The sequence below is a fragment of the Danio rerio genome, chromosome 14, assembly GCF_052040795.2.
Source record: "Danio rerio strain M-AB ecotype USA chromosome 14, GRCz13ab, whole genome shotgun sequence".
Lineage (NCBI taxonomy): Eukaryota > Metazoa > Chordata > Actinopteri > Cypriniformes > Danionidae > Danio > Danio rerio.
The window spans coordinates 20,875,035-20,947,123 of NC_141034.1; positions in this window are offsets into that span (position 1 = coordinate 20,875,035).

A 72,089-nucleotide genomic window follows, 5' to 3' on the forward strand; every position below is an offset into this window, starting at 1 on the left:
CTGACCTTGGAGTTAGTGTGCATTAAGCAAAACACTTAATTTTTCATTCCATTTCCTTATTGAATAAAATTGATTGCAATCAGCATTATAGCAGTAGCAGATTTTACAGCAAGAGACCAGGTGGGCTGGTTTATGTGTGTTTACGGGTGCTGTAGAAAGGGCATAAGGTTCAATATAAAGTGCATAAAAATTTTAAGGTGTTTTCAGAACGCCTGCGGTGTGTTTGCTTATATTCAATCACACAGGGCAGATTTCTGACACTGAAATGTCAGTGTATGTTCGCAGCAAAGGCCAAGCTGCAGCTTTTGTCTTCACAGTGCCAACGACTTCATTAAGGAAATTTGGTGTCATATTGAAAGAATGATGGCATACAGAAGCATACTCATGAACAATGTTTATAAGTTTCAACACCCAAGGAAATATAATAGTCTCCATCATATATGCAGCATGATTGTTTCAAGAGCATTCCAGATTGCTAGAGTGCCTTAAATTAGTGCCTTCAACATTTGTGGCACAATTATGGTGACAATGTCAAACTTTTAATGCACACTCCAAATGCCACCAGAAAATGCCAACTAAACCTCTGAAAAACAAGATAGGCGATGCAACCTAGAAACGGTTATTAATCAATCGTCAAATGTCTAGATGCTTAACCCTTTACAGGGCATCCATTGAAATACTTATGGTGGAAAAAAACCCTGGAATGTTACTTGCAGAGGATATACAGTATAGTGGGTACGGAAAGTATTCAGACCCCTTTATATTCCAGATTAATGTACACAGAGCACTCCATATTGACAGAAAAACACAGACATGTTAACATGTTTGCAGATTTATTCTAACAAAAAAAAAGAAAAAAAAAAAACTGAAATATCACATGATCTTAAGTATTCAGATCTTTTGTATTTGGTAGAAGCACACTTTTGATCTAATACAGCCATGAGTCTTTTTAGGAAAGATGCTACCCGTTTTTCTCTCCTGGATTTGGTAATCCTCTGCTATTTCTCTTTGTAGATTCTCTCTTAAGTCAGGGCTCTGGCTGAGCCATTCAAGAACAGTCATGGTGTTGTTGGGAAGCTACTCCGTTATTTTAGCTGTGTGCCTAGGGTCATTGTCTTGTTAGATGGTAAACCAGTGTACTCAGAGGGTGTACTCACACTAGGCTATCCGAACCATGCCTGGGCAACCATGTTCAGTTGGCAACCCTGGCCCAGTTGAAAGAGATGTGCCAGAGCACGGGTCAGTTGTGCTTTTGCATGGTATATTGTATTGTGAGTGCAAAGTGTGCCTGAGTGCAAAACTGAATACATGACTTCACTTTTACGGCACTGTTTCACATGGATTTATTAATCGTTCTTACTTTTCAGTGAACCAGAACTGTCATAAGTTAATATATATATATATATATATATATTCAAACCTGCTGTCACCTTTAGCAACCCCCCTTTCGTGCAGCACAATGACTTTCAGGAAAATTGTGCATCAAAAGAGGTGCATCTGTTCAGCAAAATATTTGACTGTGTGCCGCTGCATGCCAAATGACTTACAATAATACAAAACAAAAACTGAACATTGGGCTCAGAAGGTAAAATACAGTGTGAGTGCAGGCTGAGGGGGCCACTCTGGAGAAGGTTTTTATCCAGGATATCCCTGTGCTTGGCCACATTTATCTTTCCCTTAATTGCAACCAGTTGTCCTGTCCCTGGAGCTGAAAAACACCCCCACAACACCATGATGCTGCCACCACTATGCTTCAGTGTTGGGACTATATTGAACAGATGATGAGCAGTGCATAGTTTTCTCTGCTTATACATCTTAGAATTAGGGCCAGAAAGTTCTCATCAGACCGGAGGATCATATTTCTCATCATCTTGGAGTCCTTCAGGTGTTTTTCAGCAAACTTTACTATAGTTCCAGCCATTCTGCCATAAAGCCCAGACTAGTGGAGATCTGCAGTGATGGTTGACTATTTACAAATTTCTCCCATCTCCCATCTACATCTCCAGAAATCATCCTCAGTGATCTTTGGGTTCTTCTTTACCTCCCTCACCAAGGTTCTTCTCCCTCAATTGCTCAGTTTGGCCAGATGAATATCTCTTGGAAGGGTTCTGATCGTCCCAAAATAATTATCGAGGCCGGTGTGCTCTTAGGAACTTAAGTGCAGCAGAATTATTTATTTTTTTGTAACCTTGTGAATACTTAAAACCTGATATTACTTAAAATATGATATTTTAGTTTTTCTTTTTTTTCTTTTTTTTTATAAAGCTGCAAAAATGTTAACAATTCTGTGTTTTTCTGTCAGTATGGGCTGTTTTGTACATATTAATATGGAAAAAAATAAACTAATTATTTTAGGTTGCAATAATAATAAAAAAAAAAAAATTAAAAGAAAAAAAAATAATAATAAAATAAAAATAAGAGGGTCTGAATACTTTCCATACCCATTGTATATACATTTTTGAATTTTTAATGTTGTTGCAAATGAGCAAAATATGGGTTTCTGCATGTTAAAGCAATATGCAACATGCAGAATACAAGTATAATTGTTCTGGCAGTATTCAAGCTCACATTAGGTGATGAGTCAAATAATTAAATGCTTATCACTGCATTTCTGGTTAGGCTACATTTCTGTTTTTAGCTGTTTTTAGTGTGTATGTTTAGGAATTAATGACCCTCATTCTTGCCCAGCTTCTTTTTGTCCACTGTCAGGATTTAGCCTCTGACCTTGTCACTGACACATCAGTAAATATATTATGTTTCCATCCAAACTTGCAAAAAATATATATATTTTTTTCTAAGTTGACATATTGTGTACATCCATTGTGAATAACACAGAACTTTCACTAGAAAAAAAATAAATAAATAAAAAATAAACCAAAATATCAATATAGAAAGTAAAAATGCTGCAACGGGAGAAGCTGTTTACATTAAGATTTTTTATTTAAAAAAAGAAAAATGTTACAAAAACACTGTTTGTTATGGAATGCAAAAACTTTGAAGCTCATTATCTCAAAATCATTCAGAACGCAGATAGAACCTCATAATTCCAAGGTGATAAAAAGTCCTGTTATAACTTCTTAGACAAAATTCAATAAACATTGCCATGTTGCATTCTTTTCTAATGTAATTGTGTAATAAAGCTCAGGGAGGCACATTTTTGAAGGATTTCTAGGTTAAGTACCAAAAGTAGTAACCCCTCGTGTGGACTAGATCAGCTCCTCATGATACATAATAATATATCTGGTGATACAATTTATCCAGTCACTGCAATGTTTTTGATGCCTTATTGGGAAGGCCAATAAGCTTATTCCGTCAACATTAAGGTTAAGGTTATGGCTGGACAATCAGTTCGATGTGTCTGGAGATCATGCAGTGACCCATGCTGAGATCGCAGATGTAAAAACAGAAGATGGAAATGAGATGTAGATGTGATGTAAATGGAGAACAGCGGGGGTCCAAGGACTGATCCCTGCAGTACTCCAGAGGTAAAGCCGAGTGAGTCTTACAGATCAGTCAATTTGAAGATCTGATGTACATGATTCACATCCTCCCTTTCTCTCCTTCTCTCTCAAAAATCTTGGTAGTCTGTGGAGGTAACAAACTGTTACAGAATCACTCCAAATGTAAAAAAGTAGACAACGCAATTGTTCCCTTCTCTCTAGATTAATTAAGGGTTTTCATTTACAATGAGAAGTAAAGCATGAAAGACATTGGCGAACAAAGCTGAAGGAAAATTTGGTGCACAAACATGTTCTTGGAGCTTTGTTGGATTACAGTTGAACCACTGAAGTCACATGGAATGAGCTCAAAATGTTCAAGAGCTCTCAGATTACATTTAAAATGTGTTCACTTGCAGTGTTGGGCAAGCTACATGAAAAATGTAGTGAGCTAAGCTATTAGCTACTCTACTTAAAATGTAGCTTAGCTACACTAAAAGCTATCCTCTAGGAAATGTAGTTAGCTACTATCTAAGCTATTTTTTGCTATTTTCATTTTTAAATCGAAGCAACTTAAATCCAAGTCAATCATATCTTAGTGATCAATAAACACTGCCAGTATGAGGCATAATTGTTCAGTTCAGTTATTTACTGCAAAAATATGCAGAAACAAATTATAGTATAGTATAGTATAGTATAGTATATAGTACAACACAAAACAAATCCAATAAAACCAGGTCTTACACATATAATATACAATAGTAATTTAAAGTAAAAAGGAATATTTAGGAATAAGCATTATATTGTTAAGACATTTACAATTCTTCATTAATGAATTAACACTACATAATGTTGTCATTAATAACTATCATCTGAGTACTTCACTTTTGTGTAGTTCAAAAACATTACATGACTTACTATGTATTACTGAAGTATTTTTGAGCACAGCATCAGAATTAAAGTTTTTGCATCTTAATAAGTACTTCTCAAGATATGGTCAAAAGGAATCCTGCTTCAGAAATAACTTTTGTACCTCAGTCATCTTTCTGTCAAGCAAATTTATCGTGTTAGCCTGATTGGTTGAAAGAGAGGTGGCAGTAACACATCAAAAAGTTTGTTGTCGACCACCGTACAACAGGAAGAAGAGGAAATCGTCATTCTCACCAACGTATGGGCTGTTTTTTTTATTCCAAGAATGCAGGGAACTAGGGAAGACCAGAAGGGACGTAGTGGAGGAGAAAAAATTTGGCTGGGTGAAAAAAAAATAATGGGTGAAAGAAAAAAATGGGTGGGAGGAAAATATATATTTCTAAGTTTTTGCGTTCTCTCGCAAAGTTGTGTGTTCCCTCGCAAAAATGTTTTGCGTTCTCTCGCAATGTTTTGTGTTATCTTGCAAAACTGTTTCTCCACAAACACTTCCTGTTCACTTCACTCACCTAAACCCTCCCGTTTTTGCCGAAATTCTCCCATATTATACCATTCTATCCCATATATATATATATATATATATATATATATATATATATATATATATATATATACATATATATATAAACATTATATTATATATATTACATATATTTTATAAACAAATTTCGGGAGGAGCATGCGCAGAAGTTTCAGTATCGAATACGTCATTGACAATTATCCCATCATCAAATCAGTTCTTGAGCAACCCCTATATATACCAAAGATGTCTTACCTGCAGCATCTCACGACTTTAACATTGGCACATCCAATCGCTGTAGCCTTGTCCAAACAGCAAATTTCCATGAGGATGACACGGCTCCTCTTGCAAACTCCAAGCCGACGTCCAGCGCATCAGCACTCGGCAGAGCATATCAACAGTGTCCGCGGTCTTAACTTAGGCCCGCCACGCCACTGCTCTTCCAGACACCAGCAACAAACCTGAGCCGCTCCCCAGTTGGAAACCACCGGCCCAGATCAAGCGAGTGCCAGGCCACCACTCTACAGGTGAAGCACCACCATCGGCCAATTCGCTATGAATTAGTAGCATTAGTAGCGCCCGCAATGCCTGCTCTTGGCGCGCCAAATTAGGAATAACAAGCCTGTCCGCTCGTGAGTGTGATGTCACGCGAAGCAGCTTCCGGGTCCAAGCGCTCTATTCAACTGCATGGGGAGACCCATGAAATGGTAATTATAACGTTTACAAAGCGATTTATTACTTTCGGAAATCATGATCACAATATATATGTCTATGCCTCATACATGACCCAAGTGATTAATTTTTATAAATTGTTAACATTTTTGGTATTTTTTACACAGCAAGCCCAAAATGGTTGTGTACAACATGACTTTGTATAAATCTAACTTATTGTGTAATATGTTTAAAATTGATCATAAACAAATAATTTCTCAACTTACTGCATGGGGAGACTCATGAAATGTTAATTATAATGTTTACAAAGCGATTTATTACTTTCGAAATCACTATCACAATACATACGTCCACACAGAAAATGTGCAGAAAGTGATTAATTTTTATAATTTGTTAAATTTTTGGTATTTGTTATGCAGCCAAGCCATGGTTACGTACACTGATTTTGTATCAAATTAACTTTATTGTGTGATAAGAATTTAAAGTGATCATAAAAAATTAAATTTCTCAACTTAAATGAGTGGTGGCTTGGACCCGGAAACAGTATTGCATACGTCACCAACAGGTCACCACTTAACAAGCGGACTCTTCCTTCATGCCGCTTGCAGATTAACCAGGTTTGTTCAGGCCCTGATGCAAGTTCCAGCGTGAGGCTGCCTCCGCTGATGTCACCAACCCCGGCAGCCCCTTCTCTCTTCTCTTTTCCTTCCACCTGTGATCCTAGGGCCATCAGTAGCGTGAGCATGCCTCCGCAATCGGCTATAGCCCCCAACTTTTTTCAGGCCCCGACGCAAGTTCCAGCGTGAGGCCGCCTCCGCTGATGTCACTAGCGCCGGTAGCTTTCCTCTCTTCTCTTTTCCTTCCACCTGTGATCCTAGAGTCATCAGTAGCGCGAGCATGCCTCCGCAAACGGCTCTAGTCCCCAATTTTCTGTCAGGCCCCGACGTAAGTGCCAGCGTGAGGCTGCCTCCGCTGACGTCACTAACAACGGCAACCCCTCTTCTCTTTTCCTCCCACCTGTGATCCTAGGGCCATCAGTAGCGCGAGCATGCCTCTGCAAACGGCTCTAGTCCCTAACTTTCTGTCAGGCCCCGACGTAAGTTCCAGCGTGACACCAGCGTGTATAGACTATATTCCTTAGATTCATCGTCTAGGTACTTAACATGTATTAACTTAAATACGTTATTAACGTTTACATAGACAATACGCATATATAAAATAAATCGCTTAAATTTGATAAATAATTATGAACTAATAATAACACTAAGCGATAAGCAACTTCAGCTCAGAAATCATGCAGAATCCAGTGACTAGCTTACCCCATCTATTTTCACAGCGATTCAAGTCGTAATTGCACTCAATATAAACTATAGAACTCCATTCAAACTTTCGGCTACTACTCAATGCTCCTCGCACTACCTTAAGTTCCTCTAATACTATCAATTACGTTTTCCACAGAAATTAAACTGAAAAGTCAGTGGAAATGCGCCATCATTGCCCCCCTTTTACTATTTCAACCCCTAAACCTTTCCTAATCCTGGTCATTAACCCCTTCAAGGAGTTCTATTATAAGGTTGCTGCTGCACAGCGACCGCTCTCACTGGGGACGTACACCCTATTACGTACTACTGCAAGCACAGTGGCTGCTTCCACTTTAGACACACGCCTTATTACGCTCCACTGCAAGCGCAGTGACTGCTTCTACGATAGACGTACACATTATTATTATTACGCACCACAGCTAGAGCAGTGACCGCTCTCACTGGAGACGCACACCTTATTTATCACGCACCACTACAAGCGCAGTTACCGCTCCTACAGGAGTCGCACACCTTATTTCGTATTATTGCAAGCGCAGTGACTGCTCCTACAGGAATCACACACCTTATCATTTTGTACCATTGCAAGCGTAGTTACCGCTCCTACCGGAGTCACACTCCTTATCATTATGCACTACTGCAAGCGCAGTGACTGATTCTACAGGAGATGCACACGTTATTACATACTACTGCTACTGCAGTGACCTCTCCTACAGGAGACACACACCTTATTATCATGCACCACTGCTAGCGCAGTGACCGCTCCTAAAGGGACGCACACATTAATATTATGCACCACTGCAAGCGCAGTGACCGCTCCTACAAGAGACGCACACCTGATTACACACTGCTGCTAGGGCATTGACTACTCATACGGGAGACACACACCCTATTATTTCGCACCACTGCAAGCGCAGTGACTACTCCTATGGGAGAAGCATACCTTACTATTATGTGCCACTGCAAGTGCAGTGACAGCTCCCCCTGAAGACGTACACCTCATCACGCACCACTGCTAGTGCAGCGACCGCTCCCATGGGGGAAGCCCACTTTATTATTATGCAACACTACAAGTGTAGTGACAGCTCCCACTGGAGACATACACCTTATTATGCACCACTGCAAGTGCAGTGACCGCTCCTACGGGAAACACACTTGATTACACACTACTGCTAGTGCAGTGACCACTCCTACGGGAGATGCACATCTTATTATGCATCACTGCTAATGCAGTGACCGCTCCTACGGGAGGCGTACACCTCATAATTATGCACCACTGCAAGCGCAGTGACCGCTCCTACGGGAGACGCACACCTTATTACACACTGCCACTAGGGCAGCGACCACTTTTACCTCATACAGGAGATACACACTTTATTATTATGCACCACTGTTAGTACAGTGACCGCTCCTACGGGAGACGTACACCTTATAATTATGCACCACTGCAAGCGCAGTGAACACTCCTACGGGAGACGTACACCTCATAATTACGCACCACTGCAAGCGCAGTGACTGCTCCTACGGGAGACGTACACTTTATAATTATGCACCACTGCAAACGCAGTGACTGCTCCTACGGGAGACGCACATCTTATTACACACTGCCGCTAGGGCAGCGACCACTCATACCTCATACAGGAGACACACACCTTATTATTATGCACCACTGTTAGTACAGTGACCGCTCCTATGGGAGACGTACACCTTATAATTATGCACCACTGAAAGCGCAGTGACTGCTCCTACGGGAGACGCACACCTTATTACACACTGCCACTAGGGCAGTGACCACTCATACCTCATACAGGAGATACACACCTTATTATCATGCACCACTGTTAGTACAGTGACCGCTCCTACGGGAGACGTATACCTTATTATTATACACCACTGCAAGCGCAGTGACCACTCCTATTAGAGACGCATACCTCATCATACACCACTGTCAGCACAGTGACAGCTATTACGGGGATGCATACTTTAACACACACCATTGCTAATGCAGAGACCGCTCCTACGGAAGACGCCCGTCTCCCGTGGGAGCAGACACTCTTGCTGGAGACATTCATCATGCACCACTATCAACACAGCAAATGCTCTACCCGAAACACATACCTTATAACTCAACAGTACCCCTCCAAATTTTTAAGATCAGCAAATTTTGGGGGGCTTGCACATTGTCTGGCTGTTGTCCTGTAACCAAATAGCGTTTTTGGGGAGCGTTCTGGGGCCGGGCTAGATACTTTGCTCGAATCCCAACTCCTCTTTGTTTCCTGATAAGGGGAAAAACTCGAGTTGGGGTGTCTCCTCGAGCTCAGAGCCCTCCCCCCGGACAGCACGCCAAATATGCTTTATACTTAAACGAATGCAAGTGTGAACTCGTGAAGTGATGTTTTATAAACAAATTTCGGGAGCAGCATGCGCAGAAGTTTCAGTATCGAATACGTCATTGACAAATATCTCATCATCAAATCAGTTCTTGAGTAACCCCTATATATACCAAAGATGTCTTACCTGCAGCATCTCACGACTTTAGCATCCCTCCACCACCCCGTCACCTCACCTCTTGCATTACATTCCCGGGGGGAGCGTTCTGGGGCCGGGCTAGATACTTTGCTCGAATCCCAACTCCTCTTTGTGTCCTGATAAGGGGAATAACTCGAGTTGGGGTGTCTCCTCGAGCTCAGAGCCCTCCCCCCGGACAGCACGCCAAATATGCTTTATACTTAAACGAATGCAAGTGTGAACTCGTAAAATATATATATAGTGGGTATGGAAAACATTCAGATCCCCTTATTTTTTAATGTTTTTTTTATTATTGTTTTTTTTATAAAACAAATGCTGTGTGCGTTACATTTAAACTTAATAAATGTCACAAAATTTGTTTTAATGCTTTCACTTGCAGGTAAATGCTTTTTACTTGCAGGTGTCTATTTAAAATACAGAGGTTTAAAGTTAATATTGAGAAAATCTACATACTGTATATTATTGTTAATACATGTTAATATGCTATTAATATGAAATATTTTCTCTGTGATAGTGTAGTATGAATTCACTACTTATTTTTTTTTCATTTTGTCAGTGGGAACACTAATTAATTACCTCCCCGCTGTATCCATAAAATGGCACATAATTAGTCACACATTAGTAAACTAATGTCTCTTTGTTGTGTTTGATAGGATTTTTGATATGCAACATCACATTGACCCTGTAGCTTCTGTGCAGTACACCATCTTTTTTTTTTTTTTTCATCATCTTCTGATTTATGCTGATTGAAATGGGAGTTATATACATAGTTAAAGCACACCATCTTGTTATTCAGATTACATAGTGCCATCCAATCAAGAGAAACAGCTGGGAAGCAGCCATACTGGGCAGTTGAGGCATGACGGTGCACTGGTCTGGCTATTTTTAGCCTTGACAAGCATAATGTGGAGCACATACTGTACAACTACTACTCAGCCATTGCACTACACACTCTTACCAATCCACAAGCCTGATATGTGTTGTGAGTAAAAAAAAAAAAATAAGTCAACAATTAGTTTTACAAGGAGTTGTTGTTGTTGTTTTTGTTGTTGTTGTTGTTGTTTTATTCCCCTTCCTATATGAATTACTTCTGTCATTTTTTTTTATTTTACAATAAGTTATATTTTCTTTATCGTCTTATATTATTATTTCAATTATTTATTTATTCACTATACGTAAGTTTTTCTTTGCTATTGTATTTTTCTATACATTTTAGGGGTGTAGCAATGCAATTTACAATCAAATGACCAAATTCTTGAAATTATTTATAAATAATTAATGTTTAAAAACAAATTGTGTGTCATTTTTAACTGCCAAAAGCAGCTGCAAAGCTTTTTAAAAATGCATCACATTTGTTCAGGGCATAACTGATTTTATTAGAAAATTGATAAAAAAAAAAAAAAAACAATAAAACAAATAATAATAATTAAAGTCTACATTTTCACATTTATCTTCCTAATTAATGCATGCTTTTTCCCTTCATATTATTATTATTATTATTATTATTATTTATTTATTTATTATTATTAGTTTTTCATTATTACTTAAGCAACTAAAATGTTTTGGTGTATTCAATGGATTATTGGTAATTGATTTAATGGATGGATGAATTATCTGCCTTGGAGCAGGATGTGTACATGTCAGAGACTTCAAATAGATGCTCATGTTGTGTATTTTGGTTCCATTTGTGAGTTAATAAGCATGTAACAGGCTATGTAAAATAGGCACATGCTTTATTAGTATCAGTACATGCACATGGCAATGCAGATTGTGTCACATATTATCTGGAGGTACAGTTTCACAAAGAGGTTAAAATAACTGATATACAGTTTTATTGTGAGGAGACATATGATCTACACCCTTAGCAAATGCACACGTTTGCGAAGAACTGAACATATGGTCTGAAACAGTAGTAAGTTGTTCATATTTTCCAAACCCATTTTAATGGATGCCTCCAAGACAATAACAAATCATTGTCCTCTTCAACAAGACATTATGCATGTCAGACAGCTTGATGGTCTATTTAAATGAACAATTGCAAGGTGTAATATATCAGAGGCAACAACATCTTTACATTTGCTATGCATGTAAACACATGAATAATAAATTATTGTCAGATATGTCTGAATTTACAGAACCTGATAAGAAAAACATGTAAAGCTGATGCATAAACAAATTGTGATTAGAATGATAAATTTTGTAAATCTAGATTTTTCCGATTAATCTTCTGTTGAACTGCATCCAAATCATCACAGATACTGCATGAGACCTATTGGAAGCCGCATGGACCCAGGATTCTCACAGAAATCTGTCTAGTTTGGTAAAGGAAAAATCATGGTTTGGGGTTCCATTCAGTATGGGGGAATGCAAGAGATCTGCAGGGTGGATCAACATCAACAGCCTGAGATGTCAAGACATTTTTGCTGCCCATCATATTACAAACCACAGGAAAGGGCAAATTCAATAGCAGGATATCGCTCCTTCTCAAACTTCAGTCTTCACATCAAAGTTCCTGAAAGTAAAGAAGGTCATGGTTCTCCACGATTGGCCAGCCCCAGGGGGACCGGGAGAAATCCCAGTGGGCCGGTCCGTTTTTTGGCCGTGGGAACCGGTGTCCCTAGCTGCTTGCACTCTCAGCAGTCGCACTTTTTCATTTATTTATGTATTTGACCATAGCCTCACTCTTTTTTTTCATTATTTTGCCGCAGCTCCGCTCTTTATATTTATTTTCTCGCAGCCCCGTGAGCAAAATGCAGCCTACAGGGTAATGATGTAAGTATCATCATTCGACCCCAAACAGCGGCACCTTAGTGGATATAATAATTTAAATAATTAATATTAATAAATAATTCACCGGCTCAATGAAAATCAGATGATTCACTATATTCTTACAGCTGATGTAACTTGATGAGAAATCTGAATTTTTTTATCCCACCACAACAACGCCACTGTGGTCTAGTGGTTAGAACGTTACTCTAAGACTCCGCCAACATTTAAAGTTCTAAACCAGCTGTTTTCTTGAACAAGACGTGGTAGTGTCATAAGAAACTGAAATGGAAATTACCTTATTTTAATATAGTCTTGAACTGAGGTGGGCCGGTCTGGCTTAAAACTCCAGAGCTGAAAAGGAGTCCCACTCCAGCCCTGGCCAGCCCAGTCACCAGACATAAAAATGATTGAGCATGTCTGGGGTAAGATGAAGGAGGAGGCATTGAAAATGAATCCAAAGCAACTTGATGAACCCTGGGAATCCTTCAAGCGTATTTATAAGTTATTTGAGTCTTAGCAGAGAGGTATGGATGCAGTCGTTCAACCTCATGGGAGTGATACACAATATTCATTATTTTCCCACTGCACCATCACTTTATATTCTATACCGTGCACTATTTCTGTTAAGTAACATAACTTTTGTCTTAGCAAAGTCAGACCTTATTGTCCTAATTAAATAATTAAAAATGAATGCATGATCATACTTTGTTTTAATAAAATAAGCGTAATCTAGAGGCTTTTGCCTCTCATATCAGCCACTTCTTATACCAAATGATCAACTAGAGGTCAAGTTATTGTTTGTTGTTTCTAAAACTTGAATAGGCAACAAGACTTTTGTTAGGTAGTGTGTATAAATATACTGTACATACTACCACACACACACACACACAAACACACACACACACACACACACACACACACACACACACATAATTCAGCATTGTCTTATTTTTAATCTGTGATTTCAGATCATGCACAGTGCATACATCTTCATTCCAAAAATCATGGCATTTAGGAAGTCACAAGTGAGCACCATGGCTAATATTGGATCCATTTTACCACACACAAAACAAGCTTCCTTTAAATATGACCGTGTCCAAAGGCAATTTGCATGTGTGACTATTCTCGCAATTACTCTTAGGAAATCACCCACAATACGCCTACAGAGCGTGCATGCAATTTGTTGTATTATGCAAACAAACAATAGCCTTTCTTTTTAGGGTATTAATAAATCAAGGCCTCAGAGGTATTTAAAACTTTCTCTCACACTTTCTTTCACACATGGTCCCATCGGGGTCCTAAATGCTCTGGTAATTTGATACGCCTTAGCATGCACACATTTTTGGGGGGAATTTATGCACATGCACGGTGTCTCATGACGGTTATTATCATAGCATTCATCTGTGTTTATAAATATTTTCTCTTTTGGCTTCCTCCTCTCGATCATAACCACCCTGGAGCCATGAACTGCCGGAGTGAAGCAAATCAAATTGCCATCCCATACGTAAGACCCACCTTCCCTAACAGAGCTGCCAGAGCGAGTCATACTTTCCAGACAATGAAGTTGCAATGCAGACAATATCACTGCATTTCATGGGTCACAGAGGAAGTCCAAGTCAGGGGCCTTTGTATTATAATTAAGTGCCATCTTGTTGGAAATTGCTTGGAAGCTTTATAGTGACAGATGGGAGAGACTGGACACTAAGCGAATCTTAACAGTTCCAGTGTGAAAGAAGCTGCAGCGTGATTAATTGGAGGAAGAGGTGAGGTGGGAGTTCTGGAGTTTCACGGCCTTTATGTGGACTCCTGCTGGCAAACACTTGTGGTGAGAGGAAAGAGTCACGGAGTGCTTTTCGCTTTTCAGATCAGTCCAAACTACATCGATGAGGCATTCAATTATGTCCACCTGCCTAATAAACAGTGGTAGACAGTAACTATGTATTTTTACTTCACTACTAAAGTACATATGAAGAGTTTAGATGTAAAACCTCAGAAATTTTCTTCAAAAATTAGCAATTTTATCAGGCTCCTGTGTTTGTTCAGTAATATCACTTTTATGGCAAATAATAAGTAATTTCCCTGGTCTTTAAAGTAAAATATCTCAACGTAAACCAAAAAAAAAATTCATTTTTGTTAAACAATTTCAGATGACACTTAGAGGTTTTAGCATCTGAACTCTCAAATTGTAAGAATATGCACAGTTTTAGAGTATATTTGAAGAGTTCAGAATTAAAATGAACATTGGCTAAAATGAGGCTCCTTTGTGTATGTTCAGTGCTTTAAGATTCATTGCAAAAAATCTGTTCTTTTCATTCCTTTCAATGTGAAATAACTAAGGCCCAATCCCAATTCTATTGTTGCACCCCATACCCCTTCAAGGTAAATCAAGGGGCTTTAAAATTTACCCCTTAGAAATGGGACAGCACTACAGCACCTGCACACATCCTTATATGTCATGGAGATCTCTTACTTCATATGAGATGAGACGATCACGACTGCTGTAGTTATTCCAGTTGTGTTATTTTTTGGTATTTATCTTCAGAAAATCACTGAAGGCATATATTATGTTATCATGGTGATATATTATGGCAATAAGATCGTAACTATACTGCACATTTACACAGGAGACTTGTTTATCTATGTAAACAAAAGAAAACAACATTAACATTTCGGCAGACACTGTAAAAAGCCAACACAATATTACAGCAATTCATTTCTTTTCTTTTTTTTTTTTTATTTAGTGGCTATTTTGTCAGAATTCTTACAATTTAGTGTGATTTGCTCATCCTCCAATGATGGTTGGGTTTATTGGTGTGGTTAGGTGCCACGCCTCCTTTTTAAAATTGTACAATTTCGTACAACTGAACTTTGACAATTCCTACGAATTAGACACTAAACTGACAAAAAAACTGATAAAGCTCATTCCCAGACACTAGACTTTTCTGACAGGATATTTAAGTGTCAGAATGTTGTGGGACTGCTGGGCATGAGTTATTATTATAGATTATAGATAGAAAATTAGCTTTTGTTTATTTTAACATTTTTCTAAGCATGACGGTAAAACACAAACGTGGTTATGACAGTATTAAAATGTGTTTGTTTGTTGTAAAAATTCATGATAATGACTAATTCGTGTACTAAGTACTACTTTGTGGATCTCCTTACTTCCAGGTGCAGCCATGCAGCCATTGTGTTTGGTGTATACTGGGAAATTTTCTTACCCCTTGGTTTCAAGTGTGGTCCAGAAAAATCTTAGTTTGAAAAGGTATCTAGCCCTTCCCTTAAGCCCTATGCCTTCAAGATTGTCACATAACCAGCGATCGTTCGCCAGAAATCACTGGTTCTCACACGAATACTATGAACTACACTTCCGCATTTTCCTGGACTACATGCTCTCCGATCACACTCACACCTGCTCATTCATCTAGACTGATTACACTCACAACACCTGAGGACTATCAGAGACTCATTACACACCCTACATAAGCCACTCATTCACCCATCCTGTTGGCCGAGTCTTGTTTATCCTGTGATAACACTACAACACGGTTTTCCTGTCTTGTTTCTCTGTCTACCGACCTTAGCCTAGTTAGTTTATCCTTGTTATCCTGTTTAGCCGCCTGCCTTACGACCTATTGCCTGTATATTGATTACGACTCTGGATTTGCCTGCTCATACCTGTTACACCTGGTTTGACCATTGCTTGCTTGATGCTGAATAAACCTGCATTGTGGATCTTGCCTTCTGTTGTGAGTGTCATCCCCCGGCGTTACAAAGCTAAAGAGAATTGGGAACACCCCTACCCCTTCACGTGAACGCGCAAAATGGGGGGTAGGGATAAGGGAAAGGGCTAAGAGTTAAAATAGCAGACTAAGAAAAAAAAATAGATTGCACTTAGAGGTTTTAACTCTTGATTTGTTTTAGAAAACATTTACTTTTATATATATATCTCTCTATATATATATATACTTGTATATATATCTATCGTTTTTTTTTTTTTTTTTTTACTCCACATACATTTCTTGAAAAAAGGCAAGTAACATGTAAGTTTCACCTCCTCGGAGACAAGATAGTGCTGTTAAATATGTAAATCATTTTATCAGTTAAATTGTTAAATCAGTTCATAAATTCGAATGTGTGTGAATGAGAGTGTTTCCTAGCACTGGGTTATGGCTGGAAGGACACCCGCTGCATTAAAAAAAAATAATAAAAATGCAATAGCCATTGTCACTGTAGTGATCTCTGATAAATGAGGAATAAGCTGAAGTATAGTGAGGATAGGATAGTTCTTACAAAAAAAACTATTTATTTGTGAATTGTACTGATATCCACAACTTAACAACTTACAAATCCAAATGATCTATTCAGAGTGAGTCTCCAATAACTGATTCAAATGATTCATTTAGAGGGATTTTCAAGTAATTGGTTTTCACAAACTGAGTGTGTTAATGAGGTTTTACATGTTTTGAATTGAATTATCATGACTTTTTGCACTGTAAAACAAAACTGGGTTCCACACAATTCTTTTACTTTGTCTCAACACAAATTGGTTAAGTTAACTTAAGTGCTTTTACAAATTTCACAGCAGGCACACAACATCATAAGACTTGCCTCACAGCAAGAAAGTCGCTGGTTCGAGCCTTGGTTGGGTCAGGTGGCATTTCTGTGTGGGGTTTGAATGTTCTCTCCGCGTTTGTGTGAGTTTCTTCCGGGTGCTCTGGGTTCCCCCACAAGTCCAAAGACATGCGGTACAGGTGAATTGGGAAAGCTAAAAATTGTCCATAGTGTATGTGTGTGAATGAGAGTATATGAGTGTTTCCCAGTGATGGGTTGTCCGCAGCGTAAAATATGTGCTGGATAAGTTGGCGGTTTATTCTGCTGTGGCGACCCCAGATTAATAAAGGGGCTAAGCTGAAAAGAAAATAAATGACTGTATGACATCGACGTCAGCCTGAGGTTGGGTTCTGACATCAACCCAATTTTCAATCCCAACAAAAGGCATAACGTCAATATGGCATCATGTTGATGTCCTTTGCTTGCAGGGTTAAGTTATTTGAACAAAAAACTAATGCATCATTAAAAAATAACATAACTATCCAATCAGCACTAGATATAAATAATCAAGTGTGTCTTACCCCATTATATCTCTCCCAAACTTTAGCATTTCTCCACCCCCCTCTCCACATTTCCTAATTAGTTTACTTAAGGGGGGCATTCTGAGTTTGAGATATACACTGCACTTGGACCCCTTTAACTCTCTCTCTCTTTTGACACAGGAAATATTAACAGTCAGAGTGTTCTTCCAAGCTCAGAGCCCTCTTCTTGGACAACACACCAAATACACCCAAACATATTATGTGAATTATCTGAAAATGCTGAAAATGGATTGTGCTTTTACTCAAGTGCCTAATTTGTATACTTTGTCCCTCATTGCCGATAACCCATAGGACCTCTTTTAGCCTCTAGTTAATTAATGGTGGTGGGAATAGGTGGGACTTGGCTGTAAATTTAATCCATCAGAAATCTTGATTGATTCTATGTCCTAAAAGTGTACACATTATGAGAAGAAATCATACATAATTTTGCATGTGTAGCAAAAGAGCATGCACACTTTGGGACACACCACTTTCTCGTTAATGGACATTTCTGTTGCTTAGATACATACCCTGTCAGTCATCTTGTCTCATCATCCACATTTCTTTTATATTTAATTTCCCACCATATTGGACATGCAGCAGCAGGTTAATCTGCCATTCACGGGTCTTTCATGCAGAAATCTCCTCACGTGTTTGCATAATTACACTTTCAAAAACTGATGACCAAAAAAATCTTGTTTTTATATTTGTCTTATAATACTTTTATTATAAATGTTCACATTACTGTTGCAGACGACAAATAATCCAAAGATATGACAAAGAAAATGTTATACAAATGGTTAGATATCCACTAACAATCATTCAAACATGTTTAACAAAGTGTCTCATTTTTTATTAAATATTTGTCTTGTGTGTCTGCCATGTTTGCAGTTTGTTAACACCTTTAATCTGTGTTTGAAATTAATCCTTGGATTCACATTCAATGTACAATGGATTGTGGGTGACAGTAGTGGCTAGAGCAGAGATGCTTAAAGTATTGTATGGCCTGCTGGCCTAAGTTGTCCCATGGTAACCTTTGCTTTGGCCTGCCATCCCATTTGACAAAGGGAAAATGATAGGGAGTTGGTTGGGGTGAATGCATTAACAGAGATCATCATTTTGGATTTAATGTATACCGTTTTGTTTCTTTGTTTAATTGAGCAGATACATACAAGCCAACTAAAATGAAATGTTTCATATGAATCATACTTTTAAAATATAAATACTGTCACTTGACAGATAGAAAACAACGCACAAGATAAATTAAGAAAATTAAGGCAAAGGCATGAGCAGCTCGAATAGTGTTTTTATTATTGAGCCCTATTGTGTTATAAATGGGATTGTTTATGTTTTTACTCTAAAAAGTTGATTATAAAACATTTTTAAAATTTTACTGCATCATCATGTAATATGTTTTGAAGCTGATTTTTAAAAAAAAAATTTTATAGCTATTTTTAAATAATAATCAAACAAATGAGCAAATTTAATGTAATACAGTTTGGTAAATGTAACTTTGGCGTACAGCCCTTAATCAAGTTAGGTTTTTGGCCCTTTATAAGAAAATGTTTGTGCACCCCTGGGCTAGAGTAAACACAGATCTTCATTTGAATTCTGCATTTAGACCATTCGGGTGACTTTGCAATACTCATTTTAGCATACTATAAATTGGCACATGGCTTCCTAATTCTATTTTTGAATGCTATGTATGATTAGTGCAACATACAGGTTGTAGGTGAAATATGTAATTACTCCCAGAGTAGATATGTTCTACTTTATGAGTCTCGGCTCAAAGGAGTCTGAAAGAAAAATCCCTATTTGACATTTTATCTTCTTGGAGGTTTAAAAGAACCCCTTTTGCCCCATATTCAAAGAACATTGTAGAGAGGGGCAGATAACTTTTAGAAACCTAAAATTCACTCTAAAATGAGTTCAAGCATGACAAAAGAACATCCAGAAGAATCTCCATTTTTAACAAGCATACCAAAACCCTTGCATAAAGAGAGTGAGACCAAAAATGCAAGTATTATTTAAGTTTCTAAGCTCTGCCCCTTTTTCATCAGAAAAGGTGTTTTTATTGACTCTTTGTGCTTTGTAGTGAGTGAATATTGTCATTCTTTACCTAAATTCTACATATCCCCGCTTGTTTGTGTTTTATGTATTGTAAGTTTTGTTCGTTATATGTTAGTCATTAAGTCATTTTATACCTCGTGAATTGTCTTTGTTTTGCATCACAATAACAGTCACTTTAACTGTAAAAGATCTTTTGCTAACAGTTTATTTAAGTTTATTGAAACTTCTAAAACTATTCCCTTACTTCACGAGAAGTATTATTCCCATTAAAAAAAAAAAAAAAAAATAGACAATTAAACGTGTCCACTCGTTTGAGTGGATAAATTCATTATTATATATATTTCGCTACAATAAAATATCAGTTAAATCTAAATATTCATTATTGAAATAATAACTTGTCATTATTAATTATTAATATTCATAAACATTGAGTTAGTTTTGTTACATTAGATTAGTTTAGATTAGAGGTGTTGAATTTACAAAATATGATATCATCAACTTCTCCCTGGATACAAGATAATAAGTGTCTGTTTAACTAAGAGGAATAGAGTAAAGATTCTAATAGTTGAAACAGTGTGTTTAAACATGTGTTGTGAATAAAACACATCTTCCAATTATGTTTAAAAATAATTATTATAGTTGCCTCCATAAATATCAGCATTTATTTCACAAATCATAAATGCAATGTTTTATTTTTTATTTTATTTAATATTATTATTTATTATTATTATTATTATTTTCTAGTACTAGTGTGTAGATAAATGTCTGAAATCTAAATTAAAGGTTACTTGTTTGGAAACAGAAACTGTATGATTTATGGCAAGTGCTCTGCACATCTTACTCTGACCAGAAATTGCTGAAAAGCCAGTTTGAATTTATCAGATGATGGCATCCTGGAATGACCATTCTAATCACACCACTGTGATTAGACCATACACTCAAAGAACCAGCCTAGACTGATCACAATGGTGTGATTGTATGCATCAAATGATCTTGGTACCATTTCATTGATGGCATGGAGACCTGGATGAGTTGCCAGATACACAGAACCTTACACTGAAGGCTGTAATGCACTGTGTACTGATGCATTGCCCTGGTCACCACTGTTGTACACTCAAAAAAAAAAAAAAAAAAATGTTGAATGAACATGATTTAATCGTGGCACCCTTTATGCATCTAATCCAATCAAGTAAACCTGAACTGCTTTGAACATGTTGTATGAACACAAAGCACATTTGTAGATAAAACATTGTTTCAATATGTCAGTCTAACTTCTTTGCAACTAATTGACTCAAAATGTTTGTATTGTGTTATTCTAATTAAAATGATTCTAATTTACTCAATATAACACTAAAGCTTTACTTTAACAAAATTATGTCTTGTTAAATCAGCTAGTAAATTTCTTGTTCAATATTGTTGTTTAAATTACATTTTTTTAAATGACAATACTATGAAGCAAGCTTTAAAATTAAGTATTTCAACACAAAAAGGACAGAAAACATGTTATATATACAGTATATATATATATATATATATATATATATATATATATATATATATATATATATATATATATATATATATATATATATATATATATATATATATATTTATTTATTTTAATATACCCTTTAGTAGGCACCAATAACATTTAAACAAATTTGTTCTTGTAATATTCTGATACAAAATGTTATAGAATATCCAAAATTGTAATATGAAATATAAAATGTATAAGAAACATTTAGCCAACAAAATAACCTTGGCTCTTAAGAAAACTGATCCCCAAGCAATACCTGTAGGACGTTAACATATATTTTTTTTTTTTTACCAATTGAGTTTAAACAGCTTTCTTCACTTTGGTACTTCTATTCAAAATGTAAAAGTATAAAATGTATAGGAAACATATAGCCAACAACATAACATGCATAACATTCAAGCTCTTGGGAAAACCAATTCCCAAACTGTGCCGAAAACACGCGGTGATACTTCTTCTTGTTGTTTTCGTATGGTGACATCCAAACGCACTACCGCCACCTACTGATATGCGAGAAGTGACTCTCCAGAGTGAGAGTTGTCGATTTGAAGCATCTCAGTGTCATTGAAGTAACATGTTCTGATCAAATTCATTTGATTATTTCTTGATTCAGTTTCAAATAGCATGAATTAATCATTTAACATAGGTAAACTTGATTTGTTCTTTTCAATCTGATAAATTTATATTTTGTAAATCCAATACATGCCTAGTTAATTTTTTTAGTGTAGCTGCTAGTGATTTGTTGCACTATGGTCCTGCAGTTGCTGTGAACAAAGCTCAACATTATCTGCTCCTCTTGAGCATAAACCCAAGCTCCCGTTTATTGTTTTATTCTGACTATTGTTGGTATTTGTAGATATGTGATTCTGGCTTTCTTCCTGCAAAACCGGAAATACGTTCCTCCTTATGCATTTCATTGCACATTTCCTATTAAATGTCCACAAAAGAACATTTCTTGTTTTGTACATATCATCTATGCTAAACCATACTCTAAATCTAGCCAAATGTTAACAAAACTTGACACAAACCATATTCACTAAAGCATTCACACCCAAGCTGTATTTTACAGAGCTGGTACCTGAGTGTTTTGTGTCACAAGTACAATGCAGTACCATGTGAGCTACTGGGCAAACTGACTACATCAGAAGAGTCAATTTAGAAATAAATATATATGTACAAAAATAAAGCTTATTTGTCACTTTTCTGCTCTTCTAATAATAATTAGTAGGTAATGGACAATTATTGTTGGTATTTATTATTTATTGCAATTATTGTTACTATTTGTTTGTTTTTTGTTGTGGTTTACCATAACATAGTCAGAATCACTTATTAACAAGAACAACTCCCAAGTCTAGTCTTTCTCAGATCAGAATTCTGAGGTGCCATTACATTTATTTATATATATATATATATATATATATATATATATATATATATATATATATATATATATATATATATATATATATATATATATATATATATATATATATATATATAATTATATTACCTATATTATATTAACTATTACCATTCTGATATTGACCAGTCTACTATATATGCTCCCACTGAGCCAAATAATGATAATAATAAAAAAATCTACCACAGCTATGATGATGACATTCAGATCTACTTAGCCTTATTGCCTAATGACTACAGCCCCATTGACACCCTCTGTCAATGCATTGATGAAGTTAACTGTTGGATGTGCCAAAACATTCTTCATTTAAACAAAGAAAAAAAATTAAGTAATTGCATTTGGGAACAGAGAAGAGGTTCTCAAGGTTGATGCGTACCTTGGCTCTAGGGGACAACAACAAAAAGGTGAAGAATCTTGGTGTGGTTCTGGAGTCAGATCTAAGTTTTAATAGTCATGTCAAAGCAGTAACTAAATCAGGATACTACCATGTTAAAACATTGCAAGAATTAGATGCTTTGTTTCCAGTAAGGCCATAGTGAAACTTGTTTATGCTTTTATAAGCAGCAGGGTGGATTACTGTAATGGACTCACTTCTCACTGGTCTTCCCCAAATGACAGTCAAAAAGTTGCAGCTCATCCAGAATGCTGCCATTATCCTGACCAGAACCAGAAGACCAGAGCACATCACACCTGTACTCGGGTCTTTAAACTGACTCCCTGTTACATTCAGAATATATTTTAAAGTACTGTTACTTGTCTATAAATCATTACAGATATGCTTGAATACAAACTTAATAGATCACTTAAATCATTAGGATCAAGTACATTAGAAATCCCAAGAGTTCAGTCAAAGCAGAGTGAATCTGCCTTCAGCTACTACGCCCCCGCGGCTGGAATCAGCTTCCAGAAATGATCAGATGTGTTCCAACATTAGGCATGTTCAAGTCAAGACTTAAAACACACGTTTGGCTGTGTTTTTACTGAATGAGCACTGTGCTACATCCTATAGATCACACTATTATGTCTTTTTTTATTTTATTTTTTCATTCCTTTAAAACCTGTGATGTTTTAACACATTGTAGTCTGTTTTTAAGTTCGGTTTTTAATCATTTTTAATTCTGTGTTGTCTTATTTTCTTGTTTCTTTTATATTTGTTTATGTAAAGCACTTTGAATTACCATTGTGAATGAAATGTGCTATGTTAATATACCTTGCCTTGACCTGACTTGAATGTAAACAAGAAGTTTAGATCTCTGTAAGATTTAGCACGATTCGCATGTGGAGTGTTGAATGTCTGGATAAAGATTTCTCTTTCTGCTCCTCTCTGTATAAATTGATTGACGTGCAATCTTGAGTTTATGCTCTTGTAAAGTGTTCATGAGGCTTGAAGTGTTCAAGGATATGCTCTGTAAAACACATCATATAGATCCCCTTGTCAGCCTTTGGGAAAGTTAAAGATGGTGCTTTTGGATGTATTTTGCATGAAGTTGCAAAAGTTTGCGAAGATTAGTTCATGTAAAATTGACAGCATCAAAATTTTAAGACATCCTATCCCAGTGATTGCATGACATTGTGCCTATTTACTGAGCCAATGAGTTTATTTTGTGTTTGGGGAAAAAAAAAAAAAATAGATGTCCTATTTTATGTTTTAATATACAAATATTAAAAACAATGTCAATGTTTATAATATCTGTTGTGAAGATAAGATATAGATAAATATACTCACCCTTACTCATTTTCTTTTGGCTTTTGTCTCTGTTTCATCAGGGCTCACCACATAATGCACCGCCTAATACTCTGACCTTTTTTTCACCTACATGTATATTGCATATATTTGGACTGTGGGGGAAATCTGAGCACCCAGAGGAAACCCATATGAACACAAGGAGAAAATGCAAACTTCATAGAGATAGACCTCCTGGCCTCCTTGATTGATTGATTGATTGAATGAAAACTGTAACTACATGCTGTTAGTGAGTTTTGTCCTTCAGAGTAACTCAAATTATGTTTAAACAAATGAGATATTTTTGATGACACTTCATAATGAGTATGCAAACAATAAAGCTTAAACAAAATGTTAATTTATTCAACTTAGGCTCATAAAGAAAAAAAAAAAAAAAAGTATTACTATGTATATTTCTGAAGGGCGCTAAATACATCTCAGGAGCTATCTATTTTTGCAATTTTTGTTTTTGCGAATCCACCAGAGGCCATTGTTGACTGACTGACTTACTGAATGATTGATCGATATGAGTCATGTGAGTTCATGGGTGTATAACAGCTACCTTAAGTGAGTACACGTTTGTAATTTAATTTAATTAAACAGTATATTAAGCTAAGTAACTCACACTATGAGAACATATATTCATTAAAAGTAGGATGTGATCCACATGACTTAATTCATGATCAAATAAGAACACAAATAAATATATATTTTGGTAAAATCTGATTACAGTAACCATTTGTGCACCAAAAAATCATTTTATTGTGCTGTGAATTTAACCAATGAAAGGCTTATGGGGTGTTTTTAAGATTTTCTTTTTTCATTAATTATAACTATTTATATTGTCATTTGTCTGAAGCTTGCTATCTATGGAGGTTGAGGGAGCTCTGAGATTTTACCTAAAATATATTAATTCAATGATTCAAATATGAATGAAGGTCTGGATGAGTTGAAACAACATACAAGAGTGATATGGGATATGTGATATTCACAATATGGGAGTTTATACATATATATATATATATATATATATATATATATATATAATTTGCTTAAATTTTAAGACTTTTTTATAAAAAAAATAATAATAATAAATAAAATGTTACACAAAAACTGTTTGCTATGGACTGCAAAAATTTTAGAGCCCAATATCTTAAAATCAATCTGAACACAGATTCACAGATAACATTATAATTCCAAGGTGACGATATGCCATTCTTTGAAAGTACATTTCTAGCTAACACCAAACCATAAACTAACACTTTTTAGTTGAACAAAATTCTAACTAGCTGCTTATTATTAGTTAGTAAATAGCACAGTAGCTGGGTTTTGGTAAGATTGAGAACATATAATGAACTAATGCTTCAGATTAAACAGCCTGGAGAAGCATTAAATGGTTTTATTTTTAACTGCCACAAACAAATCACAGATACCACTATCTCAGCTGTATGTGGTGAGTGGTTGATTGCCACTTCAAAGCCAATATCTAATTAATAGGCAGGGAACAAGCCAGTAGTTAATAGTGGGAATTGGTACTTAAACTAAAGTGTTATCGTACATGATGATCAAATGCAGAAAGCGGTTAACAACCAAGATACCAGAATAAGAATGATTCAGGTATCCCAGTTCATAGCAACCCACCATTCCTACATATGTGACCTTCAAAAATGAGTAATTGTAGTCCATAAATTGTCTTCAGCTTAGTTTGCGGCTTTTGTGTTATCTGATTTGCCTATATATATATATATATATATATATATATATATATATATATATATATATATATATATATATATATATATATATATATATATATATAAAAATAATAATAATTACATATATATATATATATATATATATATATATATATATATATATATATATATATATATATATATATTTGACAACACATGCAGATAAATCATTCTGTCAGTGGATGCAATTCATTCTAAGTGAACATGAATAATGTTCAACAAAATAATAATATATGCTAAATGCATTTCTTTGAATGGTTTGGCAGAAGGCAAATGGTCATGTCTATTCTCCTCATTAGCTGCACCCAGAGAGATTTTGAAAGTATTGTATTTAATTTTTTTTTTCTTTCTTCTCTTTAAATAGCTGGAATAATGACATGCCAAAGGCAGCAGACAGAACAATCCGTTTTAGAACAGCTAATCTATTTTTTTTTTTTTTTTTTTTTTTTTTTTTTTTTACCTAGATCTGTAAAGTTTAAACAGAAAGTGAATCACTTTAACTACCATTTAAACTAACTCTGTCACACCGTTGCTAATGAACTCTGAATAGCCATTGATTATTTGAAGTGGGCTTCTAATTCAGCTCTTGAATATCTTGACATGGGAGTAATGAGTGCTGTGTTCAAACTAGAATGAAGGGTGTGCATGACATATAACCTTATATTGAGTTATATATAATTTTTCAGTTGTGCTCTTAAATGAAAGAATAATGAAATAAATGTAAAAAAGTGGCCACTAGACCACAGTTTTCTGCACACCAAGAAGGCTTTATTTGATGCAAGATACAGCAAAAACAGAAATATTGAGATCTGAAAAAGCATACAGAGCGGCTTCTGGTGGATTCGCGAAAACAAAATCTGCAAAAAAATGTAGCTCCTGGCATGTATTTTGCTCTCTCCACAAATGTATATAGAGGTATGTATTAATTTATTCTGCGTAAAACATGCTGGATATGTTGGCGATTCATTCTGCTGTGGCGACCCCAGATTAATAAAGAGACTTAGCCAAAAAAAAAAAAAAAAGAATGAATTCATAATTATATTTCTATTTTAGAAAAATATGGTTCTTTTAAAACTTAAACTGCTAAAAAGAACATTGTTCTAAAAATTATACATTTCAGCTAATAGCTAATAAAATGTCACATTGTTTAAAAAAGGATATCACAATGTTTTTTTTTCATTTTTTTATGACTTTTAGCAGTAAAGTTAGGGGTGGTAGTAGTATAATTAGTATCATTTAATTAATTTATTCATTCATTTGTTGAGCTGGCTTGTTTTTTTTTTTTTTTTTTATTTACATACTCAATTTGATAGCTACTTGTTTCTCATACATAGGATTCGGTGAAATTTATTTATAAACTAATCTGGAGAGGATCACATGCTTATGATTGTTTTTGGCTGGTTCCGCATTATCCAATTTATGATTCACCAATCAGATGATTCCTAAAACACTGTAAATAACCTAAGTTCCATATAATCCTTCCTTCCACCCCTACTCCTCCTCCTTTCCTAGAAGAGTGGCCCAGTAGTTAACACTGTTGCTTCACAGAAACTACATCACTGGTTCTAGTGCTTACCAAGCCAGTCGATGTTTCTGTGCGGAGTTTACAAGTTCTCTTCGTGCTCACGTGGGTTTCCCCTTGGTTCCTCCCACCGTCCAAAAACATGCAACTTAAGTTAACTAATCCAAATCGGCACCCTAGACATGCTCCTAGTAAGCAGTTATCTCTAAAGAGGAATCAAAATCTGTTCATTAGCTACTACAGCAGGGGAGCTTTTCAGGTCATTTTTATATACTATAAACTACAGATGCCATTTCTTCAAAATTTCAAATAAAAGCTTTGTAATTTACAGTAATAATGGGTTCAGAAATGTTTATACTCGCTTTCAAAAAGCACAATGTACATGATTTATTGAGTTAAGGTATACATGTACTTTTCAACAGTTTATTTGAAATTTGAAAGAAGTGTTACAAGACCTTAATAAAATGAAAACAAATATTAACATAATACTCAAATCAATACCTAGCAAATGCAGTAAATGGAATGATAGAGAAACTGAGGATTTTCAAATAGCTGCAGAACCAGTCACTGACCCATGAAAAGCAATGGTAAGCTTCAGTGAAATCAAGCATACAATATTTGAGGCAAGGAGTGTTGTCAAATTCGCATATGTCCGTGAACGGTGCCCTTCAAAGAGGCTTTTCTGATTTCATCATCTCACCCCTGAGATCATCCCTTCATCTGTATTTAGATTAGATGTTCCCTTCATGCTTTGCACAGTATGTCGAAACCCTCTTATTGCGAGTCTGTCTTCCTCATATTCGTTCTTTTCAAGTGATCCTACAATGTGAGTCTTTTAGGTGTCGTTCGAAGCATTTGACGAGACATTACTTGGCTCTTTCGTTCACCGCTCATCACTGCTGAATCGCATGTGTCATAGAAGATTGCTCTAACACTCACTTTCCTGCCAAGCTGAAACCATACATTATCGTTGGCAGCACCAAGGGACAAAGTCTTGTATTCACACAGGGGGTATCCACTTTGAATTCCATATCTTTCTTGGAGGGCTTGTATTGCTAATGTCACTAAAAAGCTTCACTGTCTTGTTTGACCATTTAGATAGCAAATAGTTTGCTAGAATACAGCAAATGTTGACTGGTTTTGGAAGTGTATTTTCTGCAGACGAAAAAGGAAAATACATTCCTGAAATATATTTATATGGTCCAACTGAGTTAAGTTTTATTATATGTTATTATATTATTTGTATTATTACTGCTTGTACTACTAGAGCTACTATTGTCCTTAATCTCTTATGTACGAGCGGTGCAGACTGGAATCTTTTTGGCACAAGACTCCTGGTCTCATTCATTTCCATTGATTTTTAGACATTACAAACAGCTCGTTCTGCTGCTTAATGTTGCAAACTGATAGTTTCTTATTATTGTTAAGAGATCTTAAGGTGCTGCAATTTAAGAAAGCACATCAAATTACAAATAAACACCAGCAAATTCCAAAAAAAAAAAAAAATATTCATCCAATTGACAGCACAGATAATGCAAATCCTTACAATGCAAACCCATTAAAAACGTGTTGCATTTCACACAATAGAAACAATATTAAAACATGCTGCATTTCACACAACACAAATATTAAAAAACATGCTGCATTTCACACAACACAAACATTAATGAAACGCTGTATTTCACACAACACAAATATTAATAAAATATGCTGCATTTCACACACAACACAAATATTAATAAAACTCTGCATTTCACACAACACAAATTCCAATAAAACTTGCTGCATTTCACACACACGACAAAACAGGTGATCTTGCTCACATTTTAAGATTATCTACTGAATCAAAACACATGTTGGCATTTCTTATTTCTTTATTTTAACTGAATTATTATTTTATTTATTTTGTCTGCACTAACAAAAACAGCTGCACTTTTTGTCCTCTGCTTGTCACTTGTGTGTGCAGTGTTATACACAAGAGTATAGAGACTGTACAAATATCACATGGCTATCAGCCAATCAGATCACTGTTTTGTGTTGTCATGATAGTTATATCAAGTTGCCCTTTGTTGTTGCAAATAATACTATGCACAGCCAGTAATTATTCATAACCTGGTTAACAGTATGTTTCCCTAATAAATAAAAATAAGAAGAAGTATTTTATAATTAATTCTGAAAAAGATGGAAAGCCAGTTAAGCTGTTGTAGAATGGGTGTGATGTGACAGACAGAGGGAGGTTTTGTGATAATAAGGGCTGCAGCGTTTTGTACCAGTTGAAATTCATGACGTTTTTTTTTATTTATTTATTTATTTTTTTTTATACCTATTATTCCCTGCATGGCACGTCACTTGCTTGCTATGCTTTTTGTTGACATTAAATATGGATCTTTTTAGTTGTTTCTCCATCAGTTATGTACATTAGAGATTTATGGTACATCTGGAAGTTTTATTTCAGTGTTTTGATGAACCTTCAACTAAAAGTGGTAGGGGTCAGGGCTGTCTTTTTGCACATCATTAGCCCCTTTCACACATACAGACCTTTACCTGCAATTTTCCAGAAAGGGATCATGTGTGAACAGGCCCTTTTTAAAATACTGGTAAATTTGTTTTGACAAATTTTTCAGGAAGAAAAGTTGTAACGTTCCCAGTAGTTTGTCAGATGTGAGATGTTTACTCCAGCCAATCAGAACCCTCCAGTGTATTCACAACTGTGCTGTTTATGAAAATAAAAGACTTTGAATATTTTTCCAGACACATTTAGCTGCTAGGTGTTAGTCAGATAACATGTATATGTTCATTATTAATGCCAGCTGTGTAAAAATATCGATAAAATGCTTATGATAAATCGCTGTTTGTTTAGCTTCAAGCTCTGCTTCAGTTGATCGACGAGTGTCGAGGGACGGACTGGCCATCTGGCAGACCGGGCACTTTCCAGGTGGGCCGACGTACTTTTTGGGCCGGGCTGATCATCGTCTTATGATCTGATTGGCCCATAAAAGGCTTAGCAGCCTAACTTTTTTTCTGCCTTATTAATTGACGCTGCTGTGATCTGTGTCTCTCTGAAAGTAGATGCTTTGTTTCCCGGACAGACAGACCGGGCCGGCCCATATGACACTCTGCAGCCCATTGGCTCTTTTTGGTATTGACATTGTGCTGGCCCAATCACAAACTCCTATTTTGTACTCCGTGTGAGCGTGCGTCGTCTGTGTGTATTTGTCAAAGAGAAGAAACGCTAGGGAGGCGCAGAGAAATCGCGGGAAATACACCTGCGTTTCATTTAGCGGTTCTGAAAAGTTCTCCGGTCATTCTAGTACACGGCAAAAAACGCAAATCACGTGAAAATTACGTGCAGCCAGTAAATCAGCGCGTGAGCATAAACCCCAGGTGAGAGTATAGTGCATGTCAGACAGTTCATCTGCTGGATGATCTCATCTCACTGTAGTTGTTAAACGTGATATTGAATTCATCTTGTTGTCTCTATCTAACTATTCTTATGTCTTTTGAATCACTTGTTCTCAGTTAACTGTTTTGGCTGAGTGCAAAGATAAGCTAATACATTAATTTATGTAATCACATACACTGATTCTGCACATTGACAGATTGCTTACCTTTATCGTTTAGATTTCTTGTACGTTATACTGTTATAATGGCCAATATTGGTTATTAAAACTGATATTCTGCAAAAGAGATGGGGTAAAGTTCATTCTTTTCAATGGAAATGAAAGGAGGCAGTTATATTTAGACCCTGTTTTGTTATAAATATGCAGAGTGAAGATGATGCTCATATAAATATGCAGCTACACAAGGCTGTTTGGTGTCTGTTAATCACAATATCAAAATTAAACAAATTTTACTTATATTATGTTTTCATTGTTTAGATAGTGAAACAGCAGCAGGATGAGGTGAAAGAGGTTAAAATGTAATACTGTTCCCTATGAAGATTTACCCATGCATTAGCAGGCAGTTTTTGTTATGTTTATTATTTAACATAGGCTGAGTGAATAGTGTATTGAATAAGCTAAATTGGCTGTAGTGTATGAGTGTGTGTGTGAATGAGTGTCTTCATTGGTGATTTCCAATATTGGGTTGTGGCTGGAAAGGCATCTGCTGCATAAAACATGCTGGAATAGTTGGCAGTTCATTCCACTGCGGCAACCCCTGATAAATAAGGGACTTATGCGAAGAAAAATAAATGAATGAATAAATATCTTTATGGACAGTATACAGAAATTAAATTGAGATTAAAGTTTGTATTTTATTTATTTATTTATTTATTTATTTATTTATTTATTTATTTATTTATATGGCTTTTGTGTTTTATAGAATATGAGTTGATAAAAATATTGGACGTGTATAGATAGATAGCATTTTGATTAAATTTAGTGGGCCACTCTGGCCCAAAATGCCAGGGCCGATTTTTTACCCCAGTCCAGCCCTGTGAGTGTCCATGTGAAAAAGTGGTCCTGTGAGTGCCAGCACACAGATATTATGTACATCTTGACATGCAATTGTTTTTATTGAAGTTGTTCACAATACTTATCCATCCACAGAATTTATGTCATCAAATGTGAAAATGTGTTTAACTTCACAACAACAATAAATGCAAATCATGTGTAAGAAGTCATGCATTAGTAATAAGTAGCAATAATAGAAGTAAGTAGTCATCAACATTAGTAGTCATCTTTAATAATAACTTAATATAAAGCAACTTGGTGTGATTAAATTGTTCAAATTATGAACCTTTCTTACTGAATACATTGTTTTACACAGAAATGTTTTATATTACAGACAAAATGAAAATACGATCCATGTTAACTTAAAACAAATAACCAATAATCAGATTAACAAAGCATAAACATATGTATAAATGCCAGCCCTGTATTCATTTACTCAAAACTCAGTTTCAGTCTTGCTTGTTGAAATAAGCTGCTTAAAGGGACAAGATGAAAAGAAAACATTTCCTCACTTCTTCAAAGAGGTAATGGGCTACGGTGTTAATAAAAGCCATCAATCATTTGCATTTAGTGCTGCTCATGTTTTGTGTGTTTCAGGAGCCACCATCTGGGTCACGATGCCTGCAGCAATATTCATTGTTTTTTTTGCTTTTTTTTTCAACAGAATTTGTGCTGGTGCTAATTGAAACTTGAACAAACATGCGTGTTTTGTTTCTTTAGGCCTGTCTCTCCATTTCTGTCCTTTTAATCAAAACCGAGAGCGGAGAGTAAAGGGGATTACTGAGCCTTTTGAGATGTGTTATGAAAGCACCGAGCGCTCTCAAAAAGATAAACAGGTGTTATGAATCAGGCTATGAAATGTTTACAAAACAAGATGCATAGCCTGGGATTCTATATGAAACAAAGATAAAAATAAGGATGTTTGTGTATCATGGATTAATTAATAATGATGTGCATTCAGCCAGAGATGGAGAAGAAAGAAAAAAAAAAAAGCAAAGTGTATTTACTTACTTGATAATTAACTTTAGGTGCACTTTATTTTACACACCCTGTTTTGTCTAGTTTGCATAATATAAACTGTTCTTTACATGACTTGTATAAAAACATGGTAATAACTAGGCAGTATCCCTACAACTTCCCCTGAAAATAACCTTGACCCATGCAGTTAGCTTATATTACCCAGTACTTTCTTAAGTAACTACAACCCAGAAAAGAAACCACTTTTGTGTCACATGTGCATCACATGTTAAAATGACATGTGAAACACAAACAGAACAGAGTTTTAGGGACTTTTTTAGGTTTGTGTGTTTGTTCAATGTAATGTATCTACCTAATTAATCACTATTTTTTTAAAGGTAGTAGGTGAATATTTTTTATTATTTATTTATTTATTTTTTTTTTTTTTTTGATATTTTGACATTTATTATTTTTATATTTTTTATATATAATAGGGCAGGTTATTAAATAGCAAAGAGGGTTTTGTCTTAACATAACTATTTTCAAATCTATTGTCATGAGTCCAAAAAAAAAAAAAAAAAATAATAATAATAATAATAATAATTATCCCACAAATTATCAAGCCACAAAATGTGCATTTTATTTCATTATTATTTTTGTTTCATCTTTCTATCATATATATTTCCATATGAGAGTCTTTTCAAAAAGTTCACAACATATTTGGCACGAGTCTTATAAAACAATTTGACATAACAGTTCAAAACTATTTAAAATTTCAGCCAATGTAACTTCAATTCAACAAATGGACTATAAAAAAAAAAAAGTATGACCTTAACTTTCAGTAAATTTTAAGTTAACTACACTTATTTCTTTTGATAAAGTTGACTGTTGGGTTTTACTGTGTAGGAATGCAAATTATATTAGGTATATATTAGATATTATTAAATCTGAGAGCTCCCTCATCCTCCAAAAAGAGCACATTTCCAGGTTTGTTCATTCAAGACAGACAAAAACATATCCCTCAACTGATCAAAATCATTCCACAGTTCATTTTCCTGCACATTCACAAGCCCTGTGTAGTTATGTAAAACCCTAGCCTAATCTCACGAATAAAGGTACCTATTTTATGTTTTGTGGATTTAGTGGTTAATTTGTACAAATTAGTACATTCATACAAAAAAGGGAGGCACCAAACCCCATCCCCAAAGCCAATCACTATTGGGGGATGAACAAATCCTACTAAATTATATGGACAAGTTCGTATGAATTTATTAAAATTACCCACTAAATCAAAAAAGTCACAAATGGCCATGAGACATTGTTGATACCCCACCACTGGATGTCTGCACGTGTCTTTCTATTTAAAACAATGCACAGGCAACTCTAAGTTCATACTTCAGATGTGTGGCAAAGCTCCAAACCTCTATGTATAAACAAAAGTATTCTCGCAGCTTAATAATGCTCCGATTGAATCGCTGAAGGTTTTTTTTTTTTTTTTTTTTTTTTTTTGATGATGATGATGATTTTTCTTTTTTTTTTTGTAATTTGGTTTTGTTCACATACAATAACATTTGATAGATAGATAGACAGACAGACAGACAGACAGACAGACAGACAGACAGACAGACAGACAGACTATCAATAGATAGACAGACAGACAGACAGACTATCGATAGATAGATAGATAGATAGATAGATAGATAGATAGATAGATAGATAGATAGATAGATAGATAGATAGATAGATAGATAGATAGATAGATAGATAGATAGATAGATAGATATAGATAGATAAATAGTTTGTTGCAATTGATTTCCTCAAATAGTTTGAGTTACCTTAACTTTTTGGGATTTACAGTGCATTTAACCTCTATATAATCAACGCACTTCATCCGATAATATTTATAATTATTTCTATTTGCTTTCATATAATTATGGAATATCCGATTCCACAAGAGCTCTTTGACTCAGTGACCCCTGGAGTCATTGAGTCATTGGGTTTCTCTCAGTGGTCAGACCCTGGTGTCTTGGACAAAGCTATGCATTACTTACAGTGTCCGGAGTGAGCGGCACTTCTCCAGTTTCAGATTCCAACCTCTGACATTTCTAGAGGTGTACATTTACCTCCATCCTGCCTGTTACTGAAACAACCCTGTTTTGTTGTTTGTTTTCTAGAACTAATAACCAGAAAGTAAATAGTTCCTCTAACAAGCTTCATGATTAAAGTGAACCATTTCATGAATAATGTGTGATTGACAAAATGGGAGTGGTGCTTTGTCCTTTAATGCGGGGCTAAAATTAGCTGTCATTCATTTTCCATCCAAATGACAGTGACCTTTAACAAAAGACCCGTTCAAAATGATTCCTCTGAGACTGTGATGTCCGGAAATAGATTGGACTTGGGGAAAAAAACGAGAAAGTGAGATGAAAAGATAAAGGGAGATTATGTGGTGTGAAATAGAAGCAAGCGGGGACAAAATCTGAATGAGAGCTTAAGTTTGAAACAGTTTCTAAAGTGTTTAGTAGTGCAGCAATATAGATCATAATATTTTTTTAAAACAAGCTACTTAAAAATAGTATAAGCTTCAAAGTTCGTATACACTTGATATATAAGTAAAAAAAAAGTTAGCAGGGTTAATGATTTTTATCCCCCATAAGATGTAGCATTTGTCTTTTAAATACATGTATACAAGTGTTCAAGTCGTATACAAGTAAGTTTAACCCAAATGTCTTAGGCAGGCATTAGGACCTGTGGCAAGGCAGTTTGGAATTGATATTGGTTCTCAGTTACATATCTGGATTATCACCAACACTGTGCATTTTGCATCTCTCCTTTGTCTGACACCCCCATTGTAGATCTTGGTTTGTCTACTAATTATGTGATGACCTAAAACACTTGTGTTTAATTATGGAGACATGTGAAAGGTGCAGTGCTCGTGGTACTCCAGGAATGTAATCGAGAACCATTGTTGTAAAGGAAAAATAATTAACTGGAGTAGATATTGAACAGAGTCTGTCACAGTCTCCTTTTAGTCACATATTCTGACCATTAAATTAAACCAGTCTTGCTGTTTTATGATATAAATCAATGCTATTTATTTAATTTATTTATTTAATTTATTTAATTGGCCCACATGGTGCAGTGAATTATGGTATATGACTGGACTGGGGCAGATAAGTTGGTTTGTCACGATTGCAATGAAATTGATAAAACCATGAAGCATTGTACTTTAGACACAGTATGGGTATGCTTTTTTTCAAAGAGAACTGATTGAGAACTGATTTTGTTTATTTGTTATAATTAATAAAAAAATAAATACATAATATATATATATATATATATATATATATATATATATATATATATATATATATATATATATATATATATATATATATATATATATATATTAAATGTGGGTCAAGACAAGCCACACTAAGATGGCCCATATATTTTTTTTTAACATCTGGGCCAAATACTACATTTTACATCTGGCCCAATGCTTATGTGCCACCTTACATACAGTGCCACCTCTGCCAAACCCAACTTAATGCCAAATCTGGGCCAGAATACCTTGCTTCCTGGGATGTTTAAACAGCCCCTATTATACATTAAAAAGGGTCATATTTCGGATTTATGTGTCTCTAACAACATACTGATATGCATGTAAGGTCAAAAAAATACTTTCATTGTTTTATAATATGCATTTTTTTTACCTAATTATCCCAGCAACTCCCATTGGAATCGTTCAGCGATTAATTTGTTCCCAAACCCCTCCTTAGTGTGAAGCTAATCTGCGCTGATTGGACAGATGACAGCCTGTTGCGATTAGTCGACTCCAGGATCTGACTTGGCTGCTGTGTTAGTGGGCGGGGCCGCAGATTTAAACTTTCCTGAGTTTGCACACGCAACAATTAGGTGGGGCTTATGTTTCGTAGCCACGTCATGCCGAAACAGCTAAGACTCGTTATGAAGACGATTTATTCCAACCACTATGAGTTGACTCTTTTTTAGATGAATCAATAATAAACATCTTCAAATAACATTTAATTGTGTTTAAAACATTTGTTTTTCTTTTGCTATAATAAATACTTAATATATTTTTATATTTTTAATCTATTTTTCAATGTTTCTTAGTTTTTTTTAGAGTATTGTGGATATGTTCTTTCATGGAAATGGTCATCAATGCTTTCAATACATTCATTCTAAAAAAAAAAAAATAATAATAATAATAAAAAAAAACAGCAAACACATGCTCAATTACAGCCTCCAAAACTTTTTGCATAAACTTTTTTTTTTTCACGTGATAAATTCCTGATGCTTTTCATTATAATTTGTGTTATAAATTATATTATAAATACCCAGTGTGAATAATTTTGATGTTAAAATATGTTTTTTAACTAATTTATATGAAGACAACAGTAAAACAGTATAAATTCTGTATTAGGAAATATAAACTCTTTAAAAATAAAATAAATAAATATCATTGCATACAGCATTTATATATTAAAAAAAAATAACATAAAAATAAAACTGCTTTAAGACTATCTGTGCAAAATGTTGACAAAAAAGCCCATCATTATAATAATAAAAAAAAATAATAAAAAATGTGGTCATCCTTGCCTTTCTTATGCTAAGCTTCACAAACAAGCCTGCTTATATGTGTGATCAGAGAGAGGATGAAAAAGCCATGCATTTGCGCGCAGGTGCGCAATGAAAAAAAAAATGATTTGCTTAATCGAAAAGACGTCCAAATATAAGGAATGAAAGTAAAAAAAGATGTCAGCAAAATAAATAGTGGAGTAAAGTACTGATACCAGAAAAATCTACTTAAGTACAGTAGTACTATAGTATTTGTACTTCATTACTTCCCATCTCTGGTCAGTTGTCTTACAGCAGTGATATCCAAACTTAAGGGCCATTGTCCATGCCTCAACAAATCTGTTGGGAACTTTTCTAGTTTGCCTTGAAAGAACTTGATTAGCTGATGTGTGTTTAATTAGGATGAGAGCTAAAATAAGCAAGACAATGTCCCTACAGGACCAGGATTGGCACCTTTGTTTAAACAGGAGAGCATTGTGGTCTGTGAGAATCTAGTCTCTTTTAGTAAATAACTTACTGACAGGTGTTATACATGGAACAAGTCAGCAGTCCAAACAAAAAAATCTAAATCACCAAAATAGGCAAACATTCACCTTTTAAATGGTCATGGTTCCAGCAAAGCATATGCAAATTCTCCATATGGGGTTGATGCCAATGTTCGCATTGTAAACAACATCATGATATTATGGTGCATCCCTAGCAATCAGAATGTTGGATGTATTGAGGAATGAACAGGAATCTGAGTGTCCAAACAGTTACAGCAGGGCAACTGGGTCAAAGTACCTCTAAAACTGCTAAAAGCTTGTGGCAATCTTGTGGGATGCTCCCGGTCAGCAGCACTCAGAGTTTATCAACAGAGGCCCGAGGAGGAACAACCTTTGATAAGGTTCTGTGCACCCAAGACTTTTTGATACTCAAGGGCAACAAGGAATGTTCTGTCTGGTCTGAGCCAACAGACTGTTGTGTCTATTGTGGCATAAGTCACAACCAATTTAATGATGGTTATGGAAGAAATGTGTCACTACAAACAGGCCATTTCATTCTGCCATGCAGCCAAGACCAACAAGAGTGCAAATGATGAACCCTATTCACAATGAAAATCGACTACAAAGGGCATGCAGATGTCAAAACTGGACTTCGGAGCATTGGAAAAAGGTTGCCTGATCAGATCAATTGTTTTTACTTTCATTATGTGGATGATTGTGTATTTGTTTGCCATTCACCAGAGTAATTGATGGCACTGGGATGGACGGTAGGATGACAACAAGCCAGTTAAATAATCTTGGCAATCCTGGAAAAAAATTCTGGATCATGATGAAAAATAATAAAAAAATAAATAAAAAATAGCAGATGCTACAGTACAGATATGGCCACTGAGAATGCACGTTTTTTCACATGTAGTTCTGCAATTTGTCACGCACTGTGCTTAAGCGGCAGCCTCCCGCTCTCCCTAGTGAAGCAAATACGGAAAGAACTGAAACTGCAGTTCATCAAAATTTTGCTAGTCCTGGCTCCATAAAAGAGCAAAATTTTATTGAGCCCACTGTTAAAATGACCAACTTTACAGCAGAAAAAAAGGTGTTTACAGCTGGGCACAAAGAATGATTTTGGTTTATATAGCTAATAATACCCTTCATGACAACTGTGAGGGGGTGTTTTTTTTTTTTTTTTTTTTTTTTTATAACTCATGAGTTTAATTTATATTAAGTTATATTAAGTCTGCTTAATTAAGGGTGTGGCCACTTGAGTGACAGCTAGGTCTTGCTGCTCACTGTCTCTTCACCTCAGCTGATTCCGGCTGATTAGCCGCTGAGCTCAGCATATACATAGTATTTTTTTTTTTATTTTTTTTGTGTCTTTACATAGTCAGTTGCTTTTTGGAATTAATTCTTACAATGATCAGATGATATGGCATACTGTGTTCACTTAATTATGCTCACAAACCATTCCCATGGCCTCCATTGCTCAGGTGAGTGAAATTATATACTCATACCATCTCTATAAATGTGTTTGTTTTATTTAAGATCATTTATCATTTATATTTTTCTATAGAACGTAAATTCAATTCAATTCAAAAACATTTCCATAGTACTTTTACAATGTAGATTGTGTCAAAGCAGCCTTACATAGAATATTATAGTACATTGAAACAGTGTCAGTTCAGTTTCCAGAGTTTAAGTTCAGTTCAGTTCAGCTCTGTTCAGTGTGGTTTAATATTCAATACTGAGAGTCCAAACACTGAGGAGCAAATCCATTGATGCGCAGCTCTACGGGTCCCGAACCATGCAAGCCAGTGGGGACAGCGGCGAGGGAAAAAACTTCACCAATTGGCACAAGTAAAGAATTAATAAAAATCCTTAAGAGAAACCATGCTCAGATGGTCACTCCAGATTGATTAGCAGTAGGCTATAGAACGGTCATCTGAAAGGTTGTCATACAGTGTTACGGCTATATTTCATAAATAGTCTTGCATTTACTAACACAGATTATTTGAAGTGTTTGGAAGTTATTTCCTCCTGTAGAAAAATGTCATAAACACAATGCTTAGTGGCTCAATTTATTACAACAGTGTTTTTTAAAAGTCTAAACACTTTATTGATATAGTATACAACCAAGCACATGTGGTCAGAACACAAACGAGTCACAGGTAATGACATATTAAGAGTTTCTTACAAAGAAAAGCCTGTCTAAGCAAAATGCTAGCAGGTGTCTGTAGCTCTGCTAACGCTCAGTCTCTTTGCCCTTGTTTGGTATCCCCTGTTCAGTGCGATGACGCGTGAACAATATGGTGACAGTTGGCCACGTCTACTTGTAGCATCTTTTGCTTTCTTCAAAAACCTAAAAGTGATGTCACGGATACTACGTCCATATCTTTTAGTCTATGGCTGTGCTGCATCAGCAAAGGTCGCATTTCACAAAAAATACAAACATTTTTGTGCTTTACGCAATATCCTCCAGGTGGCGCAAAAAACAACCACTTTTCCATTGTCAGGCCAGTGTAAGTGAACACACCCTAAATCTAACAACTTACACAGGAGTTTCTGAAAACCATTGTTAGCCAACTAAGGTCCCAAGTTCTATCTTTGTAATAAATAAATATAAGAGAAAAAAAAAATCATAGCTACTGGTCAGTTTAAGATATTCCATAAGACCGCCCTTATGTTTCTCTTTTACATTTAAAGGTGTTGCATAATAATAATGCGTAGAGTAATAATCTTTACACCATAAAGACACAGCAGCCAGTAACTTTCAGTTGTCAAGACATTTAGATGCATGTATTTGTGTGTGAGAGACCAGCGCTCGATTCACAGCTCTGTCGATGCCATGAGCGGCTTGGTTTCTTTATTTTGAAGATAATGAATATTTAAATTCACATATGAATACAACAGGAAGACATAAAACTTTACAAATTGCGTATCTACTTTTGTAGGCTCAACACAGATTCATAGATCTAGATAAAATAGTCTAAGCTATATTAAAATCATTTAAAGGTTTACAAATAAAAAATATAATAATAAAAAAACATTAAACAACTAAACCAATATAAAACAAACAAAAGTGATTATCTAAAAAAAAAAAAAAAAAAGATTTAGGTATTTACTGTATGATATAAATACATTAAACTTTAATTTTATAAAGGCCTATCTAAAAAAAATAAATAAATAAATTTAAAAAATTCTAGATATTTTTAAAAACAATAAACAAGAAATTTTGAAATATTATTCATAAAGTATTTCGATACAACTATATTAATCAAATTGTGCAAACAGAGCTTTTTTTTATTACTGAAGGTAAAACCTTCAGTAATTATCTTTCATCCATTGATTTTCTTTTCGGCTTAGTCCCTTTATTAATCTGGGGTTGCCACAGCGGAAGTAACAGCAAACTTATCCAGCATGTTTTTTTTTTTTTTTCACAGCGGATGCCCTTCCAGCCAAAACCCATCACTAGGAAACCCATACACACTCATGCACACACATACATACACTATGAACAATTTAGCCTACCCAGATCACCTGTATCACATGTTTTTGGACTGTTGGGGAAACCGGAGAACCCGGAGGAAACCCACGCGAATGCAGGGAGAACATGCAAACTCCACACAGGAACGGCAACTGACCCAGACGAAGGTTCGAATCAGCGACCTTCTTGCTGTGAGGTGACAGCATTACCTACTTCGCCACTGCGTCACCCTTCAGAAATTATATTTCTTTTCTTTTCATCAGTCCTGCACAGCGCCTCTTCAGAAACAGATTGAGAAAAAACTGCAGGTAAAAAATGTTTACCAATATAAAAGCTGCTGCTAGATATATCCCTTCATAACAGTAGAGTTTGGTGGTGGAAATAGCTTATTTCAGCAAGATAATGCACATTTACACATTGCATACTGTACATTGTTTAGGAATAGTTTGAATACACAATAAATAGTTCAAGGTATTGCCATGACCTCTAAATTTTCCAGATCTCAATCCAGTTGTGAAATATACTTCACCACTAAGTTTGTTCCATGCTGGCTATATCTTGTAGCCTGTAGAACTTCTGTAAATGTTTTAATATCGATACCAACAGGAAATTAAGCAAATAGTCATGTTTTGGCAAATCTGTATATTTCACGGGTATCATGTGCTAATGATAATTGTAGCTAAACTGAGCAAGTTAAAAAAAAAAAAAAAAGAACCAGAGTATGTTTAGATTGTGTGACATTATGTTTAATACTTTATAATGCTCAATCAATAAAGATCCTAAAGAAGACAGTCATTTTCCGCCATTTTCATATGAATATTTTCAGTAGCTCATTTATCACTTTGACAGGTGTACATTCATCCTTGTGACTCAGACGATGGGTGAGCATCTGTGCATTCTGTCAGGACATGAATAACCCGAAAAAATAAAAAAAGAAAAAGAAAGAGCTTGTACCTTAGTCACCAACCCTGATGAATAAATAAAGATTGAGCCGCTCGAGTCGAGCACACCTTCATGTTCTGTCATTGCCTGTGATTTACACTCAAATGTTCAATTGGACCTGACATGTGACATCAAATTTTTAAGGCCTTGTAAGTGATCTCACTGTAAACAGGCCCTGTTTTATTGACAGGATTAAAATTGCATGGCCCGCATGCTGAAATATGTGCCGTGCTGAAATCTGATCTTGATGGACACTGTGGCACCATATCTATAACCTCATTGTGTCTATGATATATGCACTTGCCTGGCAGAATCAAAGAGACTATTTGTTTCCCTGTCATTCTGCCATGATCCAGCATATAAGCACTATTCATTTGGGTCATACAGTAAAAAAATGTGGGATCATTATCTATTGTTGAAAGCACACTGAAGCAGAAACAAAGCAATGCATGATCTCCTAGGGCTATTTAAACATGCAATTGACAGCAAACAAATCAATTGACAAACAAGCTAATAAAGAAATGGAAAATATAAACAGGCGAAAGGGAATAATATATGGTTGTAAATTGTAAAAGCACCATGGTTCATCTTAGCATGTCGGATATGCTAACTACCCCAACGGTCAGATTTATGGAACTTTCAAACTTCTGTTCCTGACCCTCTTACTTTCATTGTATCATGATATGTTTTGCAGATCAAATAGTTTCTTATGGTGTCTTAAAACTTATTTTAAGGATTTTAAACCAACTTTTTGTTATGATTAAGGATGCATTAAAGGGAAAATCATAGGCAATAACTAAAAAATGATAACAATAACTCAAAATCAAACTGAAACCACTTTTCAATATTAATAATATTTGTTTTATTAAATAATATAATTTTTTAAGACTTTTTATTTTTTATTTAGCTTAATGACTTCTACAGAATCCCACTATCCACAGAGCAGAATATTGAGTTATTTTAAACTTTAACCTCTTGTACTTTGTTTGACACAGCAACAATCCAGCCTTTGCATGACATGGCAATGATGGCACACTACTCTTCCAGAGAAGCACCATGGCCTCGGACTTGGAGGTGCTGATTCTTATCCCAGCTGCGTCTCACTCTGCAGGAAACTGCCCGTGTGCATGCTGAAGGTCTATGTTCGATGAAGCCAACATAACAACATTGTCTGCGAATAACAGAGAAGCAATCCTGTGGTCAAAGCAATCCTGTGGCCAAAGGCTGCACTTTAAAATTCTGTCCATAAAAATATGAACATAATTGGTGACAAGTGCAGCCTTGCCAAAATCCAACAAGCACTGGAAACAAGTCTGACTTATTGGCAGCAATACAAAGCAAACTACTCTGTTAAGGACACCCAGGTGAAAAAAACAATATAATTAAATGCAATTAAAATACACTTAAATACCCGCAAATATATTTTTAGTACATTGTTATTTTTTTGTGTTAAATAAAAGTTTGATGGCTTTACACTATAAATATACTAATTAAAAGTATGTTTATACTTCAGTAGGACTTTAGTACACTTGAAAAAAGAATACTAAATACCAGTAATACTTAAATAAATTTTAGTGTACTACAAAAAAGTACACTACAGAAAAAAAACATCCAAAAGAGTTTTATTAGTGTGTTTTTCAAAAGTGTGCTTTAAATGCTTTAAACATTAGTTGATTTTTAGTACACTGTTTACATACTAATCCTAAGTTTAAAATAAGTTATATATATATATATATATATATATATATATATATATATATATATATATATATATATATATATATATATATATATTAGTAATGTTTTGTAGTAGAAGTACATTTTCCCAAAATACTTTTAATACAGTATTCAGCACACATTTTTACAATTTGTATATTCTTTTAATATATTACTATTATACTTTAAATTTTTCATAAATAAATATATATATATATATATATATATATATATATATATATATATATATATATATATATATATATATATATATATATATATATATATATATATATATTTTTTTTTTTTTTTAAGTAGGGTTCAAGTGTATTTCTAGTTGTAACTAAATATATATTTTTTAAAATACAGATATAGTATGTTAAAAGCACATTTTAGTTCAATTTCAGGGTGTCTCAAAATAGCACAATTGAGTACACTTAGATGGTATTAACTTTATCTTAACATATACTTAATACTATCTTTTAGTGCATTAAGTACAAAATTAGTGTGCGAAAATAGAGCACTTTTAGTACAGTACTGAAAAGTGTAGTATACTTAAATAAAGTGCATTTTAGTGCACTTTATTTTTACCTGGGCAGTCTTGTCTCTGTATGAACAGAACGACTCTGACCCCATACTCCTGGAGCATCTTCCACAAAATGCCACAAGGGTTAGTCAAATGCCTTCTCCAATTCCACAAAACACACGTGAACTGGTTAGGCATACTCCCATGAACCCTTGAGCACCCTGGTTAGGGTATAAAACTGGTCCAGCGTACCAAAGCCTGAACAAAAACCATATTGTTCCTCCTGTAACCTAGGTTCAACTATTGGCCGGATCCTTCTCTCCAGTACCCTGGTATAGACTTTCCCAGGGAGGCTGAGGAGTGTGAATTCCCTATAGTTGGAGCACACCCTTCGGTATGCTTTCTAAAAAAATGGGAACCACCACCCCAGTTGCCCAGCACAGAGGTATTGTCCTCGACCGTCTTGCAATATTGTAGAGACGTGTCAGTCAAGACAGCGACAGAGACATAAAACACACAGCGTAAATCTTTGACATAAAACTACAATCAATCAATCAATCAATCAATCAATCAATCAATCATTAAACAGACCAATCAGTCAACCAATGAACATTCAACCAATCAATGAATTAACTCATTAATTACTAATTATAATGACACTGAGAATAAAAAAAGAAAGTTAATGCAATATGAACATTGCCCCTCATCGTGTAATCAAATTTGACAAAATCGCATGTTTTGGCATCCTGTGAGCAATAAGGGTTTTAGAAAGGAGATCCAGCCTCATCTACTCATTTAAAACGCATCTTGCACCTTAAAATCCTCCATCAGCACTTTCTCTAGTGTGTAGGCATTACCACACCGGACAGACAATGGAGTGTGAACATAATAAAATGTACTGTACTGTAAAATAGATTCAATTCAGCACAATGGCCAAATTTACATAAGAGCAACTGGATCCCACTCAGGCTTTGATTTGCCAATGCCTGGTGAACAATGAAGGCTTCTGCAGCTGATGGGCCATTTCCTGTTCTCTATCTTCTCTTTAACCTTCTGAACGGCCTTCTTTTTCAAAGCTCAATACCGCCTCAACCAGACAGTTACTCATGACACACTTCAGTACAATAGAGTGTGCGAGACAAATGGGAACAGATTGTATGCCATTCACGGCCAATTAAAAGATTTGCACCAAATATGTTGCCCATAGCACCTGCAGTTGATGGGAGATTGTAAGTATTGCCTCATTTATACTGATGCACGGATGGTTGGAGGCTAGCTGTGCTTCACATGACAGTAATGACTGCTTATGTCTAGTTGGCATTCGGCAGCAAGTTGTTGTCATGGCACCACTTTGATCTACATTCTCTTTTCTTTATGATGTATCATCATTGTTGTTGATTAATCCCATTACTCTAGTGTCTGCAGGAAATGTGTTGATGTGGATTTTGTAATGTATACCAGAATAAAATGATGATTAAAATGGGGTTAAATATTTAAAGGGCCATGAAACCCCCTCGTTTCAGCAGGGTGTTTTCACACCTCTACTTCGGAAAAAGTCAGAAAAGCGGGCGTGTCCAGCTCTGTTTAGGGGGGAGTGTCGGAGGAACTAAAGTGGGATGGTGTGGGAGTGTCTATTTGTGCACGCGCGAGTTTCAGTCAAAATACTCAAACGAGAAAGTGATGGTGTATTTTTTACAGTCATTGTGTTTAACCAACATGGACATCTGTAGTTGAATTATTTGCCAGAGAAAAAAAAACTCCGCAATTCCTGGAAACTTAGATGCACTCGGCAGGTAGCGTCAGAAAGACGCGTGTGTTATTCCGGTCACAAAATGCGGTGCTAACAAGTTTGCACTCAGTGCAATAGTTAACTTAATTCGATACGAACAAACTGAATAAACAAAGAGCACTGGTCGCTCACTTACCAAATCTGTAGAGACAGGACAATCACCAGCAACTAGAGCCGCGTCTTTATGAAGAGAATACTACAAGCAAATCCGGATTTCAGCGTTTGCAGATGAGAACAGCTCTCAGGTAAACAATAATCCTCCTTGTACACGTAAGTTATTGTTGTCGAGCGTCGCGTACACTGTTAATCCACACGTGAGTCTGAGCTCTCACAGAGAGAAAATGAAAACGAAACTTAATGGCAGCAAACTATAAAAGCAACACTCCACGCTTGTTTTGCCAACACAACGTGGCGTCTCTGGTGTAAACAGTGACACTAATGAATATTAATGAAGTTGCAGAATAGAGCGCGCTGATTGGTTTGAACCAAGTCTTAATCATGCATTAATGCATCACACTGTAAGACGTAATAAGACTCACTCTGGCACAGACGCCCAGTCTGCACGCTGGATCACACGCTATTATGTCATGACCGTGACGCAGCTTCAAAAATTCGTTTCAAACAGGAAGTACGAATTTGCTTGAAATAACGCAAAAACAACCAATTTACACTTTTTAGTGAAATATAGGTGTCCTAATAGTGTTTTTAGCAGTGTGGGACACATATACGACTGTCAACAGCTCAAAAAATGTTTTTTGGTGTTTCGTGACCCTTTAACAATAGCTCAGCACAAGACATATCATTGTTTGTCAAAGCTTACACATATGTTAGGTATAATGTGTGCTGTCCATGGTGCTGAAATGCAGCATGCTTGCATACTGAGGCCCCGTTTACACTAATGCGTTTTAGTTTGAAAACGCATAAGTTTTGCTACGGTTACGCCATCCGTCCACACTACGCCGGAGTTCTCGAGCGCCGAAAACGGAGCGTTTCGAAAACGCTGGAGAGGCCGTTTTCATTCTAAAACGCTGCAGCTCCGTCTCAGTGTGGATGGGGAAAGACGGAGATATCTGAAAACGGAGGTGGGGCTGCAGACATTCGCCTCTCTGATTGGGGCTTTTCCTCAATATTAAGTAGCCTAACACACAGTTCAGTCCTGAATCTTCTCCGTGTAAGTTCAGACTTCGCAAGTTTGATCAAGGCTGCATCTCTTCTTCTCAGTTTGATATGGAAAACATACCGAGGACACGCGTCAATCTTCACAGGGAACAGTGTACTTTATAACTTCATTCACATCACCTTGGCTACGTTGTTTCACTTTCTCAACAATAAAATGTAAACTTGATATAAGGAACTGCCTATTTTTATTTTAATATTAACAACTAAACAGACAGCAGAAATGTTGAGGCGTCGTGCTGCATGAGAGTCATCTTCACTGTGTGCATATTTATAACAAAACGGAGCCGATAACAACTGCCTCCTTTCAATTTCAGTGAAAATACGAAACACACCCTCTCTTTTGCTGAATATCAGTTTTAATAATCGATAATGGCCATTATAAAAGTATAACATACAATAAGTTTATACATTATAGGAAATAAAGGCAAGCGATCAGTCAATATACAGAATGTAGGCTACGTGCTTACATTAATCATTAACTTATCTTTGCGCTCAGCCAAAACACGTTACCTGAGAACAAGTAATAGATTCCAGTGACCAAAGTCAGGGAATATGTCGTTAGATAAAGACAACAAGATGAATGAAATATCACGTTTAATAAATATAGTGAGATTAGATCCAGCGGGAGATGCTTGATGAGAAGTCCGACTAGCAGAGCTCTCATCTGGGTAGATGGGCTCCAGCGATTGCCAAAGTGTGTGTGTGTGGTCACGTGATGTGCGTTTTCAGCGTTTTGGTGTGGACGGAGAGCAGTTCAGAAACGCTGGGTAAAACGCGAGTGTGGACGCGGATCGTTTTCATTCTAAAACGCCGTTTTAAAACTAATACGCACTAGTGTAAACGGGGCCTGAGACACTAGCTGGGTCTCATTTCAGAGGCTGCATCCTCCAAATTATGTAAATGTAGGGTGCTGCGTCATCACAATGCAACGAGGCTGTATAGATCAAATATATAACCAGCTTCTGTAAACCTTGCAGATCGCTTAAAATAAGTTTTAAAGTCACTTTCAAAAAAGTCATTACAAATTGTATTACAGCTTTAACCCCAATTAAGTATTAAAAAGGTAATGTGTTGGTATTGGGGGTCTTCAACAAGAGTCAGATATGCATTCAAGGTCAAAAAACACTTTCATTGTCTGATAGTTTGCATTTATTTTTGCCTAATTATCCCAAAGACTCCTATATGATTCGTTCCGCGATTTATTTGTTCCCAAACCCCTCTTTAGCGCGATGCTAATCTGTGCCGATCGGTCCGGTGACCCAATCTGTTGTGATTAGTCGATTGCGTTCAGCACGAGAGAGATAGATGCCTACGCCTTATCAACAATTTTGAAGTAGTCAGAGTGCAGAGTGTATGTGTGAGCCCAATTCAGAAGTGTATTAAAGCAATGCAGTTAAACATCATATTGCTTTATTCTTAACCATAAGTAAAACAGTGACACACATGTATATAAAGAGTAAACCAGATATAGTACAAGTGGTTACAAGTAGCAAAACACAAATAACTCCTTAATTTGCAAGCTACAGAAAACAAGGAGGCAACCATTTTAATCGAACTTAAGTTACTTACACTTGTGAAATGGATGAAGAAACTGATCCATGAACTGTGTATTGTAAAGTTCCTGTGAAACTCTGATAAAGTTCCACACATAGTCTTTTTTGATCCTTCCTCCAACAAATGGCCGATGAATCCCCCATTGTTAGTGTGTAGATTGCTGCACTTATCAGAAAAATGACTGGAACAACAGCACAAGGCTGGGGCTATAATGCTGAGGTATTTTGAAAAAATCAACTTCAACCACAGACTCTTCACAGACTCATCTTTGGCTAGGGAAAATAACATGAACTTTCCCTCACACTTCAGAGTACAGCGTCTATGCGACTTGATTCGACTGGGCTCTGCTATAGTGTTTGTCATCCTCTTTTTTTTAGTACAGTGTTTGTGAGTGTGGCTGGGAGTTTAAATCTTCCCGGGCCTGCAGGCGCAACAAATGGGCAGGGTGTGAGTTGTATATCGACGTCACACCGACATGGCTAAAAAAAACTTTCAAATTTTAACCTTAGGTGGATATTTCACTTCACTTAGAGATGTTACAAGGTCATTTTCAAACAAACTCATAATAGGGACTCTTTAAAAATGCTCATTTCGGCTTGTGTGGACTTCGAAGAACTCACCTTTAAAGCCTCCAACCTTCAGAGGATGCAGTCTCTGAAATGAGACACAGCTACTGTTTAGAAGTGTTATGTAATGCAGAATGCAGGCTTGAAAATAAAGGATAGTTCATCCCAAAATGAACATTTACTCACTGTTTACTCACCATCAAGTGGTTCCAAATCTTTATAAATTTATTTCTTCTGTTGAACACAAAAGATGACATTTGAGGAAATCTGTAACCATTGACTTTCTTAGTAGGGGAAGCAAATATTATGTAAATGGTTACAGGTTTACAACTTTTTATTTTTATTTTCCCTGTATCTGTTACTTTGAGTTCAGATAAAAAATGAAGGATGAGTAAATGATATAATTATTTTACATTTTGAGAGATCTATCCCCTTAAATTTATCTGCAAACAAGTATCAAAATGGGGATAGAATGTGATTTAAGTGACTTTTGAATGTGGCATGATTGTTGACAGTTAGACAGACTGGCCTTAGTATTTCAGAAACTGCAGATCAGCCAGGGTTTTCATACAAATCTCTAGAATTTGCAGAAAATTGTCAGAAGAAGAGGAAAGTGAGTGTCAGCGAGTCCAGTGAGTGCCAGTTCTGTTGGTGAAAACTCCTTCTTGATGCCAGAGGTCAGCGGAGAATGAGCAGACTGGTTTGAGCTGATGGAAAGACGATAGTAACTCAAATAACCACTTGTTATAACTGCAGAAGTCTGCAGAAGAGCATCTCTTAATGGACAACTGGTTGAATCTTAAAGGAGAAGAGCACACCGGTGACAATGCTGACAGTTAAGAGCAGGAAAAATGTGGCTATTATTTGTAAAAGGGCACTGAAACTGGACCATTGACCAAAAAATAAAATAAAATCCTGCCTGGTTTGATGAGTCATTTTTTGCTGCAACATTCAAATTGTAGGTTTAGATCTTGCACGTCTCTCTTATTTATGATGCTTTATTCAGCCAGTTTGTTATATAGGAGCACCATGCATTAACTGAGTTCCAAAAACAGGGTCCCTACACAGTGTTCATTGATTCCTACTCAATTCTCCTTCATTGCTCTCTACCTGGGCACAATAACTCTATATTTAAATTTGACTATTTTATTCACAAATGTGTGCAATGTTACTGCCTTCAGCATCTTCACACAGACATGGCTGTTGCTAAAAGCAATAGAGCTGCAGCTGGAGAATTACAATAATTATTTATAGTGGAAGTAATTAAAGTAATTAAACTTTATTAATAATACTTAATTAAAGTATTTTATTAATGCCTACCCCAATACTAAACCCAACCATCACAGTCATGTAAAAACAGTATCTATACAGAATATTTTTCAGATTATTTATTAAATTCTATTTTATTAACAGGGCGTTGTGGTAGGTAGTGCTGTCGCCTCACAGCAAGAAGGTCACTGGTTCGAGCCTTGGCTGGGGTCAGTTGGCATTTCTGTGTGGAGTTTGCATGTTTTCCCCATGTCGGCATGGGTTTCCTCCGGGTGCTCCGGTTTCCCCCACAATTCCGAAGATGTGGTATAGGTGAAATGGGTAAGCTAAATTGTTCATAGTGTATGTGTGTGAATGAGTGTTACCCAATGATGAGTTGCAGTTGGAAGGGCATCTGCTGCAAAAAAGAAAATATGTGCTGGATAAGTTGGCAGTTCATTTCACTGTGGCAACCCCTGATTAATAAAGGGACTAAGCTGGAAATAAAATGAATGAATAAATTGTATTAACATCTACCCCTACCACAACCCAAAACCTTCCCCTCACAGTAATTGTTGTAGAGTGTCACAAAAACTATGCTATATTGATGTATCCACACAGCTGTATCACATCAAGACGTTATCCAAAGACATATTTTAATATACCACACACAAAAATGTGATTTGAATTATGGGTGTGATCCTACAGTGTTCTCGTGGTTTGATTTGATTATGATTAACATACAGTATCAGTGCAGTTCAATTAAATGCAATTAAGCATGAGGCATTAATAATGCACTACATTCTCAGTTTACAATTTTACTTCACATGTAAACAATTCTGTAAATAAATTCAAGCAGTTAGATACAGTATATCTCTACAGAACCTTTCATTTTACCTGTTAAAGAAAAACACACATCTTGAAGTTATCAAACATCTGATGAGTGAAATTGACATGTTTAGCATTCTTTTCGATGCTCAGTGAGTGGGAGAGAAGGATTTTTAAATATATTTATTTATTTATTTATTTATTTATTTATTTATTTATTTATTTATTTATTTATTTATTTATTTATTTATTTATTTATTATTTTTTTTTATTATTTATTTATTTTATTTTATTTTTTTACAGTCTGCCTGTTACAACCCCTGGATAGTTTATGGGAGTGGGGTTGCACACTTCCACTGAGGTTTGATTAAAACAGAAAATCTAAAGAAAATTGACTTCCAAAGTAAGGACAGACAACAAAAAGTTGTGTAGAAATAATAGTAATTCATTTACAAGTGGTGATAGTGAAACAGTGAGTGAGTAATTCACAAAAAAAAAAAAAAAAAAAAAAAAAAAAAAAACTGGCTATGCATGGCCCTAAAGAAATGAACCAATCAAAAAAAAAAAAAAAACTGGCTATGCATGGCCCTAAAGAAATGAACCAATCAAAAAAAAAAAAAAAAAAAAAAAAAAAAAACTTTAAATAATATTAATAATAATAAAACATTTTAAAATCAAATAAAAAATACAAGGGTTGGCACACACCTTCTTACTTAGTGTATTGTAAGAATGTTTATTTTAACTACAGCAGTCTGTAGTTCTGCCGAATGACTAAAAAAGTTATCAGTATGATAATAAAAAAAAAAAAAAAAAACTGCACATTCTAGTCAAACCATCCTTTTGCAATCTTTTACCAAAAACGAAAATAAGGGCCGTTTTAAGTCAAAAGAAATTTACAAATATGTTAAAATGAAATAATTTATTGACAGTAATTATCTATGGTTACAGCTGAATTTATTACAAATAACTGTCTAAAATGATAAAAAAATGAAATGATTAAAAAAAAAAAGCATACGATAATATTTGTACCCAGCTTAAATTAAAATAACATTACTTGAGAGAGAAGGAGAGACAAGGGGAAGGAGGGTGAGATGTAAGTAGGCCTCAAAGACAGCCTGATGGCAGTAGAGCCAGGGAGAAGCAGAACAGGAAAAGACAGGGCAAATTTTGCCAACTATTTTGTATCTTGCTTGACCATGACCAATCAATATGTGACCACGTTGTAAAACCCCCAAAATCCACACGCCAGGCCCTGATCTTATCAGTATCAGACAGTAACAAAAATTAAATAACAACAACACAGTGTAAATTAAATAAGGACAAACAATATCAACAACCGGTGATATCAAAACACAAACAAACAAGAAATAAAATTAATAAATATGTGGTGGTACGTAACAATGCCCCTTAGCAGTGACATAGGGGTTCTGCTGTACCTTCAGTGTCAGTAAAAGCCTGTCCCATTAAGCTTAAAAAAAAAGTATGCTACTTGCACACACATTTTGCCTCCATGGTATGCTTCTCGCATAGGCCTCATGCCTGCTCCGCCATATGCTACAGCAACAGAAAGTTTATGGTCTGTTACTAAACTGATATTGAATACTCTTCTTCTGCATTGTGACGCACCATAAAAACGATTCATTTTGACATCCTTCATTTGAACTGAAATGCTTAATCTCCCTTCGAAATGGAATCATTGTAGAATATCTTGTGTGTATCCACACTTCACAGAGCACTTACAGTATGGTTGAATTAGAACACACATACACCACTGTGCTGAATGGTGGGTTTGAAGTACCAGAATTTAGAAATGCTGGAATGAACAACATGAAAGCATGAATCCATCATGCCTTTCATGAATTGTTCAGACTGTCGGTGGTCTGGTAATTGTGTGGGGCAGATTTTCCTGGGTACTTACCAACTGACCATTGTTCAAATTTCACAGCTTGCTAGAGTATTGTTTCTGACCATGTCCATTCCTTTATTACCACAGATACAGTACCCATCTAGTAATGATTATTCCCAGCAGGATAACACACCATGTCGCAAATCACCTCAGATCAGCTCAAATCACCTCATGGTTTCTTGAACATGACAATGTGTTCAAAAAACTCAAATGGCCTCTATAGCAATAGAGCACACTTGGGTTGGAGAGGGAAAAATGATTCACATGATGGTGATCGGAATGTTAGTAACACTAGTATTATTCTTTTATTTATTTTTTCAGCATCATACAACCTTTAAAGAATCCTAAATTTGAGTCAATTCTAATGATATAGTGTTTTTGACAGATTGATATAGTGAGCTCGCAGATAAGATGACAGGGGAAAATATCTTCAAATAATTTCATGAAAGGTATGTGGCGTTTCTAAGTAGCAGCTTAACTAGCTTTCAAATTGATTTGGTGCAGTGCTCCATTAGAATCAAGGGCAAGCTCTTGAAAATAAATAAATAATGAATTAACTGAGGAAAACAGAGCCATAAATTTTCCCTCTAATAATGCTTTACTCCACTGGGCATCATGCCAAAGGGTAAAATACATTCTATTGCTGAGCAAACACCCTTTATATCGCTTTATTTTTAATGTACCTGTACAGAAACACAGGCCAAATTCTGACATGCAGGTTTTTTTTTTTTTTTCATTCCACACTTAAATAACTACAGAGCAGTATTAGGGTTGTGTGTTTGTGTGAGTCTTGTAATAAAAAAAATAAATAAATAAATAAAATAGTAGACATTTTTCAGACATTAGTAAGTACAACTGCAGGACATTTAATAAATCTAAATATATGGATGAACACTTGTATTACCTCTTTTAATCTGAAGGGTAAAACATTACAACGATAATTAATAATTACAGTGGCTTTTAGTTGTAATGCAGATATTAATTAAGAGAAAAGTGTCGTCTCTTGAGAGTCTGACGGTAGCTTGTATTCTTAAATTGGTGGTGGGAGCCATGGGAAATGAAATATTTTTTACGGCACCTCTCAGCTGGATGTGCTACATGATGGTATTTATGGTGCAGTAATGCAGCAAAGCCGAAAAATGAGAACATTTATGAAGTGATGGTCGAGGTTTTTCATTCGTTTCCTGCTGTGCTCAGTATTTTTAATTTATTTGATTGACAGTAACAACCCTTTTTTAGCCTTTACTGACACCGTCAGTCACTTTCATGATCTTTGCCTACAAAGCACTGTTAAGATGATGTGACAGGTTCAGTGAAGGCACTTCTAGAAAAGACTGTCGCACTTTGAAAAAAAAAAAAAAAAAAAAAAAAAGATTAATTTACATTTATCCTCTTTATATTTTAGAAATGTGTCAGTTTTCTTGTAACGATTGCACAGAACGCAAACACAGAAATAAACAAGTTAAATAAATGATAAAGTGTACTCCTTCAGATAAAAATATATCACTGCAATCATGTTTCACAGCTTTTTTGTCTTTAGACGTAAACTCATACATATATTTTAATATATAAAGCATAAAGTTGGACAATATCCATCAAGGTCAGGCATATTTGCATTATTTCACTTTATTTATTGCTTGCTTCCCTCATTGTGTGTTTGTCAAATAAAGTAGCATAATGTTCCTAAAAATGATGGATTTGTATATGCTAATGTGAAAATGTTTTTCAAATCTTTTTTTGTTATTTATTTAATTTTTCATGTTTATGATGAGGACTAATGACTTTTGCTCATAGATATGGCAACATTTATGATAAATGCTCTACAATGGTATTCTCACTGAGACATTATTGCAAGGTTTGATTTTCATTCATTTATTTTTATATGCTTTTTATTAAAATAGGGTCGTGGGGCAACAGTCTTAGAGAGACGCCAAGCTTTCTGTGGCTAGCTGAGAGACATAGTCCCTCCAGCATGTCCTGGGTCTTTCCTGAGGCCTCCCGATGGCACATGCCTGGAACACCTCCCTATTTAGGCATCCTGGAGGCATCCAAAACAGGTGCCTGAGCCAATTCAGCTGACTTCTCTCAATGTGGAGGAGCAGCAGCTCTACTCCAAGCTCCTCCCCCATCTATAAGGGTGTGCCCTGCCACCCTGTGAAGGAAAACTCATTTTGGTTGCTCAAATCCAAGATCTTGTCTTTTCGGTCATGACCCAAAGCTCATGACCATATGTGTTTTAAGCAGTTTTATCTGACAAACTAGAGCAAATATGCAGACATCTTCATTCTCACAACAAGTTTTTGAGTTCTCTCATCCTTCCAACAGAGTTGGTTCTTTCGAGGAAATCCAGAAACATGTTCAGCGCTGCAAAAACATTGCAAAAGCATTTCTTACTTAATCAAATTTGTCATTAATAGTAAAAACAGTTGAATATAGGCTTAAGGATTTAGGATTTAATGAATACTTCACTGTGATTGTATCACAAATCTCAGTTATATATTTGCTATTTTTTAATAAAACATTTTTTAAAGAGGTCTTGAGCATCTGATTTTTTTTCCCTTGATGCTGCTTATGTGCTTTCATTTTCTCCATCTTATTCATGGCAGATTCAGGCGAGGAACTGTTTAATAATAAACCCATGGCAGGAAAATATACATTTAGATTCCAAAGGAAATATCTTAGTATTAAAAACGAATCATAATTTTAATCATATCCATGTTGTAACAAATGCCCTTAAATAATCTGGTTATCAGTTGTCTGTGAGCATCAGTGTTTATTTAGATTGAAATAACATAAAAAAATAAAATTGAGATAAGAAATATTGTTATAGTAACAATTGTGACTGCTTTAGGAAATAAAGCTTGTCGTAGACATCATGGGATGATTGATCGTGAAGGAGCATGTAGTCTGGCACATTTTTTTACCTGTGACAAGTCAAGATTTTATCAAGACAAAACCGTACAATCTGACATAGTGACTTTCGTAACCGACAAAAAAAATCTTGTGATTTGACCAAGGCTGTAGTTAAGACCCAAATATTCTCAGTTCATGATTGTTGAATGTATGTAGTCATTAGGGCAAGTGTATTAAAAGTAATCCCAATTAAATTGCATTAAACAACCATGTACTTTACCTTTCCAGAGGAAAATAACATTTAATTACAGTACCAAATTATTTTGTAACAAATCATACCCAACACTGAATATATAATAATTTAATTGATGTGTTTATTTATTTATTTGAGCTAGCTCAACAGCTCATCATGTTCATTATATCAGAAAAAAATCATCTATTTCATTTTTCAACATCATGTATTTCTCTTTTCCACATCATACAGCTTGAAAACATGATAGTGAGTAAATAATGACTGTATTTTTTTACTTATTTCTTTAAGCATTTTGTATATATTTTTTTTACATTCGACTAGTGAAGTGTTTTGAGTGCATCTTAAATTCAATTAGTCTAGAGAGGTAAATCTCAGTTATTTAGTCAATTTTCCACAAGGCTGCATATATTCACCCTTATTTGAATTACTCAAAAAGTCTTTAAATTCCCTTTAGATTCCCAGCATCCTTCACTCCCTAAATGTGCATTGTCACTCAATTATGACGTATCGTTTGTCCATGTAGCAGTTCTCATACAGTATTCAGACAGGCATTTCATAATTTATGACAGCGTTTCTGCAATCGACACCGTTTTCAAAGAAGCAGGAGAGGGCGGTGCACACAGACCAACATTTCAGTCTCAATTTAAGAGCTGAGGAAAAAAAAAAGCCTTAATCAAAGATGGCATGCAGATTATGGCACAATAAGTGTGTCAAGTATATCCTCTAGCATTCCTGTGGCAAACGAACTCTGACTCTGTGATGTAGTGAAAGTGTTGTCAGCCTCCTCTTCTCCTCTTAATGTTTGCTGTTAAGACGAGATGCTCACTCAGGCAATTTGTTGTGCTTTGAAGTGTGAGAGACATAGACTGAGTTTTAAATCCAATCTGTCCTCATAGACAAATGACGACGGGAAGCATCTCTTAAGTGTATAGTGAGTGTCTGCGCTCCTGTATTGTAATAAAATCTTTGAAAATGAGTTTGTAACTTATCTTGTTTAGTTGTGACTCATCTTGCCTTCAGCTGATTTTCTGTTTTAAATTTGATGTTATTTGTTTTCTGTGTTAAAACACTTTTGTGCAGTAGGTTAAAATCCCACTTTGCATTGTTTTCAAAATATTACTTACAGACAGCCTTCATGTCTGATGATTCTTTGCAATTGCTTCTCTATTTCCATCCCTACTTCGTTATATGTGAGTGTGTTTTATTTTTTTTTTTTACCGTAATAGGTTTATTGTAAAATTTGTCCTGACTATGTTGATATAAAGCAATGATTTGTAGTTATTTTTAAATATTAAAAACATTTGGAAATCACCAATTTCAACTGAAATGTAATATAGTTCAGCCTTATCTCACAAGGAAATGTAAGTAATTTACGTTTTGTTTTATGGTTTGTTTAGGGCTAAAAGTTCAGTAGTACAAAAAAGTGCGATCTTAAAAAGTCGACTCCAAAAGACTCCAATCGTCATTGGGTGATAAGCAAATCATACTAGATTGTTCAAATTAGATTGCACAAATTCATACAAATTAGTCACTAAATCAAAAAGTTAAAAATTGCAGTGAGATTGTGTTGTTTTAGTTTAATATATATATATATATATATATATATATATATATATATATATATATATATATATATATATATATATATATATATATATATATATATATATATATATATATATATATCTTTGGCTCACCACCCTTAATCAAATTTGTTTTTTGACGCTTCACAAGAAAGCTTGGGCACCCCTGGTCTTAACAAAATTATGTTTTAAAGGCATACAGACATTCTCTTTACACAAGAAAGACCTCTTTCAGCATTTACCTGCTGTAAAAAAAAAAACTATGATATAATTTTGTTTTGATGGTCACTTTAAAACATTTTGTTGATTATAAGCTGCATTGCTATTTAAAGGGAAACTATTTCTCAATGGAGTATTAATAGACTGTCAGGAGAATGTTTGTTTGTGGAGCAGTGTCAGCAGATAAGCAAACGTTCTACTAATTATCAGTATTTGGTTGGCATGTAGTCACAATGTAACTTGTAAATATCGCAAAAGGGACCATCAAAATAAACTGATACATTTTTAAATGGTTGACCCCTAAGCAGTTCACCTGCAATGAGCTAAAGGATCATGAAAAAAGTTAAAGACCTGTATTAGAGCTCTGCCTGGTGTTGACTTAGGTCCAATAACCATAATACAGCATCTGTGGGGGAAGAGACAAGAACATGTTCACGTCTTAACCTACCCCAAAAACATGCCCATTTGAAATGTGAAAGGGAGAACCATTTGAGACTAAGGTGAAAAACACTTTTTATTCTCTGAAGAGAAAAGATTACTTGGACAGTCAGCATTACTGGCATGGCAAGGAGATCCTACTAAAGAAGTTTACTACACAGTGCAGTGGAGAAGGCCCCATCATGATCTGGAGTGTTATTCTTTTTTTTCACTTCAAATCAGCTTAAGAATGTGCAGGGGCGGCACAAACAGTACCTGGCTACGTGGACATGTTGCAGTGGGCATCCCTCTCAGCAGTGAACCTTCGTCTGTGTGGTAATGACTGGGTATTCCATTTTCACCACACGGAACAATTTTCCCACCAGCCTCCTGAAAGCAGCTGTTTCAAGCATGCTGAACCAAGGTTTGAAGTGATTAACAAGGACAGTGTGGCTACTTCTGGCACCACAGCCATATCACCTTGCAGCCCAAGACCAGTTACTCACTGAAGCTAAGCAGGGCTGAGCCTGGTCAGTAACCATCAGTATGGGAGACCACATGGGAAAAACTAGGTTGCTGTTAAAAGTGGTGTTAGTGAGGCCAGAAAGGGGCGCTCAACCTGCAGCCTGTGTGAGTCCTAATGCCCCAGTAAAAGTGAAGGGGACACTATTCTGTCAGTGGGCACCGTTAAACTGAGGTCCTGACTATCTGTGGTCATTAAAAATCCCATGACACTTCTTGTAAAGAGTAGGGGTGTAACCCCGGTGTCCTGGCCGAAGTCCCTCAATCAGCCTTTACGATCATGGCCTCCTAATCATCCCCATCCACCTAATCACCCATTGCCTGTTGACGCTTTCTTTGTTGTTCCACATGCTCCACACACTATGGTCAATTTAGTTTATCCATGCAAACTCCACATAGAAAGCCATTTTTTAATCAAACAGAACTCGAACCAGTGAGTTCTTGCAGTGAAGCAACAGTGCCACAATGCTACCCATTTTTATCAAGCTAAATTACTCAATTTAAATAAAATTATTCCCTTAGTTAATTTAGTTCAGCCTGGTGTACAACAGTTCAGCATGTGCAGGTCAAGATGTGCAGATAAGCATCATCCTACTCACTGTGATGAACACCCCCGCCCTCCCTGCACCTGCCCCCACCCCCGCCACACACACACACATACACACATGGAGCACAGTGGTCAGTCAGGAACTCACCTCAGCCATGGTATTGAGAGTGGAAGTGAAGAGGATTATTATTCACTCCACCCCCTACACTCCTTGCTAGTGCCAGAATTCAAGTCCAACTTTCTAACCATTAGACCATGGCTGCCCATGTCATTATTAATGGTCTGTATGTAAAAATTTTTTAGAAGCCGGTTTCTGATATTTGATCACGTATTAGATTATGTTACCAACACAGCATTTGAATGGTTCTTAGGTTAAGGTTAGGGGTTGGTTAGGGCAATACTGCACCCTATTACACCACTCCACATCAACATTTATGCTGGTAGAACAATCTAATATGTAGCATAATGTATCACCAGGATGTGCTACCTACATTTTGAATGAGGTAGGACAATTTTAAAAGGGAAAGCAAACTGATATATCACCGGCAACACTTTATAATAACAGCAAATCATAAGAATGTACTGTACTTTATTATGAAATGATGGGGAATTAAGACATACGCTAATCAAGAGCTATCCTTAAATAAAACATGAGTCACATTAATTTATGTGCAATTAATGGCTACCTTAATTACTTCTAAGGACATGTTTGCTAATCAATGTTTTAATTAACACTTTCGATTAAGCTAAATGTAACTCCCTCTACAGGAAAGAATAGCAGCAATAAAGCAGGAGAGGAACCTAATCTGTTGGCTAAACCTATTCTTCTTCTTTTTTTTTTAGATTTGAATGTAATGTCTGCTCTATTGAATGCATGTTAGTTTGGTACTTCATCCTTAAAGACAATGGAGCAGTGCCTTGTGGCTCAGGCCACTCACAGTTGGCAGATTTGGAGACAAGTCTATGTATAATAATGCAAAACAGGTTTGTATTATTGTGCCTTTGTGTGTTCTATGGAAATAATTCAGCGCCATCCAGTGATGTTTGATATGTATAGGTGCACTTTCAATTAATATAATTTCTCATAGATTGAGATATATTTTATTTAATCTAAAGTGTTTAAGAATACATTAATTAACAAACATGCACTATCAATTAATTAAACTAACTGTTATTCACCCATAAACCTATCATGTAACACTTGTGGCTGATAAGACTTATAAGAATTCTGCTTTTATTTAATGAATAATACACCTCAACTTCCCCTACCCATGCACAGACTTGATGGTCAGTTGTAATCTGATTCCAAGGTATTTACAACATTAAAAAATGTTTAGGACTGGACACACAGTGAATTTCCATAAGCTCTTTACTTAAGACTGATGCTTTTAATGTATATTTGTAATCTGTTTATGTGTAAGCAGGGGTTTTGCAACAAGTCTCTTGGTCATGTATTAATATTATGGTTTAAATACTTCTGAAATCAAAATCATAGATAGTTCATGTTTGATGTCCATGCGAAGCTAATTTGGTGTACTGAACAGTTGTTTACATTTCATGTTAATGCGCGTGCAACATACTAACAATTTAAGAAACTTGAACATATTTGCATCAGTTTACACTAAGAATGCCTGTGCAAATTACCCCACTTTGAAACAAAGAGTCAAATTCCCATTATTTCTCATTAGCCAATTTGGCTCCGGGGGATGGTACAAAACCATCCTCTACAAGAGAAGACTTATAGAGACTCTACAAGACCAGAAAAAAGGCATGAACCTAGAACTAGAACCTTAGGAAAACTCCAGAGGACTCCAGGGAGCAGGCCGGGACCCAGACAAAATGGGTAAACCGCACAGCTCAGACATTCCTATCTCCTATACCTTTTTTTTTTCTTTCCTTTCCGTCTAGTTAAGTTTTTGTGCCATGAAACAGAAAACAGTTTTGCCACCTCAACTTAAGAATACAAACTACACCCCAAGCCTCGCGATGACAAAGAACTGATGACCAGCTAGCCACGTGCACACCAGAGGGAGCTATTCGCATCACAAAAGGAAAGCAAGTAACACCTCCAGACTACCACTGAACTGGTGTAAACTAAGGCCCCGTTTACACTAGTGCGTTTTAGTTTGAAAACGCATAAGTTTTGCTACGGTTATGCCATCCGTCCACACTACGCCGGAGTTCTCGAGCGCCGAAAACGGAGCTTTTTGAAAACGCTGGAAAGGCCGTTTTCATTCTAAAACGCTGCTGCTCCGTCTCAGTGTGGATGGGGAAAGACGGAGACATCTGAAAACGGAGGCGGGGCTGCAAACATTCGCCTATCTGATTGGGGCTTTTCCTCAATATTAAGTAGCCCACACACAGTTCAGTGTCGCATCCTTTTCTTGTAAGTTAAGACTTCGCAAGTTTGATCAAGGCTGCAGTCTCCCCCTTCTCAGTTTGATATGGAAAACATACCGAGGACACGGGTAAATCTTCAAAGGGAGCAGTGTACTTTATAACTTCATTCACATCACCTTGGCTACGTTGTTTCACTTTCTCAACAATAAAAAGTAAACATGATTTAAGGAACTGCCTATTTTCTTTTTAATATTAGCAACTTAACAGACAGCAGAAACGTTGAGGCGCCGTGCTGCATATATGAGCGTCATCTTCACTGTGTGGATATTTATAACAAAACGGAGCCGATAACAACTGCCTCCTTTCAATTTCAGTGAAAATACGAAACGCACCCTCTCTTTTGCTGAATATCAGTTTTAATAATCGATAATTATAAAAGTATAACATACAATAAGTTTATACATTGTAGGAAATAAAGGCAAGCGATCAGTCAATGTACCTGGATTAATCATTAACTTATCTTTGCGCTCAACCAAAACATGTTACCCGTGAACAAGTAACTTAATAGATTCCAATGACCAAAGTCAGGGAATTGGCCTATGTCGTTAGATAAAGACAACAACATGAATGAAATATCACGTTTAGCAAATATAGTGAGATTAGATCCAGCGGGAGATGCTTGATGAGCAGTCCGACAAGCAGAGCTCTCATCTGGGTAGAAATGCTGGAGCGCTTGCCCGAGAGAGTGTGTGTGGTCACGTGATGTGCGTTTTCAGCGTTTTGGTGTGGACGGAGAGCTGTTCAGAAACGCTGGGTAAAACGCGAGTGTGGACGCGGATCGTTTTCATTCTACAACGCCGTTTTAAAACTAAAACGCACTAGTGTAAACGGGGCCTAAGAGCGCACTCACACTATGGTACATTTCCCAGTTTGTTTGAGAAATGTACGTGCTCTGAATAGGGCTCAATGGATGTGGTTCAGTTGGCTGGCCCTAACCCTGGCACTTATAGTGTGCGTGAAAAGCGCATTTTAGCTCGAAACTGAAGACTAAATGTGACTTTTAAGGGATTGTTTCATATGGATTTATTATTCATTCTTACTGTTCAATGAAATCAAACTGTCATAGTTTATTAAAGACGCAAACCCCTCGCTGCACCTTAGCAAACCTTCTAATACCTGCAACATAAGGACTTTATGATCATTTATGAACGTCAAAAGTGGCTGATCTGTTTGGCGAAAAATGTGACTGCGTGTCACTCCATATTAAAAACGATTAAAATCATTTCTGTTAACAGCACATGAGCAGTACATCATCAATGATGTAAGCTTTCTGATAGCAATAGTTGCAATTGAAGTCAACTGTCTGTTCAAACAATCGCTGGATGGTTTGTTTGCTCAGATTTAAAGAGATTCGATTCTTTTAAAGCCCCAATCAAATGAATCTTCAATTCCTTTTGAGCTAATTTGCTACACCAGGCCCACACGGAATCTGCACGCACAGAATGCCACAATTGTTTTGGCCCATTATTAACTCTGTTATTTACTTAAGTACATGTGTGTAAATTTAAATTTATTCATATTTTTTATTAATTTCAGTAATATTATTGACTAATAAGAAATTATTCATATGATTTATTTACAATACAATATGAAAAGTCATATTTTCTGTCTTTTAGTAGAGATATTATATGAGAGACTTGCTTTTTTACCAAATAAGTGGATCTAATTGGATTTTCATTGTAAATATTAAATAACATTTTAAAATGTATTACTTTTTTATATATTAAGGTTTTAGTTATGTTGCTCCCAAAATCATTCCGCAGAAATGCACAGATTTAAAAAAAAATAATAATAATAAATATGTGCAGAAATAGCAAAAAATGTCTGCAGATTTTGTCTGGCCCAACTCATGACTCATGATATAGTTAAGGTTAGTTGTTGATTAGCACACACATACTGTAGCAATCTGGACTTTTCAGAATGAAGGGCTATCAGATTGACATACTGAAGTACAGAAGTAATATAGTATTCAACATCTGAAGTGGAAAATTATTATTATTTTAAATTAAGCTTAAAACATTTACTGTATAAAGGAGGTAACTATGTAAGTAAATCTAAATATTAAACATTGGTTAAACAATCTGTAAAGTCATTGTGATAAATTAGTGAATGAATGAATGAATGAATGAATGAACAATTGATTAAATGAATTGCTACTTACATTGAGTAGAATTTTGAAAATATACTTTTCTCTATGTGCACTACACTTTTTGGCAGTATTGTTACTTTTATTTATTATTACTATTATTTTATTTTATATATATTTTTTGTATTCTTTCTACCATTGCCTAACACTAAAAAAAATGTCCGGTCTGAACCTGGCATCTAGTAAATAATCAGTAACTTTTGGATACTTTTTCAGCTCACAGAGGTCAGCTTCAACCCTGATCAAACACAACTGAACCAATTAATTAGGACCTGAAGCAGCACTTGATAATTTCAAACAGATGTTTGATCAGGGTTGCAACTGAAATCTGCAGGAAGGTAGATCTCTATGAACACGGTTGCTGACCCCAGCCCTATACATGAACTTCACACTGCACTTTTTGAAATTGTAGCATTTAGTTGCAAACTCGTCAATGTTCTCCTTCCATAAAAGGGTCTGATGGCACAAAGATAATGTGAAACTAAACATATATCTGGCTTTGTACAGTGTATGTGCTAATTGGTGATCTTTGCGCTAAAGCATACAGCAAAAATGTGCCATAAATAGCTCCTCTTATGGGTTGATGCAGAAAAAAAACAGAAACAAAACACACAACAGTAATGACAAGTTAGATGAGAATCCCTCAGCCTTGAAAAACAAGCAACAGAGCGATTAAAAAAACAAGACTCTAAGTTGCACACTTTCAAGCATGTTTCTTATGCCAGCGTATTGAAACAGTCCAAGCCTGAAAACAGCTAATATCAAATTTCTTAGCATTCTGTTGGGAAGCGGGGCTGTTCATTTTCATAAATTTTGCTTCCCCCTGCTGCAGAACACACATTTGTTCTCCTTTTCCGGCTGGCTAATGGCATTAGCGTTGTATTAGTGGAGGGGGGCCGTAAGTAGAACTGTTGCCTCGTATAGAAAAAAAAAAAAAAAAAAAGAGGCCAGTTGGCTTGCTTGCTTCTCCTCGCTGTGAACAGATAAAATGAATGAGATTTGCAAATGGCTGGATATACTTTGGCTAGCCTTTCATGATGATGGAGGGAATTTATTAAGGGAGACTTGAGAAAGCAGTATTAATCAGGTCTGTTTGCCGCCTCCAGACTTGTTACAGCCTGAGCAAGGATATCAAGGTCGGTAATGCCTTTACATAAGTCTGGCTTGTCTAAAGTTGGTTGTTTCATAGGTTGGTACTGGAGTCAGAGTGCCATATTACAGGCTGGCCATGCCACATGGATGTGGCATTCTTGACCACAAATTAGATGAAATGCAGATCATGATCCAGAACTTCTGATAAAGTAAGATCAGTGCAGGGCTAATTTATTTACTATTTACTTGCACTCAATGCAATTCCCAATCTTTATGAGTTTCTGCTGAACACAAAATGAGGCATTTTTGAAGATTTCAGATTTCCATAGTAGAAGAAACGAAGGTAACAATGTATTTTGATGGTCCATTTGAGTGTTAGTAGAGAATTAGTGTCTGCTTAATATCTATTGATATGCTCCTTCAGCAGACATTTAACTGACTATAAAAAAACTTTGCAAGAACATGTCGACTTACACTAACTATAACCCTAACCCCCAACCTAACAGTCTACTTTTAATCTAATAAGAAAAAGTTGGCATGTAGATGCAATGTAACTTAAATTGAACAAACAGATCATCAAAATAAAGTGTGACTGAAAAAAAACAAAAAAAAAAAACTATGGAAATAAATTACATTTACAGCTTTCTTAAAAATAGATTTTGTTCAATATAACAGTTCAATATGAGAAATAGAGTCAAAAAGGATTGGAACAAGCAAAGGGTTAGTAAATGATGACATATTTTTTTAGTTTTGTGTGAATTATCTCTTTAAAAATGCATGCAACTTTCATAGTTCATGGTCAATAGTTGGTAACGAACTGGATTATCAGTGTGATGCTTCACTGAATTGGCAAATAAAAAAGAGAGATATTTGTTGAATAGATATAAATGTCTCCTTTTGTAATTTGCAGTGACCTTTTCCTCCGCCATTATCAGCAAGGATGCATTTTCCCCCTTTTTCCTTCTTTTTTTAGATGCAGTAATAGCCTTTAGTTGGTAAACAGTGTTGATTGCAAATGCGTCTTTAATATCACAGCAGCTGAGTGATCACCAAACACTTGTTTTTGACAATTATTGTAAATAGAGAGGTAATAATTATGCAAGACGGCCAAGTAAAATGATACTGATAATGGTCCCTTTTACACAATTTTGCAGTTTTCTGGAAAGTCCTGTATGTGTGAACAGGCTCTTTTCCCGCGTTCACGCGTTCACGTCTAGAATGTGCTGACATGAGACAACTACTTTAGCCAATCAGAACTTCAGACGCATTCATGTCCAGATGGTTTATGCAAATAAAAGCCTTTGAATATCTTTAGACATATTTAGCTGCTAGATGGTACTCAGAAAACATTTATATTTTCCTTCTCAATGCCAACTGTGTTAAAAAAAAATATCAATAATATGCTTATGATAACCCACTGTTTGTTAACCTTCAAGCTCTGACGCGTGTGCACATGAAGCAGCCGGTGAGCACCAGCACAAATACATTATGTACGTCTCAACATGTGAAAGTCTTCCTCCATATCTTTCCATCAAAGTTGTTCACAATACTTATCCATTCACAAAGTTTGCAATGTAGTCAAATTATTACAAATTCAAGTGCAGTCATTAGTAACTGCTTCTTCAGAGTTCATCAGACTGCTTTCCCACAAATTAGTAGAGGGAGAAAATCACAAGACATTGTCTCAATATGGATTAATTTTAATTTCAGAAATATCGAAGACTTTTCTGTCCTTTTCTGAATAAAACTAATATTCCTAGGCCATTAGAGCAAACATCACAACCGATGACTCCTACAGAGAGCTGCCCACTCTCTTACTGATGCCCCACATTTTATACAATTGGTATGAGGATTGAAGTCATGCTTGGTTTTCTGTAAAATAAACGTAAACTCATTTGGACACAGGTAATGGAGAGAAAGATGACTCATCAGAGCATATAACTTTGTTAATTGCTCTGGGGCTCAGATGCCCAATAACCCTAATTATATCCAACAGTGACGCAGCTACTTATGAAATGTTGCTCATGTTTATAGCTGGATTTTGTGTAACTAATGATCACAGATTATTTAAATGTATAGGTGGTGGAGAGGTTGGGGTTGACACAGTTCTATCAAACTATATGAGAAGACTCTTAAAATGGTAATAATGAACATTTACAAAGCATTGTAACACTTTTAAAAATCACGATATATATATATATATATATATATATATATATATATATATATATATATATATATATATATATATATATATATATATATATATATATATATATATTTATGCCTAATATGTGATGGCCAGAAAGTCATTAATTGTTTAGTCTTTCATTCATTCATTTTCTTTTTGGCTTAGTACCTTTATTAATCTGGGGTCACCACAGTGGAATGAACCACCATCTTGTCCAGCATGTTTTTACGCAGCGGATGGCCGCAACCCATCTCTGGCCAACATTCACACATACTCATTCACATGCACACACACACTCATACACTACGGACAATTTAGCCCACCCAATTCACCTGTACCACATGTCTTTGGACTGTGGGGGAAACCGGTGAACCCAGAATAAACCCACGCGAACGCAGGGAGAACATGCAAACTTCACACAGAAATGCCAACTGACCCAGCCAAGGCTCGAACCAGCAACCCAGCGGCCTTCTTGCTGTGAGGCGACAGCACTACCTACTGCGTCGGCCATTAGTTTTTATAACTTGCTAAAAAGTTTGATATTTGTAATGCAGAAAGCCCAGAGATTGATGTGAACTCCATGATTTTTTTATAAAATGTAGTTTAATGTGTGAAAGGACTAAAAAGTGGCCTTAAACAAATATTTTCTCAATTCAAATGAGTAGCTGTTTGGACCTGGAAACAATATTCCATACATCACGACTCTCGACTTAAGAAGTAGGTAGGCTTTTGGCTATTATTTTTTTAAAATAATATAACTAATGTTGAATGCACTGAATAAATTCATTGAAATATTTCCCCAATAATACTTTTTTTGAAAGTTCTATATTGCTCTGAATATTGTGTAATTTACTTTATTTACTATTTGTTGATTTTTTTTTTATTAATAATTTTTTTATATAGTTTTGCTTGACATATAAATGTATTGTATGCAATAATCCATTGTTTTCTAGTAAATACAACTCTTTAAATGTTATAGAAATTAACTGACTACTGACTACTAGCTAACTATCTGATTTCAGAATTTCCCCTAACCCCTACCCTAACCCCAACTAATAAAACAAAAATGGCATATTGGCTGAACAAAAGCACAATTTCAAAGTCTTTTTATTAGTCTTTGAACTCATTGATTATTTTAACTTTCACAGAATCCTTGTTAACCACCAAGTTTACTAGCAGGACCTGGTATTGTGTGATGTAGATGTGCTGACTGATACTATGAGCAAGCATGGCATTGATGATGCCGATCTTACAATTATCATTGAAATAATTAGAAATGGTAATATATTTTATAGACCTTTTCTTGAAGTAATGTATGCTAAATGCTGCTTCTCCTCAAATAGTCAAATGTTTTTTTTTTTTTTATTCTAAACACTAAAATTAGCATATATAAACACTGATTATCAGATACCTCTTGGGTGGTTTTAGCTAAAATAACATTTTATGAACATATTTCTTTCTGTCTGTATTAGTCAACAATAAAAATGAATCATCTTGGCCGCAAGGATGTTTTGTTTACTTAAGTGCATATAGAGTATTACTCACACTGCTGAAAAAACAACAACAACATGCATTTTACAGTGTTGTTGAATTAATTAGTTTCAAACCAATTTTAACTTAATCTTATGTTTGTATTTTTAATTTTAGATTATTATTTATTTGATTATTATTTTTCTAGATAAGCACAAACTGGTGATGTGTTCCAGTATGTTGATAAACAAACAAACTAACAAACACATACATACAGCACATATGCAAATACATACAGTACACATACATATTTGAACTGTAGTAATAAAACAAACAAACAAACAAACAAACAAACAAACAAACAAACAAACAAACAAACAAACAAATAAATAAATAAATAAATAAATAAATAAATAAATAAATAAATAAATAAATACATGCCTACACTACACACTGTTTACCAGTGGTAGGCATCAATTGTTCTGCACTTTAAAATACTGTGTCTGACAAAGAATGAATAGGTCAGTAACCTAACTCAGTAACCCAATCAACTGGGTTGTAACATCAGAGAACGAAGGAAGGTCCATTTGACTCCGATGTTGGGTAACACGTGCTGAATGAATTAGGGAATGAATGAATGAATGAATGAATGAATAACATTCCAGAAAAGACCAAAAAGACTTTAGGTATACAGTATGTGTATAGTTAACGTAATAATTCAACAAATAAATAAAGAGTTCAAACGCAAAACTTCAGCATTATTTATTTATTTTCATATTGGCCTAGTCTCCTTATTAATATGGGGTTACCACAGCAGAATGAACCACCAACTTATCTAGCATATGTCTTATGCAGTGGATGCCCTTCCAGCTGTAGCCCATCACTGGGAAACATCCTTACACACTCATTCACACTCATACTCTACGGTAAATTTTAGCATACCCAATTCACCTATAGAGCGCATGTCTTTGGACTTGTGAGGGAAACCGGACCACTCAGAGGAAACCGACACAAACACAGGGAGAACATGCAAACTCCACACGCAAATGCCAACTGACCCAGCTGAGGCTCGAACCAGTGACCTTCTTGCTTTGAGGCAAACATGCACCCCTCTCTATATTCATCAGACGTCTTTTTCTTGTATTTTCTAGCAGGCTCCTATAATTACGTGTAAAGGTTTCATTGTACAGGTAATAATAAGGTTATTAGTTAGTTTGTTGATTTTTAACATGGTAGGTAAATATCAAAACCAGCTAAATCCTAAAACCACATTTATTTATTTATTTATTTATTTATTTATGTATTTATTTATTCATTTCATTTTGTTTCAAAGATGAGAGCATTATAATTCCAAAACTAAACAGCAGACAAACCTTTTTGGGTTGATTGATATCTGTGGTATTTGCAAACCCCACTATATTTACAGTATCTGCAGTCACCCTACTGCACAGACCGAATAGCAGAAAGACCAACAAAGTTGATAAACAGAACAAAATAAAATCAGCATAATTTCTGATATTTGGGGTTTAGTTTTAATGTATTTCTTGATTTAGTTAATTTGAAGTGTACACATCTATAAAGATTGACATCTATGATTCTGCATGTATGATATTTGTTCATTTAAAAGACGAGTGTGTAATTTCCACCACTAGATGGCATGCATTCACAACAAACAAAAACAGTTTCACAATGTTATGACAGAGTGTGGAATTATGGGAGTTCAGGACATCAGCAGAAATCATGTTAATTCAACTATTTAAAATATTATCATAGTAAGCAGTGTAATGCCCCATTCCCACGGGGCTTCAGCGTCAACGCTTGACTGCAGGCGTGTCTAAAGTTGGGGCTAACGCGATCATCATAGCAGCTTCAGCCAATTAAATTTCATTCATCAATAGGCCACTGTCTAGCTGGTGTATTTGCATACAGCGATCTGATTGGCTGACGCTTCAAAACTTTCCGTCGGCGCTTGAAAAGTTGAGCTAGTCCCAACTTCTGCAGCAAGCAACACCTCTGAAGCAGTGCCGACAGATCATTGCAGAAATTGAGGTTGTATGACATTATAGCATGGCAACACAGGACAGGTTTTTATCCACTAATTAAAATGGGGTATATGCAAAGGGACTTTTGCTTTTGAATAAGCCAGCTAAAGCACTTCTGGTGAACCATCACTCCATTATACACTTGCTTACGAGTTGGTTAGTTCGAAATCAATGGTCTAATTGATATACAACATAACGTGGATTACATAACACACAAGAAGCACTGCATTAACTCCAAGTGTTCCACGACATGGGTGTCATAGTGACGCAGTGGATAGTACGATCCCAGGTATTATTGTCAAATTATATATTAATAAGAAGCAAAATAATATTTTATTGAGCTAATAGTCTTAGTTAATGACTAAAATGAGAATTTTACTGTTTTACATTGGGGGGGTCGAGATCATTTTGGTGGGCAATCATTAGTCTGAACTCAGCACTTATCTGGTCTAGCAAAGGATGATTACAGTAAATTTTGACCTCTTGGGAAGGTGGCTTATCCTGCAGACCACCTTAGCACACTCACTAATCAGTCTAGTGACAAAAGTGATGGATTGCTCTATGCATTGGTGCTGTAAACTAATGCATCAACACCATTGAAACAACAACTCCAATCTGCTAGCGACCTGGTGGTAGATGCTAACAAAAGGTTATGAGAATTCCTAGTGTGCCAAGATAATGGGTCTAGTCACCTAAAATTATTAATCTATTTCATTGTGCAATGTGCTGCTAGTTCTGGGATTCATCCATTCTTTTCTTTAGGAATGAATCGTTAACCTGAATTTATGGCAGC